At 46.3% G+C, this 60,948-nt stretch overlaps 1 protein-coding gene across 1 annotated transcript; it reads right to left on the reverse strand.

Annotated features, from left to right (window-relative positions):
- Positions 1-23,968: 23,968 nt before the first annotated feature.
- ACR (acrosin) lies at positions 23,969-60,477 on the reverse strand. The gene is made up of 5 exons (XM_073654698.1): positions 60,393-60,477; positions 40,395-40,593; positions 36,430-36,695; positions 24,257-24,402; positions 23,969-24,154 (listed from the first exon to the last, which is right to left on the reverse strand). The coding sequence occupies exons 1-5, from the start codon at positions 60,475-60,477 to the stop codon at positions 23,969-23,971; spliced, it is 882 nt and encodes a 293-aa protein (XP_073510799.1).
- Positions 60,478-60,948: the final 471 nt, after the last annotated feature.

Consider the following 60,948-nt stretch of genomic DNA (forward strand, 5'->3'; position numbering starts at 1 on the left):
GTTTACCGCTCTGCGGTTTCCACTCTGCTCCTGCCTTGTTTACCGCTCTGCGGTTTCCGCTCTGCTCCTGCCTTGTTTACCGCTCTGCGGTTTCCGCTCTGCTCCTGCCTTGTTTACCGCTCTGCGGTTTCCGCTCTGCTCCTGCCTTGTTTACCGCTCTGCGGTTTCCGCTCTGCTCCTGCCTTGTTTACTGCTCTGCGGTTTCCGCTCTGCTCCTGCTTAGCTTGCCGCTCTTGCGGTTTCTGCCCTGCTCTTGCCTTGCTTGCCGCTCCTGCGGTTTCCGCTCTGCTCCTGCCTTGTTTGCCGCTCTGCGGTTTCCGCTCTGCTCCTGCCTTGTTTGCCGCTCTGCGGTTTCCGCTCTGCTCCTGCCTACTTAGCCGCTCTGCGGTTTCTGCTCTGCTCCTGCCTTGTTTACCGCTCTGCGGTTTCCGCTCTGCTCCTGCCTTGTTTACCGCTCTGCAGTTTCCGCTCTGCTCCTGCCTTGTTTACCGCTCTGCGGTTTCCGCTCTGCTCCTGCCTTGTTTACCGCTCTGCAGTTTCCGCTCTGCTCCTGCTTAGCTTGCCGCTCTTGCGGTTTCCACTCTGCTCTTGCCTTGCTTGCCGCTCCTGCGGTTTCTGCTCTGCATCTGCTCGCTGCTCCGGCAGTCCCGTCCTGCTCTGCATCTGCTCGCTGCTCCGGCAGTCCCGTCCTGCTCTGCATCTGCTCGCTGCTCCGGCAGTCCCGTCCTGCTCTGCATCTGCTCGCTGCTCCGGCAGTCCCGTCCTGCTCTGCATCTGCTCGCTGCTCCGGCAGTCCCGTCCTGCTCTGCATCTGCTCGCTGCTCCGGCAGTCCTGTCCTGCTCTGCTTACGCTCGCTGCTCCGGCAGTCCCGTCCTGCTCTGCTCTTGCCCACCGCTTCGGGCATTCCCTCTCTGCTGTGTTTGGCTACCGCATCTGCGGTTCTGTTTCTGTGACCCAGTCTGTACTGGGTCTTGTCCTCTCTGTGCTCCAGCCCGTCCTTTCGGCTAGTACCTCCCCGCCTGCATATTCGCTTATATCCACCAGTCTGTGCCAGCCTAACCTGCCTGTTCCAGTAATCCCTGTGTGGGTCAACCCCCGTGTCCGGAGTTTGACCTGGAGTAGCACCTGGTCCCTCTGCCCGGTTTCTCCTTGGTGCACTGGCGTCGTATGCCGTCGTGCCACCTTGGTCGGATCGGCCAGATACTTAGTCACGCCCCTCCAGGCACTCTCCGGTTCATGGTCCAGTGGAACCACTACTCCCGCAGACGCCAGTCAGTCCGGGCGTGTGCATAACAAGGAGTATAAAGACCTAAATAAGAAATGTAAAAAAGAAATCAAGCTAGCAAAATTATCTACAGAGAAGCAAATCGCCAGCGACATTAAAATAAATCTCAAATTTTTTTATAAATACATTAATGCCAAAAAGGAAAAAACCGATGGTATCGGCCCCTCAAAAGACAATAATAACAAGATAATATAGAGGACAAAGAAAAGGCTGAGATATTAAACAGGCACTTTTCATCCATAAAAAAGAATACGTGGCACTCCTTTTATTTTAGGTGCTCAGATAGGATTCAACTCCAATATAGATAATGACAAAAATCTGGCACTCTAAAAATATAAGAGAGGAATTTTTCAAAGAAAATTTTTTATTGTTGTATGTTTCTTTGACGTTTTGGCCTCATATGGCCTTCATCAGAACAGGGTTCTGCCCAGTGGACGTGTAGAGGTGGCCCACCAATGGCAGGATTAGAGAAACGCTTTATTTGGAGAGAGAGCACAACCGTGCTTAGGGAAGAAGCGATTTTCATCCATGTTCACCAACAAACCGTCTGTTCCAGGGATCTTTCAACAGGGCAAAAATCACAGTTCACCACCTGATATAACTAGTTTAACACAAAAAGAAGTACGCCTGCATCTGAGCAAATTAAACATTGACAAATCCCCCGACCCAGATGGTATTCATCCACGGATACTGAGGGAATTGAGCTCAGTAATTGACAAACCGCTGAATCTCATTTTCTTAGACTCCCTTGTAACAGGGGTAGTGCCACAGGATTGGAGGATAACCGACGTGGTTCCAATATTTAAGAAAGGTAAAAAGGTGGATCCAGGTAACTACCGTCCGGTAAGTCTGACATCAGTAGTGTGCAAAGTTTTTGAGGGCATCATAAGAAATTACCTGCAGAGTTATATCGCAGAGCATAATATAATAAATGATAATCTGCATGGATTCATGAAAAATAGGTCGTCTCTACCCAACATGTTGGGGTTCTATGAGGAGGTAAGTGCAAATCTGGATGTTGGTAATGTGGTTGATGTGATTTATCTGGACTTTGCAAAGGCATTTGATACTGTACCACATAACATCTTTATACTGAAGCTACAGAAGCATAGACTTGGGGGAACTATATGTAGATGGGTAAGGAATTGGCTAAATGATAGGAAACAAAGAGTTGTCATAAATGGTACGTTCTCTAAATAAGATATAGTCAGCAGTGGGGTGCTGCAGGAATCTGTGCTCGGACCGATTCTTTTTAACCTCTTTATTAATGACCTTGGGGATGGGATTGAGAGTAAAGTCTCAGTTCTTGCTGACAACACCAAACTATGTAGGGTAATAAAATCTGATCTTGACATCACGATATTGCAGAATGATCTGGATAAGTTGACTGAATGGGCAAACACTTGGCAGATCATGTTTAATGTAGATAAATGTAGAGTAATGCAACTAGGACGGAGTAATCCTATTGCTGCATATACCTTAAATGGGAGTATACTCAGGACTACAGAACAGGAGAAGGACTTGGGTATTCTGGTTACGAGTAAGCTGAGCAGCAGTACTCAATGTCAAGAGGCAGCTGCAAAAGCAAACAAGATTTTAGGATGTATAAAAAGAGAAATAAAGTCCTATAATCCCAACGTACTGTTGCCCCTTTATAAATCACTGGTGAGGCCACATCTGGAATATGGGATCCAGTTTTGGGCTCCACATTTTAAAAAGGATATCCAGAAGTTAGAGTCAGTTCAAAGGCGGCAACTAGATAATTACAAGGCAGGGAACGCCTCTCATATGATGAGAGGTTGAAAAAGTTGAACTTGTTTAGCTTAGAAAAACGACACCTCAGATGGGATCTCATTTACATGTATAAATATATGTGTTGTCAGTACAAAGGACTAGCACATGACTTATTACTTCCAAAGACCATACTCAGGACCAGGAGGAACTCATTAAGGCTGGAAGACAGGCGATTCTGGCATCTAAACAAGAAAGGGTTCTTTACAATCAGAGCACTCAGACTGTGGAATGCCCGACCACAAGAGGTAGTAATGGCCGACACTATAACATAACATTGTGGGTTACAGTTAAATTAGACAAAATGTTATAGTAGTACATTTAGTATGGTAATTACATAACTAATATTATAATTAGGTTTGATCCAGGGTTCTAGGACTGATCGCCTTTTCTCGGGGTCAAGAAGGAATTTTTCCCTGTGACACAAATTGGCTGAATGTGTCCTGGGGTTTTTGCCTTCTTCTGGATCAACAGATTTAGGCATAGGGATTTTAATAATACCATTATTAAAATCACAAGAGTAATACAAAAGATAAAACTAACTCAAAAATTATAAACGGGTACATTTTTAATTGTGATAGTGAAGCAATAATAAAAATGGTAATAATACATTTGTGAGGCCTAGTCCCAGTAAGTTAGTGAAGTGTTAGTGTAGGGAGTACAACTGGGGGAGAAAGGTTGAACTTGATGGACCTAGGCCTTTATTCAACCTACATTACTATGTTACTATTTGGAAACCTCACCACCTGCGAACTTGACCCAATCCCGTCCCACCTCATCCCTAACCTCACAACAGTCTTCATCCCAACCCTAACCCATCTTTTCAACCTGTCACTAACAACTGGTGTCTTCCCCTCATCCTTCAAACATGTTCAAAAGTCACCAACAACCTACTGATCGCCAAATCCAAGCGACACTACTCTGTCCTCCTCCTCCTGAACCTGTCACCTGCCTTTGACACAATGGACCATTCCGTCTTACTACAGACTCTCTCATCTCTCGGCATCACAGACTTGGCCCTATCTTGGATCTCCTCATACCTAACAGACCGGACATTCAGGGTCTCCCACTCACACACCACCTCCTCATCTCGCCCCCTATCGGTGTCCCCCAAGGCTCAGTTCTAGGACCCCTGCTCTTCTCCATCTACACCTTTGGCTTGGGACAGCTCATAGAGTCCCATGGCTTTCAGTATCATGTCTATGCTGATGACACACAGATCTACCTCTCTGGACCCGATATCTCCTCCCTACTAACCAGAATCCCACAATGTCTGTCTGCTATTTCATCCTTCTCTGACAGATTTCTAAAACTTAACATGGATAAAACTGAATTCATCATCTTTCCACCATATCACTCAACCCCCGCAACTGACCTATCCATCAAAGTCAATGGCTGCCCACTCTCCCCAGTCCCGCAAGCTCGCTGCCTCGGGGTAACCCTGGACTCTAATCTCTCCTTCAAACCACATATCCAAGCCCTTTCCACTTTCTGCCAACTCCAACTTAAAAATATTTCCCGGATCCGCACATTCCTCAACTATGAATCTGCAAAAACACTAGTGCATGCCCTCATCATCTCCCGTCTCGACTACTGCAACCACCTGCTCTGTGGCCTCCCTTCTAACACTCTTGCACCCCTCCAATCTATCCTAAACTCTGCTGCCCGACTAAACCACCTGTCCCCCCCCGTAATTTCCCGGCCTCTCTTCTCTCTCAATACCTTCACTAGCTCCCCATTGCCCAGAGACTCCAGCTCAAAACCCTAACCATGGCATACAAAGCCATCCACAATCTCTCTCCTCCATATATCTGTGACCTAGTCTCACAATACTACCTACACGCAACCTCCAATCCTCACAAGATCTCCTTCTCTACTCCCCTCTTATCTTCTTTTCCCACAATCGTATACAAGATTTCTCCCATGCATCCCCCCTACCCTTGAACTCTCTACCTCAACACATGAGACTCTCGCCTACCATGGAAACCTTCAAAAGGAACCTGAAGACCCACCTCTTCGGAAAAGACTACAGCCTGCAGTAACCCTCGTTCCACCATACCGCTGCACGACCTGCTCTACCCTCACCCATCCCTTATAGATTGTGAGCCCTCGCGGGCAGGGTCCTCTCTCCTCCTGTACCAGTCGCTGACTTGTATTGTTCAAAATTTACTGTAATTGTTTGTGCTATGTATATCCCTTTCACATGTAAAGTGCCATGGAATAAACGGCACTATAATAATAAATAATAATATCCAAATAATCAAAATTAAAAAATAATCATAACACCAGAAACACCATTTTTTTAGTTGCCACATGTTAAAAAAAGTGCAATAAAGTGCTGAAAATGTACCACAAAATTGTATAAATAAACATGCCAAATTAGCATGCAAAATCACCCAGCTTCATTGAGGAAAATATAAAAAAGTTGCTGGTCGCAATTTCCTAAATTTTCACCACGAAAATAACAAAAAAACTGGACAAGTTTGGTATCGCACGTAATCATACTGATCTGGAGAATCATGATCCACAATCATTTTTACTACACAATGAATGCCGTAAAAACAAACCCCAAAAAACAGTAGCAGAATTGCGGAGGTTTTTTCATTTAGGTTTTAAAAATGATGAATATACATACAATTTATATGATTATAAATCATAAAAAACAAAACAATACAGTAATAGTACAAATCATATATACATTAAAAATTGTTAAAAAGAAAAAATAAATACTAAGTAAGTACAATTCAAAAACTCCTCAGATCCCATCCCCCAGGGCAGCTCCACTAGATCTGGATCACATATTGTTTGGCAGGACTTAGCGTATTTTTCAGACTATAAGACGCACCGGACCATAAGACACACCCAGGTTTTAGAGGTGGAAAATAGGGGGAAAACAGTTTTGAAGTAAAAAATGTGGTAAAACATTTAATAACATAAATAACATAATAACATAACACACGTGGCTGAAGTCATTCATGCCATGTTGCACGATCCACAGGCAGCGTATATCAGGTACTGGCTGTATGATTTCAGCCACGTATGGTATGTCCTCTTTAAGAGTCCATAGGTACCATTTATGTCAAATGGTTGCCCTGAGAACTATAACTCCCAGCATGTCCTGCAGCTTCTATGGCATGCTGGGAGTTATAGTTCACCACAGTGGTACAGTGTTTTACTGTATGTGCTATAACTTAAACTGCCCTGCCTCTTAATAACGTCACTACCGCACGTGATCTGGACCGGAGACCGTCCCCTTTCTCCTGTCTAACACAGCCATAGTGCATTAATTTCGTCGCCGCTGATCCCTGCTGTGCGATCCCTCGTCCCGCCTGACCCTGTGACCCCGCTACCTAAGCTCGACCCGCTTCTGCCCCACACCACCCCAAAGTAGGCACCAGAACTGTATTTTTACTACATTCGGACCATTATATGCACCCCCTTTTCCCCCCAAATTTTGGGGGGAAAAAGTGTGTTTTATGGTCCGAAAAATACGGTATGTTTCTAAACAGAACCCATAAATGTAATATAATTAATAATCAGAATCTAACCTAACTAAGTTGTATGATGTTCAATCAATGGGTGTGCTGAATACTAATATTCAAACCCTCTAGATGCAAAGTAGCCAACTTATATATACAGAAGAATTCTCTGTAATTCAGCCGATCTGAACTGGTCTCAGGTATATGTTCAAGAATGGTCAAACGTAAATTATCAGGTCTATTTTGGTGACACATTAGGAAATGCCTTTGTAATCACCGGAGTGTTTATTTTGCAATTTCACCACACTTGGGAATTTTTTTCCATTTTCATTGATTTTTATTGTAAAATTAATGATGTTATTCAATACTGCAATTCGTCCCACAAAAAAAGTCCCCTATATAGCTATATTGACAGAAAAAAAATAATGAATGGCTATTTGAACAAGGGAAGGAAAAAAACTAAAGAAATAAAAGCGAAAATGTCTGGGATCCCTAAGAGGTTAAACATACTATAAAGGAGACACATGGCACTCTGCACTTTATAAGATGCACAGGTAAGATACTTATCCTTAGTTCAAAATAAGAAGAAAAACCCGGCACTCCTTTGCTTTAATAGTTCAGCAATCCAAATGATAATGTGACATTTCGATCAATCAGACCTTCATCAGACACACAACAGCAAAACAGAATATCAGCATGATAACCGAAAATGTCATAAAAGAGACACAGATAAAATGACACAATAATAGCGATCACAATGACAAAGACACAGATACAAGGATATAAAAAAGTGCAATGCTCCCCCCATTTGCAGAAAAAGATATCACTTTGGCGGCGCCAGACTTCCTTGTATATGTCCCAGTGTAATATGTACAGTGAGTACAGAAAGTATTCAGACCCCTTTAAATTTTTCACTCTTTGTTTCATTGCAGCCATTTGGTAAATTCTAAAAAGTTAATTTTTTTCTCATTAATGTACACTCTGCACCCCATCTTGACTGAAAAAAACAGAAATGTAGAAATTTTTGCAAATTTATTAAAAAAGAAAAACTGAAATATCACATGGTGATAAGTATTCAGACCCTTTGCTCAGACACTCATATTTAAGTCACATGCTGTCCATTTCCTTGTGATCCTCCTTGAGATGGTTCTACTCCTTCATTGGAGTTCAGCTGTGTTTAATTAAACTGATAGGACTTGATTTGGAAAGGCACACACCTGTCTATATAAGACTTCACAGCTCACAGTGCATGTCAGACTAAATGAGAAACATGAGCTCAAAGGAACTGCCCAAGGAGCTCAGAGACAGAATTGTGGCAAGGCACAGATCTGGCCAAGGTTACAAAAGAATTTCTGCATTACTCAAGGTTCCTAAGAGCACAGTGGCCTCCATAATCCTTAAATGGAAGAAGTTTGGGACCACCAGAAGTCTTCCTATACCTGGCTGTCTCAAACTTCTTCCCAAACCCCTGGCCGATGGGGTGCAGAGTGTACTTTAATGAGAAAAAAAAATGAACTTTTTAGAACTTACCAAATGGCTGCAATGAAACAAAGAGTGAAAAATGTAAAGGGGTCTGAATACTTTCCATAACCACTGTATTTCAGCTCGAGGCCACATATTATTGAGACGTGTGTGAAATTCCCTTATGGGGTCCAATGTTCCCCTCTATATGCAAACAATGACATTAATGTAGCGGTGCCAGACTATTGAATGCATCTTGTACAGTTTGTGTGTATAGACAAACTATTCTTCAAAACTTGGGGGGCTACATTGAACCCCACTGTGGTACCCTGTTTTAGAACAAGTGCAAATCCCAGTTTGTATTCACAAACTACACACACTGCAACCTTCTGGTCTCAAAAGAGACTTTAACATTTCTAGTTTTTATTAATTGATTTGCTAATACTGTTATGTTCTGCTACCAAAGCTAAGGAAAGAGAGGAGATCTGTCCCTACTATAAGACTCAGCTGAATCCCTACGATGTAACAGGGAACCTGATCCTGCGATCAGACCTGCTAAAGTCCTAATCTAGTCTGTACGGAGACCTATAGATTTGGGGAGGGAATCCCTACAAGTACTAAGGACTGGGAGGAATATGGGACACCTCCTAACAGAAATAGTAGCAGACAGACGAACAAACAAAATAGATAGAACCTAGAGGTCCGTAGACCAAGCAAACTAACAGAGTTAGATACAGAGCACAGGCTAGCTAGAAAGTAGATATACAATGAAGTCCAGCAAAGCCAGAAGGGCGGAGCAGGATTAAATAGGCCAACAAGGTCATGTGACCAGCAAAGGAAAAAAAACCTAACAGCAAGGTTCTAACAGTACCCCCCCTTCTAAGAGGATCCTCCGGATCCCCTAGGACCAGGCTTATCAGGAAATCTCCTGTGAAACGCTCTGATAAGTCTGGACGCGGAAACATCATCTGACCTCACCCAAGAGTTATCCTCGGGTCCGAAACCTTTCCAGGCCACAAGATACTGCAAACTACCTCTATACCGTCTAGAGTCAAGGATGCGAGAAATTTCATATTCCCCGTCCTCCACCACCGGAGGAACAGAGGCAGAGGCGTCACCATCCGACACAACAGCTTTTTTTAACAGAGAGACATGAAAGACCGGATTAATTCTCCAGGAGGTAGGAACCTCCAACCTAACAGCAGATTGGTTGACAACCTGAAGCACCTTAAAGGGCCCTACAAACTTGGGACCCAATTTCTTAGAAGGAATCCTCAACCGCAGATTCCTAGAGGACAACCAAACCATGTCACCAACAGCGAACAAAACCTCCTGTCGTTTCCTATCAAAGTAGTCTTTAGATTTTCTGTTGGCCTCCTGAAGATTACCACGCACATCCGTCCAAACTCTTTCCAAATCACCGGAAAAATTCTCCTCCTCAGGCACGGCAGATCCCAACTTGGAGAACGACCCAAACGACGGATGTCTCCCAGAACAACAAAAAAAAGGCGAACAACCAGCAGAAGAAGATGTATGATTGTTCAGAGCAAATTCGGCAAGTGGCAGAAACTCAGACCACCCCTCTTGATTGTCTGCCACAAAACAACGCAAGAACTGCTCAACATCCTGGTTTTTCCTTTCTGTCTGGCCATTAGATTCAGGATGATATCCGGACGAAAACGACAAATGAATTCCCAACCTGTCACAAAAGGCACGCCAAAAACGAGCCACGAACTGAGGACCCCTATCAGAAACAATGTCAGTAGGAACGCCATGAAGTCTGACAATTTCCTTGACAAAGGCCTTAGCGAGAGTTTTAGCGCAGGGCAGTTTGACGAAGGGAACCAAGTGACACATCTTGCTAAAACGGTCCACGACCACCCAGATGACAGTAAAACCCTCAGAGGGGGGAAGGTCAGTTATAAAGTCCATAGCCAAATGTGTCCAAGGAGCACTGGGGACCTCCAAAGGACAAAGCAACCCCGCAGCAGGAGTATGTGAGGACTTAGATCTAGCACATATAGTACATTGGCGCACCCACTTAATGACTTCCTTCTGCCATCCAGGCCACCAAAAACTGCGACCCACCAGTCTCTTGGTCTCAGAGATTCCGGGATGACCTGCCAACCGAGATTCGTGACACTCAACAAACAAATCTCTCCTAAAGGTCCCAGGCACAAACAACCTCCCATGAGGAGTGTTAGATGGGGCATTCTCCTGAGCTTTAAGAATCTCATCTTCCAAAACGGAGTCTAAAGCAGCTATCACAACACCTTCTTGTAAAATGTTTTCCTCTTTCTCAGCACCGACTATGGGAGAAAAACTGCGAGACAAGGCATCCGCCTTAACATTCTTAGTACCAGGGATGTAAGTAACGGAGAAATTAAACCGCGAGAAAAACAGTGCCCACCTAGCCTGACGGGCATTCAGGCGCTTGGCAGCGTCAAGATATATCAGATTTTTATGATCCGTAAGAACCTGAACGGGAAATTCCGCACCTTCCAAGAAGTGGCGCCAGTGTTCAAATGCGAGTTTAATAGCCAATAATTCCCGATTACCAATATCGTAATTCAATTCAGTCTCCGAAAATTTTTTTGAAAAAAATGCACAGGGATGTAATCCATCCCCGTTATCCTGAGACAATACTGCGCCAACCCCCACAGAGGAAGCATCAACCTCAACCAAAAACGGCCTAGTAACATCAGGCTGCATAAGGATGGGAGCAGAGGTGAACCTCTCCTTGAGATACACAAAAGCTTCAATGGCCTCAGAAGACCACTGAACCGCATCAGCACCTTTCCTGGTGAGATCAGTCAGAGGTTTGACAATACTAGAAAAATTTTTTATGAATTTTCTATAGTAATTGGCGAAACCCAAAAACCTCTGTATTGATTTCAAACCAATAGGCCTAGGCCATTCCTGCACAGCCTGAACCTTAACCGGATCCATCTCAAAACCTTTGCTGGAGATAATGTAGCCCAAAAAACTAATTCTCTGTACAGCGAACTCACATTTCTCCAGCTTAGCAAAAAGCGAATTGTCCATTAATAACTGTAATACCTCACGCACGCTCCGCCAATGAGACTCCAGATCTGGCGAATAAATCAAAATGTCATCCAAATACACAACCACATTTTTACCGATCAAAGGTCTAAGGATGTCATTAATCAGATTCTGAAAAAATGCAGGAGCATTAGTAAGACCAAAAGGCATAACCAGATTCTCAAAATGACCCACAGGAGTGTTAAAAGCAGTCTTCCATTCATCACCCTCCTTCATGCGCAACAGATTGTATGCCCCCTTAAGGTCAATTTTAGAGAACCACTTGGCCCCCAATAACTGGTTAAACAGATCAGGAATCAATGGCAGTGGGTAAGGATTGCGTACCGTAATTTTGTTAATCTCACGAAAATCCAGACAAGGACGTAAACCGCCGTCCTTTTTGTTTTACAAAAAAAAATCCAACCGCCACAGGAGACTTAGAGGGCCTAATGTGACCGGCGGCCAAACTTGTCTGTATGTATTCCTCCAAAGCCTTCCTCTCAGGAATAGTAAGGTTAAATAAACGACTTTTAGGAAGAGTCGCTCCAGGGACAAATTCAATAGAACAATCATAGTCTCTATGGGGAGGCAAAACCTGCGATTCTTTCTCAGAAAAAACTCTCCAAAAATCCTGAATAGGAACAGGCAATTCTCCCCTATCCAAAGCTGCAATACGCCCGTTACAACACTTGTCATAACATTTATGGCTCCAGGATTTAATTTCACTGGTAGACCAATCCAGTACAGGATTGTGAAATTTTAACCAGGGCAAACCCAATATTACTGGAGAAGGCAAGTTATTCAACACTACCAAATCCAATTTCTCATGGTGAACACCATTAATAGTGAGAGGAAATTCACTGACCTTGAGAGTAATATTCTTCAAAGGGGAACCATCCACAGAAACCACAGCAATGGGGGATGATAAAGGTTCAGGTTTTAAATTGAGTTTTTCCACGAATCCCCCATCAATAACATTCAGTGTAGACCCGCAATCAACAAACACCCGAAATTCCATTAATTTTTCCTGAGCAATCGTGGAAGCAGCTAAAAATATACCCTTGGAATTTAAACAGGCAATACGGGCGTGACTGACCATTTTTTTTTCTTTCTTCATACGAAGCTCACAGCCTTTAATCAAATGACCAGATTTCCCGCAATAGAAACACAAGCCTTCTGAAAAACGACGGTGTTTTTCTTGAGAGCGAGGTGCCACCGATCCAATCTCCATCGGTTCACCACTGTTAGTACTCACATTATCATAACCAGAAACTGACATAGCAGAGGATTTGCTCTCATTAACCCTAGCACGCAGTCTTCTGTCCACCCGTATAGCTAATTGCATAGCCTGTTGCAAATCCTCAGGTGTAGGATAAGCAATTAGCAGGTCTTTAACCTTTTCACTGAGCCCAGCAAGAAATAGACTTTTCAGAGCAGAATCGTTCCACCCTGTTTGAGTGGACCAACGACGAAAATGTGTACAATATTTTTCCATATTACCTGATCCTTGTTTTAAACGTCTCAACTCAGTCTCAGCTGATGCCACACGGTCAGGATCATCATATAATAGTCCTAAAGCAGAAAAAAAACTATCCACTGATCTGAAGCATGTATCACTAGGTTGCAAAGAAAAGGCCCACTCCTGAGGCTCTTTGCGCAAAAGTGACATTATGAACCCTACGCGCTGGGATTCATCCCCAGAGGACTTGGGTCTCAAACGAAAATACAATAAGCAAGCATTTTTAAATGAAAAAAATTCTCGATGTTCACCAAAAAATAAATCCGGCAAACATACCTTAGGCTCCAAGAAATATGCTCCAGGACAGTTACTCACGTGCTGACGGAGCTCGGCCACTTCCAGAGAGAGTCCCTGCAGGTGTTTAGCCAAATCCTGAACCGACACCATGATGGAACAAAAAAAAAAATCTTTCCTTAGAGAATTTACAGGCTGGACTTACTGTTATGTTCTGCTACCAAAGCTAAGGAAAGAGAGGAGATCTGTCCCTACTATAAGACTCAGCTGAATCCCTACGATGTAACAGGGAACCTGATCCTGCGATCAGACCTGCTAAAGTCCTAATCTAGTCTGTACGGAGACCTATAGATTTGGGGAGGGAATCCCTACAAGTACTAAGGACTGGGAGGAATATGGGACACCTCCTAACAGAAATAGTAGCAGACAGACGAACAAACAAAATAGATAGAACCTAGAGGTCCGTAGACCAAGCAAACTAACAGAGTTAGATACAGAGCACAGGCTAGCTAGAAAGTAGATATACAATGAAGTCCAGCAAAGCCAGAAGGGCGGAGCAGGATTAAATAGGCCAACAAGGTCATGTGACCAGCAAAGGAAAAAAAACCTAACAGCAAGGTTCTAACAAATACTCTCTTTGTCTCATCTTCTTGTACACTTGTTCCACAGCGACGAAGGTCTCCATTCTCACCTGTGCTCCTTCCTATGAACTCAGCACTCTATTTACAATGCAATGCAATAAGTATTCACCTTTTCTGCTCCTTTTCTCTACATTTTGCTTCAGTATCATTATCCTCTATGTTTTGTATTCATTTCACGAGACCACATCCTGATAGATACTTGCCTATTCTCCAGATCATCTATTCACTGCTGCAGTATATCCTTATCACAATTCATATGACGTCATCAGTTCCAAAAACATTTATTTTGGTCTCATCACTCCAGAGTAGAGAGTCACACTAGTATTCATATTTTTCAGCATGGGCCCTGGCAAATTGTAGGGGGTTATTTTGTGCATGGGCTTTAGGAGAGCCTCCCTTCATGGATGACAACCATGCATGGCAGTACTCTGCAGTGTACGCTGGATTATGTTACGGGAAACACTCACATGTGGCGCCCCTGAGGGTTCGGTCGCCACAGAGGTACTGCATCTCACCCAGAGGTGTGGTATCTCACTCTCAGGTAAGGAAGGAGTACTGCTCGGGACCCTAACACCTGCATCCAACACTACACTACTCCAGACCAGCAAGAGGGGCAAGATGCGTCACTCTCCTGCTGAGCCCTGTCCTTGGCTGGAGTGGGGGGAACCAAAGTAGGGGGAACCATGTAGTGGGTGTGGGTTGAGGAAGTAAATCAGGGGAGCACTTGTTAGGAATGATATAAATAGAGAAGCCATCTTGAAAGAACAGTTCAGTCTGAGAGGAGAAGTAGAGGGAGCATGAGCTCTGCAGGAGCTCTGCTCAGGGAGAGGGCTTGGAGAGAGGCCCAAGACTGAAGAGAGAGAGGAGCAGGAAAGGCTCCAGGAATGTGTAAGGGACCCCAGGGGTATGGGCAGTGCTGGAGGCCACCCGTACGCCCGAATCTGCCAGGTGGTGGAGGCGTCAGGTCGCACGGAGGGGACCAGTCCCTAAACTAGCAGAGTTCTTTAAGCCTCAACTAGGAAACCGGAGGCTGCAGTATTTCAGGTACTGCAGCCACAAGCCACATCTGTCTCACCAAGAAGGTAGTCATAGAGGACCCAGGGGACAGAGAAGACGTCGCCCGACAAGGTCCGGGGTCACTGGATTGGGACAATAGGTGTGAGGTGCAGGGAGACGGCCAGAAGGAACACACAGAAGGGGGTCCCGCTATGTACTCTGAAGGTACATGAGGATTGGCTGAACCCCTCCCTGAGTAAGCACAGGACGACGTGGGAGGTTACCCTGGCCCTGGTAACTTGGAGTCAGAAAATCGAGAGTAAAACCCTGAAGACTGCACCCCACCGTCTCTGTCAGTTATTGCTGCTGCGCCATCACCCCCTGCACTACACTGCACCACGAGTGCTACTTCCATAACAGTAACATCTACACTGCCCTGGAGCTAAGCTCTGCCAGTGGAGAGCTGAACCAACTCTGCTGCATTAACAAGAGCTCCAGAGGACCTGCGCCGCAGTGGCGGCTCCCTTTAGCCACATACCACAGGTGGCGTCACGAACTGTATATAGAAACTATAAATCCTGTGTAAATATTCCCCTTTTATTCACGGACCGGGTCACCGCCACTGTGACATCTCCCCTAGCAACGACCGGCACGGCACCGAGTACCCCACGGCCCAGGGGGTGCGTCACACATCGGTTTGGCCTTCTTCTTTATCTAACTGCAGTGAACGTGCATGTTGATTTTCTTCAACCCTTCTCATAAGAAGACGCTCCTGTTTAGGTGTTAACTTCCATGCTCAGTCTGGACATCCCAGTGAGAAGATTGCAGTTCCACCTTTGTTAATTTTTTTTTTAGTATTACTTTTGCTACAATATTCTGACTGCTATGTAAAGTTTTGCCAATCTTCAACTTCAACTTTATTGTGCAACAAAATTATTTTCTTTCTCAGGTCGTGTGACATTTCTCTTCCATGTGGTGCCACTTCTGACAGCATGAATTGGAAAGGGGTTTTTCTTGTTAAGTAACGGTATTTTATAGTCAACTGTCTGCTGGACACCTGTCTAATGAATAATTAAACTTAACTGTGGTTGAATTCTTGTTAATTAGAATTTTGTAGTCTAAACTTTAGCTTTGCTCTTAAAGAAGCACTCCCATCAAAGTTTTTATCCTCTTAATATACTACAATCATCATATTATATAGCATTGTGTATTTACAATTGCTCATTTTGTCTTCAAACCCAGCTAGTTCTTATCTTTCCATTCTCTGTGTAGAAACAGGAAGTTTCTTGTCCCTGCATTTATCATTTCCCTCTTCAACTCCTGATACAGCTGCTCCACCACTCCCTCTTGCCATTGACTTTTGTTGTGACTGTTGAGTCATACAGGTAAAATTGACCTCCTGTTTGTACATAGAGCTTAGAAGGATTCAGCGAATCAGTTTTTAATCACGTGATGTCATAGACTCAATAGAAAACAGAAGAATTAGCTGCGTAGAAGGACAAAATGAGCAATTGTAAGTAAACAACGCCATATAATATGATTGCAATATATTAAGACAATAAAAACTTTGACATGAGCGCTTCTTTAAGACTTTCATTGAAGTGTACTCACTTTTGCAACATGTTCATGAATTAATTTGTTAGGAAAATTACTTTTTTGGGTGCGCAAAATAACAACTCTTGTTTGCAATCAATGGCCCACATTTGTGGGAGTATTTTGTAGTATGCTATCCCATAGAAAATGTTGATTTGGAAAGGAAATCTTTTGGGGTATACTCATTTATCCTGGGTACTGTCCCTGTAACTTCTACATTGAGAACTTTATTTATGAGAGGAATGCTACCTTAGCCTCTTTCCTGACTATCCACGCAGTATATGACAAGATGCTGTATATCAGCATATACAAAAAGCCTGCCGTTAGTCACTGCTGAGAAAAGTGCTTCTCATGAATTCAGCAGACACACATTAACAATGAGTCCACTATAGTCTCTCATTGCTCATATTATCCAATAGCACAATATTTTTTAAGACATTTTATCTAACAGACTGGACCTCTCATATAAGCTACTGCTTTTATATAGTGCAGATTATCTACCGTATTATTCCGACTATGAGAGACACACTTTACTAGAAGATGCACTTCAGGTTTAGACAGCAGAAAATAGGAAAAACATATTTCTTACTAATTGAAACTTTTCTAGAAATGTGAAGAAGTGGAGGAGTAAACATTGCTAATTTTAATGCAGTATCTATTGATTGTGTCTCTCAACAGTATGTGTATCATATACATATACAATGATCAGCATAAAAAAGTACACAGCAGATTTATCAGGAAACCTTTAGTTTCCTTTCAGAATCAACATTTTCTATGGGATACAATACTACAAAATACCCCCACAAATGTGGGTCATTGATTGAAAACAAGATGTGTTATTATTTTGCACACCCAAAAAAAGTAATGTTCTTAACAAATTCATTCAAGACCATGTTGCAAAAATGAGTACACCCCCAAAAAAAGTCTTAGGAGCAAAGTTAAAGTTTAGACAACAGATTTCTAATTACCAAGAATTCAACCACAGGTAAGTCTAATTATTCATTAAAAAGGTGTCCAGCAGACAGTTGACTATAAAAGAACATAATTTCACCCCTCCACAATCGAATAAAATAAAATTCAAATCTCTTCTAATTTCAGCAATGGCACCACATGGAAGAGAAATGTCACAAGGCCTGAGAAAAAAAATCCTTTGAGGTGAAGGCTAGAAGAAGATCAACAAAGCTTTATTTATCAGTCAGAATACTATAACAAAAGTGTTACAAAAAATAAACAAAGATGCAACAGCAATGTAAGGCTCACCTGGTGAGGTGGACCTGCTAAGTATCTGGTCGGGTGCTGTGGTGGACACAGATTGACAGAATGGGGCACTTTTATCGCCATGCTCAATCACCACTCCACTCATTATCTATGGGACTGCAGAGCACATTGCTCGTCTTTTACTGGTAGCTCTAAAGATAAAGCAACACAATAAGGGTACATTCACATTTCTGTAGGAAATGTCTGAGCACTGTCTTACTTTTTATCTAACAGCCCTCAGACCAATAGAGTCTCACAGATACATTCACACATTCGTGAATATGATGGATCCGACAATGAGATCCGTGAAACTCAGAGCATGTCCTATTCTGATCTAATGTTGAGGATCAGAATTAGGACATTACTCAGTAGGTTTGTGTACTGTATGAAAAAAAATCAGGCAGCACATCGACATTAACATGCATGTGTGAATGCACCCTAAAAACTGACCGTCTAACAAAGAGATATTAACACCTGAACTTCAATCAATAAATGCACAAAATAGGGAAGATTTATCAAGCTAAATGTGTCAAAAATGCTGGGGTAGTTTGTGCCAAAAAAGAGTATTTCATGACCTGCACCATATTTATCTGTTCGAGATACTTTCTATCCAACAGAGACATAGGTTTGATGATGTGCTCCAAGGAATGTACCAACTTTTTAGGACAATTTTTTGGGCTGAAAGTATGTCAACTAATAGGTGATGTGAACTTAGACTAGGCAGTCTAAAATGCATCAAATGTATCTGTAGCACCCCGAGGACTCGGCTGCTACAGGAGTATTGCACCTCACACCAGAGGTGTGGTATTCCACTCCCGGGTAAGGATGGAGTGTGGGACAGAGCTCAGATAGCTGCATGCACTACACTCACCCCATTTCCGGGGGACAGAACAACGGTACTCCCACCAGATAGATGTGCAGGTACGACAGCGTCTGTCCCTGGCTGGAGTGGGGGGGGGGGGGAACATCCCAGTAGTGTAGGAGCAGATAGGGGAGGGACTCTGGGCATAGGTAGGAGCCCATTGGGTGCTAGTCACCTGGGCTCGGGTGTCAGAGGGAGTATATAAGGTGGGCACCATCTTTAGACAGGGTCTGTTCAGCCTGGAGGAGTGGAGAGAGGAGCTCAGCCAGAGAGGGCTGAGGGGGAGCTGTGGCTCCGTCTGGGCCCAGCTCCAGAGCCAGGCCTGAAGCAAAGAGAGGGAAGGGAGAAGAGGAACACTAGGAAAGGCCCAGAGACGCAAGCAGAAGGAACCCTGAGATCCCATGAGTGAACTAAAACGGGTGAAGGGTTGGCAGAGAAGGGTACCGGATCCCAAACTGGTGGAGGTCAATCATCCTTAGCCAGGAACCGGAGGTCGTGGTCAAGCTTTGGCACGACCCCTCGCCACATCCACCAGGAAGGCACGCCACATAGGGTCAGGAAAGCCGGAGAGAGGTTTTGCCCCATAAGGCCCGAGGAAGCCGGACATAGGTGGGTCCCTGGTGAGGACGGCCAGTAGGAAGGAAGAGAGGGGAGCTCTGGACCACGCTCTGGAATCGCCTGGGAGTTGGCCGAGTCCCTGACCTGGTGGACGCAGCACGGCTCGGGTGGTCCTACTGTGCACAAGGATCTGATAAAGAACTGTGAGTAAAGCTTTTGAAACTGCACTTCCCGCCTCTGTGTTCCTGCCGTCACACCTGCACCCTCAGCACTGGGACACCCGCACCATCACTCCCATCATCATCTCTAACAGATCTGCCCTGAGGCCATACTCCTCCCGTGGGGAGTCATCTCATTCTCAGCTGCACAAACAACACCGGCCTCAGCGGACTGCCGTGCAGCGGCGGTTCCGTGACCGCAATCCACGGGTGGCGTAGTCGAACATTCTAACATCTACTGCTAAATACTGCCGCTCAGTTTGACTCCCTGGGCACGGACCGGGTCACCGCCACAAGACTACTACCCCCATCTGATCCGGCTCCGGGTAAGCCCCCGTGCGCGCGATGCCGCACGACACAGCAGGCCCAGGGGCGCGTCAACTTTGGCGTAGTCGGCAGGATTTCGTGCCCGCAACCGACGGGTACTGCGTGCCTGAAGAAAAGTTCACATTTACCGTAAAAAGGAGTCTCCCGCCAATTCCAGAGGGTTCCCGCCATCGGACGCCATCTCGGGTCGTTTCCCGCCGTTTGCCCGCCATCTGCAGTCTTTTCCCGCCATCCACGGAGTTTCCCGCCATAAGGAGACGATTCCCGCCATCTGAGACGATTTCCCGCCCTGGCAGAGCGGACTCCATTATGGGCGTGCCAGAGGGTGGCAAGAGGCCACCTCCCATCGTGGGCCAGGTCCAGGAATGGCGCCAAAAGCGGAAACCGCCCCCACCAGCAGAGACTGCAATGATAGAGATGTCCATCAGCGTGAGGGGGCTGCCCCTGGAACTGACTGTCACCAAGTTGCCCCGGGACCACCCTCAAGGGGGGCGGATAGAGAACAAAGTTGAGAAGATGGGTGCGGCCTGGAGGAGTCTGGACAGATCGCACCCGGAGATGGAGGAAGAGTCGAGCAGCACTGACCCTGTGGTCCGGAACCTGTTGCAGGCTGCCACCCCAGAAGGCCTGGTGGAGATCTTGGCACAGCTCCCCAGAGATCGGGAGCGTGCACAAACCGCGCTGGAGACCTTGGCCCGGAAGATGGCCCGGGTACAGCAGGAAGCGCTGGCCGAGTGGAGGAGAGAGATGGTCCAGCAGGCTGGAACCCGCCAGCAGAAGACGCCACCCGCATCGTGGAGCATGTCTGCCCCTGAGGATGGTGCAGGAGGAACGGAGGCAGGAGACGACGCCGCAGAGGGAGCCGCAGAGATGGAAGCAGGTAATGGGGACGTCATCACCCCGTGCCCAGTAGCCGCAAACCTGCCCCAGCTCCCCGTCGCAGAGCCCGAAGTTCCACTCACCGCGCCCGTTGCTGCACCGCCGCTGCTCCCGACTAGGCCTCGAGCGGCAGGAGCCGCGGTCGCGCCCTCTGTTACGCCACGCCCCTTGACCCTGAGCGCGGCAAAAGAGGAAGTGCCCCCGGCCTGGTCGCAGGGCCGAGTACCCCCGGGCGCCGCAGTCTCCACAGCGCCCTCTACCTCCACTGTGCCACCGGCCTGGTCGCAAGGCCTAGTGGACCGGGGCGCCGCTGCCCCTCCAGCGCCCTCTTTCCCAAAAGTGCCATACTTGAACCCAGACAGGATGCCTACGGCCTGGACGCAAGGCCGAGTACCTCCGGGCGCCGTTGCCCCTCCAGTGCCCTCAACTTCCACAGTGCTGCCCCTGGGCGAAGATCTCTTTGCGCAGCATACTAGCCCGGACGGGCTGCCTTTCGTTTGGCCACCGGAGTACGTCAACCCCCGACTCCGGAAGGAATGGCCTCTGTGTGAGCCTCTGATCCCGGCTCCGGCACCCGCCAAAATTGTTCCGCTCCCGCTGGAGGAGGCCCAATTTGCATGGGACCCCACCGGTGAGGACCTCATGGGGTTCACCAAGGAGACCCGGGCGGCCGCAACCCAGCGGGAGGAGTGCTGCCGTCAACAACTGGAGGTCTTTGGGAGGGAACGGCGAGAGAGGCGGATCCGCGAGGAACGGCTGCAGGTCCAAAGCGCGGAGCAGAAACGCCGGGCCCGACGAAACCCCCGTACGGCCCACGGTCCCCGCGCCACTGGGACTGTGATAAAGTTTCAGCTGGAGAATGGCTGGGGCTTTATCCGGGATCACCGAACCCCCGGCGACGTCTTTGTCACCCGCAGGGATGTCGAGTCTCACCTGCCGGAGGGACACCGAGGACGTGACCTTTACTCAGGTGATGAGGTCACCTTCACCCGGCACCAGTGTGCCAAAGGACCATACGCCCTTCACGTGCACCGGTTGACGGAGAAGGAGATACGGGATGAGGAAGATCAAGAGGACCCGGACGGGTCTGAAGACTACCCTCAGGAGGGGACAAGGGGAGGACATCGCTACTAAAGGGGAGTAGCATAAGCAAAGTACTGTAAATAAGTTACCCGTATGGGTATTCGTTATGCTAAGTGAAGTGTGGTCCCCGTTGGGACTAGTGTGGAACTGTTTAAAGGAACTGTTTCCTGTGTGCCCCTATCCCTTACCAGGCTGAGGACTGTGAGCAGCCATTTCCTATTCCCACTGGCCGAGGACTGAGAGCGGCCATACCCTGTAAATAGTTGCGCTTTTTCAGGCGCCCCCTACTGGTTTTATAAGGAACTGTTTTTTCTACTAGTGACTGTTGCACTTTACCCGGTCACAAGTTGCACCGTGGCCGGAAGAACAAGAACGTTTTATATAAAAGAGTTTTATATTGAAAGTTTATACTGCTAAAATGATAATATAAGAAGTTACCTGTAACGTTATATTTTCTGAAAATGTTTTTTATAATGTTTTATATGTTAGTGTGTACTTTAAAAATTTTTGTATGTTTTAATTTGCCTTTGCTCTTTTACAGCCCGAGGACGTGCTGTGGTTTACCGGGGGGGAATGTAGCACCCCGAGGACTCGGCTGCTACAGGAGTATTGCACCTCAAACCAGAGGTGTGGTATTCCACTCCCGGGTAAGGATGGAGTGTGGGACAGAGCTCAGATAGCTGCATGCACTACACTCACCCCATTTCCGGGGGACAGAACAACGGTACTCCCACCAGATAGATGTGCAGGTACGACAGCGTCTGTCCCTGGCTGGAGTGGGGGGGGGGGAGGAACATCCCAGTAGTGTAGGAGCAGATAGGGGAGGGACTCTGGGCATAGGTAGGAGCCCATTGGGTGCTAGTCACCTGGGCTCGGGTGTCAGAGGGAGTATATAAGGTGGGCACCATCTTTAGACAGGGTCTGTTCAGCCTGGAGGAGTGGAGAGAGGAGTTCAGCCAGAGAGGGCTGAGGGGGAGCTGTGGCTCCGTCTGGGCCCAGCTCCAGAGCCAGGCCTGAAGCAAAGAGAGGGAAGGGAGAAGAGGAACACTAGGAAAGGCCCAGAGACGCAAGCAGAAGGAACCCTGAGATCCCATGAGTGAACTAAAACGGGTGAAGGGTTGGCAGAGAAGGGTACCGGATCCCAAACTGGTGGAGGTCAATCATCCTTAGTCAGGAACCGGAGGTCGTGGTCAAGCTTTGGCACGACCCCTCGCCACATCCACCAGGAAGGCACGCCACATAGGGTCAGGAAAGCCGGAGAGAGGTTTTGCCCCATAAGGCCCGAGGAAGCCGGACATAGGTGGGTCTCTGGTGAGGACGGCCAGTAGGAAGGAAGAGAGGGGAGCTCTGGACCACGCTCTGGAATCGCCTGGGAGTTGGCCGAGTCCCTGACCTGGTGGACGCAGCACGGCTCGGGTGGTCCTACTGTGCACAAGGATCTGATAAAGAACTGTGAGTAAAGCTTTTGAAACTGCACTTCCCGCCTCTGTGTTCCTGCCGTCACACCTGCACCCTCAGCACTGGGACACCCGCACCATCACTCCCATCATCATCTCTAACAGATCTGCCCTGAGGCCATACTCCTCCCGTGGGGAGTCATCTCATTCTCAGCTGCACAAACAACACCGGCCTCAGCGGACTGCCGTGCAGCGGCGGTTCCGTGACCGCAATCCACGGGTGGCGTAGTCGAACATTCTAACATCTACTGCTAAATACTGCCGCTCAGTTTGACTCCCTGGGCACGGACCGGGTCACCGCCACAAGACTACTACCCCCATCTGATCCGGCTCCGGGTAAGCCCCCGTGCGCGCGATGCCGCACGACACAGCAGGCCCAGGGGCGCGTCATATCAATAAGCATGAACTACTATGATAAATCTAAGAAAAGGAAAAAATATTCCAGCAAAAAAAATATCATAAAAAGCTCAATCTTTATTATTCCATCAGGGGACGATAAAAAACATGCAGACACCACTAGAAATCTGTGAAACACCGACCGACTCGATTCAGCAGAATGCCTTAATCATGGTCACTTAATGGTCCTTGCTGGAGGATTTTTTCCTTTTCTTGTTATTATTGCCTACGTCCCAGACTAGGACGTCTCCGGGCGGATACTACTGAGGATCTCAAGTTAACAAGCAACAACGTGGTGAGCTGACCTTTCTTTTTTCCCCTTTTACCTTCAATTTGTGCTATGATAAGTCTGGCACATTTTAAGACTGACTAGTCAAAATTTTCACTGTCTAAGACCACGTTCATTCACGTTCCATTTTGTTAATTGATAAAAAATAAACTATTACACCAGCTCTCCTACTTTGCAGCATTTTTTCTACACTTGCCTAAAACTTTTGCACAGTAGTATGTGTGTGTGTGTGGTATGTATTGGGATGGAACAGGTATGTGAAGACATATCTTTTGGGACATTATGACCCCAGCAATGCCCCTGGTTTAAGTGTAAATTAATATCTGAAATAAATATATTTGATTTTTGTGAAACTCTTAGAGTACCACTTCCAAACATTTGTGAGCTACTTTGCTTGTAGACATTGGAAGTTATGGCTTGTGATATATATATTTTTTTAAGTTGACAGCTTTGGCTTGTGCTACATTTTTTCTGATGTTGGCAGCCTTGCCTCTTTCTACAGTACACTAAACAATACAAGAAAATACTTATACTGAAATGTAATTTATTTTTTAAGGAACCATGCTTAAGGTGTTATAGATGTAAATATAATTCCTGATTTTAGACTTGTCTCCTAAAGGGGGTGGATTCAAGTTTTTCCACTATCCAGGTGAGATAGTATTGGATAGATGTATAAACCCCGGGGCTTCGTGCTTGTGCACAGCCTGATCCCCAGCTGGTTATTCCTACCACTGAAAATATCTTCGCATTAGGTTCCTTGCACATCAGTGGTCCCCCGCTATCACCCTATAGGGATAGAAGAAAAAATATATCAATGCACATATCTGAAGATTATTTACATATGGATCATAAAAACAGCAATTACTACATTCCATCACATGTGATTACCTGGCAACTGTCAATGCCTCCTTTTTCATAGCCTGCACATAAGTTGTAGATACCCACGGCACCATTATACCATGAAGGGCTATTGCATCGCTTATTCGGTATCAACTGTACTTGAGCTTCTTGAAGATGATCTGATGGTTCAGTGGCTGAAAATGAAACAGTATGATATATTTAACTCATAGTATATTACACCATAAACTCAAACCATATAACAGTATTAATTTTTCCAATAAAGGTGCAGAAATTGATTGTTTGCTGAGGGCTAGGCATCAGCTGGAATACATGACACACGGCTAAGGCACATAAGTAATTTCCATTGCCAAGTTGATGACAATACTACACGACTTCATATTGTGCGCTGCAAAGGTAAAAATTCAAGCCTCCATCGCCTGCTGCTAATACCTGTGCCTCGTTTGGTCTTGCAGGAAACAGTTCTGTTTTACCACTACTAGTATTTAAAAGTGTGTAACTAATATATATATTACACATATATATTGAAAGAAAGCCAAGAGATAAGGACCTGGATGGTAGATATGTGTCACTAAAGTGGCTGGTCTTGGTAATAATAATAATCTTTTTATTTATATAGCGCCAACATATTCTGCAGCACTTTACAATTCAGACAATTGACAGATATTATCGTCACTGTCCCCATTGGGGCTCACAATCTACATTCCCTATCAGTATGTCTTTGGAGTGTAGTCTCGGTAATGTAAAGACTGTACCAGTAACACTAGATTACTGAGAGAGTTTTAATTTGTCTGGATTTTGGGTCCAGAATTTACGAGCAACCAAAAGAGTTGGGAAAGGTTGTTCCCGTAATCCACCCCAGGGCTTTAAAGGCCTAATAACTGCAGCTGGGTTAACTCAGCAGAGGGGAGTTTGGGCTGTAGCTGAACAGAGGTGTGTTTGTTTGGTGAACTCATTTAAAACTGCTTAAGCTGATATACTGCCTGGAATACCTAGACTGGTGAGGCTGCTATATTTACTTTGTTTCATTGTGCCTGAAGAGAAGACAGTTTATGTTAGTCATTTGTACTGGAGAAAAGCTGTTTCCATTTTGGAGCTGTAAAGTTTATGATGGACAAAAAACTTTATGTTATTTTGATATAAAAACACTGCACCTGTGCATATCCAGATGGCTGCCAGAGAGCTGAAACCCTACTATAAATATACATTATGTCACAAAAGTAAGTACACCCCTCGCATTTTTTTAAATGTTTTATTATATCTTTTCATGGGCAACACAGAAGATATGACGTTTTGATACATTTTAAACTAGTCAGTGTACAGCTTGTATAACAGTATAAATCTTGTATAAAATAACTCAACACACAGCCATAAATGTTTAAATCGCAAGCAACAAAAGTGAGTACACCCCTAAGTGAAAATGGCCAAATTGTGCCCAAAGTGTCAAATACATCTGATTTGGTGGACTACGTCGGATACCCAGGACTACAGCGAACCTGCATGTTTTTTTTTTTAATAAATTGGTGAACCAGGGAAAGTGTCGGGGAGTTTATTTTTAAATAAAGTACTTTTGGTGTGTGTTTATTTTTGATTACTGGTTTAATAATAGTGGTGTCTGATAGACACCTCTCCATTACTAACACCAGGGCTTGATGTCAGCTGTGTTTTTGGACAATTCACAACTGACATCAACCCCAACTACCATTACCTCGATTACCTCCGCACCCGGGGCGCTCGGAAGAGCAGAGGCGAAGCTCCAGAATTGGGGCATCTAATGTGATGAGCCAATTCTGTGGTGGCTGCGTGCTGGTATTTTTAGGCTGGGAAGGGCCCAAAAACCAAGGACCTTGCCAGCCTGATAATTTCAGCTCCCAGCTGTTTGCTTTACCTTTGCTGGATATTAAAAATAAGGAGGATACCACGTCATTTTATTTATTAGGTTAAAACCAGGCAAAACACCCTTTAGTGCCCATGAACTGCACTAAAGGGTGCAAATTTATTATATGTAGGGGGCTTGTAAAATTATACATCTACAGGACATCTATGTATTCTATCTATCTGTCTATCTATTTATCTACAGTGGTATGTACAAGTTTGGGCACCCCTGGTCAAAATTACTGTTATTATGCACAGTTAAGCAAGCTGAAGATGACACATCTCCTTTGTATTTAAGGCAACGTATGTATATATATATGTATATATATATATATATATATATATATATATATTTATATATATAGTCGTGTTTTACATTTTCAAACTTACAAAAAGAAAAATGGGCAGATACAAAAGTTTGGCCATCCTTGGAGATTTGTGTGCTCAGATAACTTTTACCAAGGTTTCAGACCTTAATTAGCCTGTTAGAGTTATGGCTTGTGCACTATCATTGGAAACCCAGGTGTTGCAAATTTCCTAGCTTTATAAAAACCCAGCCTCATCTAACCTTGTACCAAAAACTGTAGCCATGGGTTCTTCTAAACAACTGCCTAGCACTCTGAAAATGGTAGAGACCCACAAAGCAGGAGAAGGCTAGAAGAAGATAGCAAAGAGTTTTCAAGCTGCCCTTTCATTAGTTCGAAATATAATTAAGAAATGGCAGTTATCAGGAACAGTTGAGGTCAATATATATCGTCTGGAAGACCAAGCTAAAGTGAGAGTTGCTCATAGAATTGCTAGAGAGGCAAATCAGAACCCATGCTTGACTGCAAAAGACCTTCAGGAATATTTAGCAGACTCTGACATATTGCTACATTGTTCTACTGTTCAGAGATACCTGCACAAATATGGTCTTCATGGAAGAGTAATCAGAATAAAACCTCTCCTGAATTCTCCCCATAAAATTCAGCGTCAGAAGTATGCAAAAGAACATCTAAACAAGCCTGATGCATTTTGGAAACAAGTCGTGTGGATCGATGAGGTTAAAATAGAACTCTTTGGCCACAATGATCAAAAATATGTGTGGAGAAAAAAGGGCACAGAATTTCAGGAAAAGAACATCTCGCCAACCATTAAGCATGGGGGTGGATCAATCATGCCTTGGGGTTGTGTTGCAGCCAATGGCACGAGGAACATTTCACAGGTAGAGGGAAGAATGGATTCAATTACGTTTCCACAAATTCTTGATGCGAACATAACACCATCTGTAAAAAAACTAAAGTTGAAAAGAGAATACCTTCTGCAAATGGATAATGATCCTAAACACAAGTCAAAATCCATAATAGGCTACCTCAAAAGGAGCAAGCTGAAGGTTTCACAATGGCCCTTACAGTCCCCTGATCTGTACATCATTGAAAATCTGTATCTAGACCTCAAAATAGCAGTGCATGCAAGATGACCTACGAATCTCACAGAACTGAAAGAATTTTCCAAGGAAGAATTAAAGAAAATCTCTCAAACAAGAATTGACAGACTCTTGGCTGGCTACAAAAAGCGTTTACAAGCTGTGATACTTTCAAAAGTGGGTGCTACTAGGTACTAACGATGCAGGGTGCCCAAACTTTTGCATTGGCCTATTTTCCTTTTTTGTAATTTTTATATTGTAAACGATGAAAATATATATACAGTATATATATATATATATTTTTTTTTTTGCCTAAAATGTCTTTTAAAGATCATTTTATCTTCAACTTGCTTTACTGTTCACAATAACAGTAATTTTGACCAGAGGTGCCCAAACTTCTACATGTCACTCTATCTATCTTACTATCTATCTATCGATCGATCGATCGATCTATCTATATGTTTTATAAGATTGCTTTATTATTCATGCTAACTTGATTTAATTTACATAAAGTATTATTATAGTATGTAAAAGATGATGTTAAAAACGCTTGACATACAGATATTAGGTGAGAAAAAAATTGCACACTCGCATGACATACGGAATGACATAAGCATGACACTCATCCAACTTTTTGGGCTGAACATCAGAGCGATTTTATTTGCGCAGATGTGAGCGAGGCTTTAGAACTCTGATTGTCTCACAACTGCTGCCCCTGTAAACTAAGTGTACATGGATGGATTCAGGGTCTCTTTGCCTACATCATGCTGTTGGGTGTGTACATAAGACCGTTAAAATCCAATTCTTTTATTTAAATACGTTTAAAAGACACCCAAATACCCTAAGTGCAAACAGCAAAACAAAAAAGATCAAAACAGGAGAAGCAAGGTGAGGGCACAGACAGTGTTATCAGTGGCAAGTCCCACACCCCCAGGAGGTGGGATGATGACACAATTGACCAACTGTGCTGCCTCCTGATGTAAATGAGACCCAGGAAGTAGATCTGATACTCATCAGGTGGGTTTCCTGTGGGAGGTGGCCTAGCTAGAAGGAGCCATATTTAAACACCACAACCTGCTAAGCCCAGGTACACTATCATGGGTCCTTGAATATCTGAACATCATGTTACCAGTAAAGCTTCCAGGGCTGGGAGCCGCGTATGCGTTGTGTGGCGGTTTAGTTTCCAGCTTTACTGCGCATGTGCTATGATGAGCGGCTCCGACCACACACAGTGAAGCTGGGAACTTCACTGCGCACGCGCCGGGAGCAGCTCGTCACAGCTCACACGCAGTAAAGATGGAATCTAAACAGCCTCACAGCGCATGCGTGGCTCCCAGCACTGGAAGCTTTACTGCCTAGTCGTGACGCGCCCCCTGGGCCATGTTGTTAGGGATACCCGGAGCCGGATCAGATGGGGGTTGTAGTCTCCGAGTGGCTGTGACCCGGTCCGTGCCCAGGGTGTCAAGCTCAGTGTGTGGCAGTCCTACAGATGTTATTAGAGTTCTTTGTGTCGACTACGCCACCCGTTGATTTGCGGTCAAAAGGCCGCCGCTGCAGCAGGGTCCGCTGAGGCTGTTGGTATGTGTGCAGCTTTGGTAGTATAACCCCCAACGGGAGGGGTATAGCCTCAGGGGGTCAGCCGTGGAGGATGGTGGTTGTGAAGGTGCAGCAAAGAGACTCAGAGGCATAAAATGCAGTTCCAGGGTTTTACTTACTGGTGTTGCTCGGGTCACTGTGTACAGCAGTGACCACCCAAGCCGTGCTGCGTCCACCAGGTCCTGGACTCGGTCAACTCCCAGGCAACTCCGGAGTGTGGTCCTGAGCTCCTTTCTGACTCTCCCTTCTTCTGGCCGTTCCCACCAGGGATCCACCTAAGTCCGGCTCCCTCGGGCCTCTTGTTGGTCAAGCCTCCTCTGGGCTCCCTGACCCTATTCTTGGCCTGCCTTCCGGGTGGATTTAGTGGGTGGTCGTGGCAGATCCTGCCCACGACCTCCGGTCTCTGGCTGAGGATTAGTGCTGTAGCCTCCACCAGCTTGGGATCCGGTACCCTGTTGCCGACCCTTCACCCTATTAGCTCTCTTATGGGCTCTTGGGGTCCCCTCTTCCTGCGCCTCTGGGTCTCTCTTCCTTCTCCTCTGCTCTGCTTCTCAGGCTCTCAGACAGACTGACTGACCGACAACTGACTGACGTCTCACAGACTGACCCTGATCTAAGATGGTGCCCACCTTATATACTCCCTCTATGTGTGAGCTCAGGTGACCAGCACCCAATGAGCTCCTAGCTTTACCCAGGCTGCTCCCCCTATCTGCCCCTACACTACTGGGATGTTCCACCCCCCTCCCACTCCAGCCAGGAACAGACACTGTCGTACCTGCACATTTCTCTAGTGGGAGTACCATCGGTCTGTTCCCCGGAAATGGGATATGTGTAGTGCATGCAGCTAACTGAGCTCAGTTCCACACTCCATCCTTACCCGGGAGTGGAATATCACACCTCTGGGTTGAGGTGCAATACCCCTGTAGCAGCCGAATCCTCAGGGTGCTACATTCCCCCCTGGTAAATCACAGCACGTCCTCGGGCTGTAAAATATAAACATCCAAAACATACAATTTTTTTTTTTTTTCATAAACATAAACATAGAAAACATCATATATATATATCAGCAATAAACTTTTCATATAAATAACATTCTTGTTTCTGGTTCCTCTGGTCACGGTGCAACTTGTGACCGGGTAAAGTGCGACAGTCTCTCTTGGAAGAAAACAGTTTCCTATAAAACCGGTAGGGGGCGCTTTAGGAAGCGCAACTATATACAAGGGAAATATGGCCGCTCTCAGTCCTCGGCCAGGTATTAGGGAGGAATGACCGCTCTCAGTCCTCGGTCAGTGGGAATAGGGACACACGGGTTTCAGTTCAATTGGCTGGTCCCAACGGGGACTATATTTTAACTAGAACAGTTCTTATACCCTGACGGGTAACTATGTACAGTCTCTCTCTACCGTACTTCAACGACGGCGTCCTCCTGCTCCTTCTTTAGATTCTTCAGACCCGTTCGGGTCCTCTTGCTCCTCCTCACACCGCAGCTCCTCCTCCGTCAGGCGATGCACATGGAGGGCGTAGGGTCCTTTGGCACACTTGTGCCGGGTGAAGGTGACCTCGTCCCCTACATACAGGTCACGACCTCTGTGTCCCTCCGGCAGATGGCTTTCTACGTCTCTGCGGGTCACAAAGACGTCGCCGGGGGTATGATGGTCTCTAATGAAGCCCCACCCATGCTGCATGTTGAATTTTATCACAGTCCCGGTGGAAGGGGGACCATGAGCTGCACGGGGATTCCTCCTGGTCCGGCTCTTCTGCTCCGCGCTCCTTATCTGTGCTTGCTGTTCCCGGACCCGCCTCTCTCTCCGCTCCCTCTCGAAGACTTCGAGCTGCTGGCGGCAGCACTCTGCACGCTCCGCTGCGGCCGCCCGAGTCTCCTGAGTGAACCCCATGAGGTCTTCTCCAGTGGGGTCCCACTCGAACTGTGCCTCCTCCAGCGGGGGCGAGGTCCTCCTTGCGGGCTTCGGAACCGGAATCAGGGGTTCATCTAGGGGTCTCTCTTTCCGGAGTCGGGGATGGTGAAACTCCGGTGGCCATATGAAGGGCTGCCCATCCGGGCACGTATGCTGGGCGAACAGGTCCTCACCCAGGTGCGGTACTTTAGGTGCTATGGGCGCTGTGGTGGTAGCGGCGCCCGGGTTGACCAGGCCTTGCGACCAGGCTTGGGGCACGCTAAAGGAAAAGGGCACCGTAAGAACGGCGGCGCCCGTGGTTACTCGGCCCTGCGGCCAGGCCGGTGGCTCCGCGGAGGTAGGGGGCGCTGTTGGAATTGCGGCGCCCGGAGGTACTAGGCCTTGCGACCAGGCCGGTGGTATTTCCTGCTTGGCCACGCTCGAGGTCGAGGCGTGTGACGTCACAGGGGTCGCGGACGCGGTTTCCGGTTGAGGCCTAGTCGGCGGCGGTGACGATGCAGCGACGGGCACGGCAGGGGGAATTTCGGGCTCTGCGACGGGGAGCTGGGGCAGGCACGCGGTTTCCCGGCTCAGGGTAGAGACGTCCCCTTTACCTGCCTCCGTCCGTTCAGCTCCCTTCTCGGCGCCGTCTCCTGCCTTCATTCCTCCTGCGCCATCCTCAGAGGCGGTCTGTCTCCTCGTCTCAGGTGGCGTGCTCCGCTGACGGGTGCCGGTCTGCTGGGCCATCTCTCGGCTCCACTCCGCCAACGTCTCTCGCTGCACCCGGGCCATCCTCCGTGCGAGGCCCTCCAACGCGGTCTGTGCACACTCCCGGTCTCGGGGGAGCTGTGCTAGGATCTCCAGCAGGCCTTCTGGAGTGGCGACCTGCAACAGGCTCCTGACCACTGGGTCGGTGCTGCCTGACTCTCCCTCCATCTCCGGGTAGGCTCTCTCTGGACTCTCTTCCAGACGTCTTGTCTCCGGGTGCGCTCTCTCCAGACTGCTCCAGGCGACACCCATCTTTGCTCTCTTGTTCTGTCTCCGCCCACATCGAGGGTGGTCCCGGGGCAACTTTGTGATTGTCAGTTCCAGGGGCAGTTCTCTCACGCTGATGGACACTTCCAGGATCACAGTCTCTGTTGGTGGGCGCGGTTTCCGCTTTTGGCGCCATTCTTCGACCTGGCCCACGATGGGAGGTGGCCTCTTGCCACCCTCTGGCACGCCCATAATGGCGTCCGCTCTTCCAAGGCGGGAAATCTTTGGAAATGGCGGGAATCGTCTCCCAGTGGCGGGAAACTCCATGGATGGCGGGAAAAAGCTGCAAATGGCGGACAACCGGCGGGAAACGACCTGTGATGGGGTCCGTTGGCGGGGACCCTCCGGAACCGGCAGGAGACTTCTTTTTGAGGTAACGGTGAACTTTTCTTCAGGCACGCAGTACCCGGTTGTTGCGGGCACGTTATCCTGCCGACTACGCCAAAGTTGACGCGCCCCCTGGGCCATGTTGTTAGGGATACCCGGAGCCGGATCAGATGGGGGTTGTAGTCTCCGAGTGGCTGTGACCCGGTCCGTGCCCAGGGTGTCAAGCTCAGTGTGTGGCAGTCCTACAGATGTTATTAGAGTTCTTTGTGTCGACTACGCCACCCGTTGATTTGCGGTCAAAAGGCCGCCGCTGCAGCAGGGTCCGCTGAGGCTGTTGGTATGTGTGCAGCTTTGGTAGTATAACCCCCAACGGGAGGGGTATAGCCTCAGGGGGTCAGCCGTGGAGGATGGTGGTTGTGAAGGTGCAGCAAAGAGACTCAGAGGCATAAAATGTAGTTCCAGGGTTTTACTTACTGGTGTTGCTCGGGTCACTGTGTACAGCAGTGACCACCCAAGCCGTGCTGCGTCCACCAGGTCCTGGACTCGGTCAACTCCCAGGCAACTCCGGAGTGTGGTCCTGAGCTCCTTTCTGACTCTCCCTTCTTCTGGCCGTTCCCACCAGGGATCCACCTAAGTCCGGCTCCCTCGGGCCTCTTGTTGGTCAAGCCTCCTCTGGGCTCCCTGACCCTATTCTTGGTCTGCCTTCCGGGTGGATTTAGTGGGTGGTCGTGGCAGATCCTGCCCACGACCTCCGGTCTCTGGCTGAGGATTAGTGCTGTAGCCTCCACCAGCTTGGGATCCGGTACCCTGTTGCCGACCCTTCACCCTATTAGCTCTCTTATGGGCTCTTGGGGTCCCCTCTTCCTGCGCCTCTGGGTCTCTCTTCCTTCTCCTCTGCTCTGCTTCTCAGGCTCTCAGACAGACTGACTGACCGACAACTGACTGACGTCTCACAGACTGACCCTGATCTAAGATGGTGCCCACCTTATATACTCCCTCTATGTGTGAGCTCAGGTGACCAGCACCCAATGAGCTCCTAGCTTTACCCAGGCTGCTCCCCCTATCTGCCCCTACACTACTGGGATGTTCCACCCCCCTCCCACTCCAGCCAGGAACAGACACTGTCGTACCTGCACATTTCTCTAGTGGGAGTACCATCGGTCTGTTCCCCGGAAATGGGATGTGTGTAGTGCATGCAGCTAACTGAGCTCAGTTCCACACTCCATCCTTACCCGGGAGTGGAATATCACACCTCTGGGTTGAGGTGCAATACCCCTGTAGCAGCCGAATCCTCAGGGTGCTACAGTCGTGTCATACAGCGCATGCGCCCCACAAATATCAGCGCTAGCCGGGAGCAATATGCAAATACGTGGGCGGAGCCATCCCTGATTGAATCACACCTCTATGACTGAACAAGCAGGTAGGAGTATAAGTATATAAAATGTTATACACTCATTATATTTGCACCACTTTTAATGAAAAAAGCTTGTTAGTTTGTGGATCTGATGCATTGGTAATAATTGTCTCATACTAACAACTGTTGTGTACATGGCCGCAATAGATTGTTGCTATCCTCGCCTGTCTCATTACAAAATGGTCTCTTGTAGAACAGTTTAGGGGGCTCTAAAAATCCCCCAAAACTCACCACTTTAGTGTAGTGGTGCAAGCATGATGTTTACAGAAGACATAGTGAGCTTAGGAAAAGGATGTTGCTGTATATTCTAATGAGCTTGGGGAGATATTCTGCATATTTATTACAGACTACTAAAGCATGAGTTTGCATATTAAGGAGGATTTGTCTCATATTAATCAGTGTATGCATAATCCCTACGGCGCTATTCAAGTGTTACATATTTTCTTTCCCTAAAAATAAGGCATAACTGTGAAAATGATCATTAAATCATGTTCTAGCTGCTCTTATATTTCTGCTTATGTCTATGCTGCTTTTATCTAGAAGGAGTTTATGTAAAGGAGTTTATCAAGATTCTAGAATCTCTCTTTGGTATAATGGTCCCCAACAGTAAGTTGATCATATGGCGTTCTGCTGTTGTGGCCCGCAGCCGTAATCTGTATGGGAACATTGCAGCAAGTTTTCACTTTCCTACACTATCACGACAAAAGGAATACGTGCATTGCACTGTGCCCACTGAAATCAATACGCTGTCCATGTAATGCACGGATGTGTGCGATCCTCTGGAGAAAAAGACAATCTTAGTAGCCACACTCTTCTCAGGCCAATAGATGAGTGTCTCCGCATCCATACTAGTCAGATCTCAGCTGTCATCATACACCAAAATATATATAGAAGTTAAGATACTTTTTAAAAGATAAAAAGTAATAATAATATACTGTAATAGCATGTTAATATATACCCAATAGATTTACCCTCACCATATAAATGTAGCCATCATGTGGTGTAAATAGAAATCATGGGGCTCTATAGCAGATGCTATAAAATACATATTTGGCAGAGTCACAGAAGACCATATCTCACAAGTCTGCAGCCCTTACAAAATAATTTGGCTCCTATTAAAACCTCTTAGTGTTTTCACACACTTAGATACCTCTTTCATGCCCCATCATTTATAATGCCAACAAAGGTGCCCCAAAACATTTTATGATACACTCACAATGAATTCCTCCACAGTACCCTCCACACACAGTATGAAGACCCTAAAGTGATCCCAACACAGTATGATGGCATCCACAGTCCCCCACACACTATAATGGTGCCCACAGTCCCCTACACACAGTAGGATGGTTCAACACAGTCCTTCCACACAGCATGAGACCCCACACACAATATGATGGCACCCCACACAGCCTTACATACAGTATGATGCTGTCACACCAGGTGTTAGTGCAGCACAGAGGGAAAAGGGAAAGGTAGCCCAGTCACTATGCAAAGGGGGAAGTGGAGACCTCCTAGTCTGGTCTAGCGTCACCCTGTCTACTACAGTCCCTATACTGCCTCTTCAGCAATCGCCTCACGAGAGTCTCGCCCTACTTTCCCTGGCGTATGGCTATGGCTAGGGATGGAAGGAGATGAGCACTAGTCAACCTCCACTAAACACTATAGACAAAAAGGGCAGACAAAACAGGGGGAAATAGCTTAGCCTTAGATGACTCCAAATATGCACACGGCCTCAAGCTCCAGAGAAGATGAAATGCCGCTCCTGCTAAGCCTCACAAGTAGAAATGAATATAGCCGGCAACTCCCTCTCAGACACAACAGGAATATATACACCCAGGCCAGAGAGCTAATTAGCAGAGGGAGGTAGCCGCTAGGTCCTAAAGACAGCCTCTCATCTAAGAAGCTGTCTGTAATGCGAAATGTAGAGATCTCCTGCAACAAACTTGCAGGGTGACTGTCTGTCACCTCGTGACAAATGCCCCCCACACATGATGGCCCCCACACCATCTTCCACACAGTATGATGGACCCCACATAACCCTACACACTGTATAATGGCCCCCCACACAGTATAATTGTTTCCACATAGCCCTACAAATAGTATAATGGCCCCCACATATAACTCCAAATAGTATAATGGCGCCCACAATGTACTCACTGATTAAAAAAAAGTACTGACTTCTCCCCATTCCCCCCGCTGGTCCAGTCTGTGCAGCATGTGGTCTGCAGTTCTGCACAGTGGACATAATGCTGTGATTTCATCTCGCCTGCTAGACTTAGATGTAAAAGCTAAAACGCATAGGGAGAATGATGGAGGAGGGAGCTCACAATTCCCTGTTCCATCATTTCTTTCAACTGTATCTTCATCCAGGATACAGATATGGCTAAAAGTGTGATGCTAGGCAGGGAGGGAGGACTTGACTCACGTACCCCATAGTAGTCACGTGGTCTGCCGCTATTAGTGATACGCCACTAGTAGCCACCACTGCAGCAGGACTTCCTATCCTTCCACCTTCCCCACTATATCTATATACTCCCTAATACCCTCTTACTTAATATTTCTTTGTCTCTTGATTGATATTGTTGTTTCCATTTTTGCAAGTTACTGCATGCTCAAAAATAAATAATATGTATATATATATATATATCAGATATACCTTCTTCTTCCAGCACACCCCAGCCTGCGATGTAACAATCAGTCATGAGTGAAACATCTGATGTCTTCCGAGGAAGGCAAGCTGGTTGGATGTATCTGTTGTAACTGATTGGCCGATCCACAGACAGCAGGACAATATCATTTTTTTCTGTTTCAGGGTCATAGTTCTTATGCATAATCTTTTGGGATATGCCTCGAATCTCAACTTCTGGGCCAAAAAGTGACAGTTGATTGCCTCCAAAAACCAGCCTCAAGGAGTAGACATTGCTAAAACAATAGTAATGAAGACATTAGAGGATATAAGCAATTATAAATACTAAAATAGCACTATGAGAAAAGTAAAGTAAAGCTGGGACTATACAGTGACTGGAGGCTATCGAACATTAAGAGTTACAACTAATGAGAGTTAGGTTGGGACACACGACCATATTTTCTCTTATCCGAGAAAATCGGTCCAATTATGCTAATCACACTCTGATCACACTCTCATTAGAATTTGATTACAGTGTGATCCAATTTTCTCGGATGAGGAGAAGATGGTGAAAAAAAATTCTCCACCTTATCCATTCTGTCAGTCTGAGAATTTTTTTCCACGGACTCATTAACTAGCATGGCTGCGTGCCATCCGAATATCGCATACAAATTGTGTATGTTCACTTTTTTGCTTTAGACAGACTCTATTTGAGGAAAAAAATCGGAAATGTGCACGACCCCATAGAATAACACTGGTCCGGGTGCAATCCAATGTTTTGTCAGATCGCACTTGAACCGACAATATGGTCGTCTACATGAGCACTTAAGTTGGTCACACAGAATCCAGCAGGGTTTGTTTGTAGCCATAACACCTTGAGTGGCGCAATGCAACCACATTCACTATCATTGTGTTTTAGTAACTCAACACTGATCTTATGTTACACAGCTACAAGTCATCCTGTAGCCCTAGCCTAAAACGTGTTTGTCCTTATTGTGTATCATAACCTGTATTTAATTTTCCCTCCACAAATTCAAATAAAAACTATGCTTTGGTAAGCAACAATGATTATTCTGCAAGTAGAGAAGTGATTATGATAATGTCACTATTCTTCACTTCCTATGTTAAGTTGTACAAGACATAGATTTAAAGGTGTTGTCTCTTTTCAGAAAATCCTGTAGCTATATATATATATATATATATATATATATATATATATATAAATTTGTTGTTTTCACCATCCCCAGGTCCACTGCTGAGATTCCGCCGCTGCTCCTGGTATCTCACATTGCAGTCACGTGAACAGCACAGCAGGCAGTCACTATGCTCAGCGGATCTGAATGGGACATTCGCCTACATGGGCAGAATGTATTGGCTGCTGTACTGTCAGCTTGACGTCAACCAATAGCCAATATCAGATACTGGGAGCAGTGGCGGAGACTCAGTGCTGGACCTGGGGAGGATGAATAAAGTGCAGTTTGTTTTTATTTACAAGAAACAGTATCAGGAGACTAGGATTTTCTTAAATGGGACAACCTCTTTAAGGTCTGTGAAAAAGTCACTGGCAAAGTATTGGAGGGAAGATATGTAGCACTGAGATTGCTAGGTTCAGTAATTAAACATAGGGAAAAGGTTCCAGCACACGAAGGAAAAAGGGGTTAATCAGCCATCTTTAGTGCTAGGATGATTGAACACCTGTAGAGAGGGAGGAGGTCAGAGGATAAAATTCACAGCCTTTAGAGCATTTGGTGCGGGGTGGGCCAGGAGGTGAAAGCTCTGAGCTGTTTGTTTTACACATGCTGGATTGCAGGTCTCCTGGATTGAATGCCTTTGCTAAAGGACATGGAAGCTGGATGCTAAGCCAGGTGGGCTAACCAGCACTATTATATAGACTTGTTATTTTATGTTTTACCTTCTGCTGGACAAAGGCTGTATTTACGTTTTCTGGTGACATTGTTTATGAGGATTGCAATAAACCATCCACACTTTAAATAAAAACGGTTCCTGTGTCTGCCTCTTTAAAAAGCCGAGTGAGTCAATCTACAACAGGTCTTATTTTAAACATATAGCGTTATATTTCTACCATGTCAATAAAATATGTAAATCTGATAATTTATCTGACCTGAACAAATAGCTAATATGTAACTTAGTACTGTACTTCTATTTCCACATAATTAATTACAATTTCGTATTATAGACTGAAGTTCAGAAATGTGAACCATGGGTGTAAAAGTCTCGTAGAATTTCCACCAAAAGATGCACTGCCACTCGGCTACAGTACAAGAGTTTCTTCTGTGACCTAGTTATTCATCTGCCGGCTTCTGTCAGCTCTAGTTTTGCCTTTGATACCATTTGACTCTTTCTTACTGTACAGTCTCCACTGGGATTTGAGAGAATATCTGTCTTGTTAGTTTGTTTCATCAACCAATGAACCTGTGTTTTCTGCATTTACAGATGTCATGCTGTGTGTCAGAAGTTGTTGAGAGCAGATTCCCAGAAGGACAGTTATTTTTTGATGTATCATGGTTGTTGTTCAATTGTATTTGTTGCACTACCTGAATGATACACAAATTATCTGCTTTGGTAAATAATTTTGAAGTAATTGATTCAGTGTTCTCTTCTGAGAGCCTGCAGTACTCCAACAAGTAATAGAATTGTAGTAGCCAAGGTGCCGCATAACTGGTAATGAGGCAACCAAAATACAAACCAAAATGGGATCTGACTGTAAACTTGCCAATAATATTCCAAAAGGATGTCATTTTGTATAGCTTATTATGTATGTGAGTTAATATGTCTGAGTTAAAGGAGTAGTTCGGTCTTTGGCCTCTGTGACTGCAGATTTCTGAACCGTACTCTGTCATGATTCTCTGGTATTACCAGTGACAGCAGGTAGTCATGTCATCGCAAGTATGTGAATTGTATAGTTCTGGCCACATTCTGACTAGACATACTCGGCCTCGCTCAATACAAAAGAACTGAATGAGGCCAAGTACATCTAGTTGGAATGTGGACAGAAGCATGCAAATAATTTACGTGTGGTCATGTGACTGCTTGCTCTCGCCTGCAATAGCAGAGAATCCTGACAGTGTGCGGTACGCACACTGTAGGGATTCAGAAGTCTGCACTCACATTAAGTGACTGCAGACTTTTAACAGAAGCCCGGAGAAACCCTTGAAGGATTCATTGTATGGTTCCTATGGTTCCAATATCATACCGAGATGGAGAACAGCCATGAAGACTCAGTGTGCCGCCTTCAGCATTTAGGCCTCATTTAGACTCCTTTATGTAAGGACACAGACCATTATTTCATCAGTGTTTTGGATCCAAGTGTCATCAGTGTTTGGTCAGTGTCTCAATTTTTATCATTAATGTTTCATCAGTGATTTTCACCTATAAAAATAAATAAATAAATTACAAAGCTTCTCCTATTACAACGTTAATCACAGACAGCGTACGGACAGCACACTGATGACATCCGTTTGCTATCTGTGATTATCATGGACCCAAGTCTATAGGTCATTTTGATCCGTGATTTGGATCAACAACGAGTATGTGTACCTGATTTTTTGCAAACCACTCGGACCGCAAAAAAATATGAATTTGTGAACAGCTCTACAGATTACATTGGGTATGTGTTCTATCTGTGAAAAAAATGGATAGAAGATGTACAGTGGGGAAAAAAGTATTTAGTCAGCCACCAATTGTGCAAGTTCTCCCACTTAAAAAGATGAGAGAGGCCTTTCCAAATCAGACAATGTGATTTTCAGGATTTGTTTTCTCATTTTGTATCTCATAGTTGAGGTCTACCTATGATGTCAATTACAGGCCTCTCTCATCTTTTTAAGTGGGAGAACTTGCACAATTGGTGGCTGACTAAATACTTTTTTTCCCCACTGTATATGAAAAACAAACATCTGAGTGAGGTCTAAAACCTAGGAATTCCCTAAGAATCTTATTACATTCTGTATTACATAGAGCGTGAAGGGTTTTCTTACTCGTCCTGGTTCTTGAAGCAGTGGGCAGCTGTCACAACCCAGTGAGTGTTAAGGATTGAGCCTCCGCACAGGTGTATAAAGGTCTCTTCATCTATAGGTTGCTGGATGCTGACTAACCATGGCCAGGATCCAGGTTGAGCATCTCTCCCACCAACAATGCGTGAGCCAATGTAACTGCCTGCTAGACGATTTCCGCATGCTAGAAGGGAAGAAAATATTTGACTGGTATTTAGTCTTTGCAATTATAATACATAAACAATATTGAATTTTATGGATGTAGACCACTGTGTCAAAAAAATATCCATGGTTAAAGGGTATATCTGGGACTTTCTGAAAACAAAAAATATGCCTGAGCACTAACAGGCAGGTAGTTGCTACTACTTAAACTAGTGTTCAAAATAATAGCAGTGTGTTCAAAAAAATGAGTTAAGCACAAAATCCAAAATCATAAGTTAAAGCGCACCCGTCAGAAGGATTGTGGTCAGTAAACTACATACACTGTCAGGTGGGTGACATTACACTGTTTAAAATGATACCTTGGTTGATGAAATCTGTCCTGTAGTTCTTGTGTAATCTTTACTTTCAGTTTGGAGATAATAATATGCTCGTGCTCCAGGACGGCCTGCGGGAGGCGCTTTATCTGGTGCTCTGCTTATGTATTCATCTGTATGCTCTTATGACAGCTCACTGATAGTTCACTGACCTGCCTCCTATTTTACCTAGCCCAACACTACTACATGCATTATGTAAAATAGTAGGCAGGTCAGTGAAGGCACAGTGACCTGTCATAAGAGCATACAGATGAATATGTAAGCAGAGCACCAGATAAAATCCACCTCACAGTTCCTCCCCGAAGCACGAACATATAATTATCTCCAAACTGAAAGAAAAGATTACTTAAGAACCACAGGATGGATTTCATAAACCAAGGTATCATTTTAAACAGTATAATGTCGCCCATTGATAGTGTATGTAGTTTACTGAGCACAATCCTACTGTCACGTGCACTTTAAGCACAAAATCTTTTTACTAGTTTTTATTTCCATGCATTGGGAACATTGCACATGGTTTTCTAATTCAGAACATGAAGAGAAATGTATATAATTTTTAACTACTTTACAAAAAATAACAAAAAATGAACATTGGGATGTTCAAAAAATAGCAGTGTCTGCATTTGTCTTTACAAACTCACAATATGTCCTCTTTTTTTGAGGATTTAGCATTCCTGTGAATCACTAACCTAATATTTAGTTGTACACCCACAGTTTTTTAGAACTGCTTCACATCTATGTTGCATAGAGTCAACCAACTTCTGGCACCTGTCAACTGTTATTCCAGCCCATGATGCTTTGACTACATTCCACAATTTTTTGGCATTTGTTGGCTTCGCCTCAGAAACAGAATATTTCTCCATCTTCTCTATTGTGTCAGTGCTACAATTTATTAGGGCTTGTGCAGAAGGCCATAAATTCACTTATCCAAGAGAATTGGGCAGATTAGGCAAATGACAGATGGAGAACAAAATTTCTTCATCTTCTCCATTGTATCAGTGCACGGAAATCAGACTGCACTCATATGTCATCCAAGTGAAGTCCAATTATATTTATGCACTCATTGATTTGTATGGCCAAGTGTGATCCGAATATTGGATCAAACTTGGATATGCAGCGATTTTTTACTCGGACAAGCTCTGTCCGAGGAAAAAATCAGATATGTTCATGGCTCCATAGACTAACATTAGTTCGGGTACGATCTGAGTTTTTTTCAGCTCGCACTTGGACTGAAAACACTGCTGTCTGAACCTGCCCTTACAAAGAGCTTAAAATGCTTTTCAATTTGTTTCCAACCATTATCAGATATTAACATCCATAACTTTACAGAGAAAGGTTCCAGTTCAGAAGTAGGAGAGTACACAGCGTCTCTTGACAGCAGAGATCACTTGTAATGTAAACTCTGCTTACTTTCTTTTTAAGTTAAGTTAATAGATGGACTATCTCACACTATAAAGTTAAATCTTGATACGGAAAATTCAGGTAAAGAAAACAAAAGTAAAATAAGGCAACTGATCTCACAGGAGAATGCTGTGTTCATGTCACTAACAATTATATCATGTTTACAGCTATTTTCCACCAGTCGGCAGATTACTTTACACTTGGTTATTTCATCTGCTTCCTGTCCCTGACTGAACTAGACCTAAAGATAGATGTCGTTGGAGAGGGTGACTTCTACAATTCTGAACTTCAAAGGTTTAAACTGAGAGTAACAAAGTCACCGGCCTCATTATAAGGTAGTGTATACACATTTTAGTTTCCTACAATAGCAAAATAAAAGATCTAAAAAACTGCAGAAATAAAAAATAATTGATTCATTTTGAGCAAGTCACACACACACATACGTGTGTGTGTGTGTATGTATATATATATATATATATATATATATATGTAGACATGCATATATAGTGTAAGATGGTCGCCGGTCAGGTCCATGAGGGGAGATATGTGTCCCCGAGGTTGGTAGCTTCGGTGATGTAAAACCGGAATAGCATGCTCCAGCATGTTTAGTGCTGAGAGGGTTAATAGAGCGTATCAGGGCCGGTTTTAACAAGCAGTCATAAGAGATGGGTGGGAATGACTGCTCACATATCCCCACCCCGGGGAGTGGTTTTGTGTAAATAAAATGGAAGCCAAATGTATCATTCAGAGTCTGTGTCTGGAGATGTGTGGATCTCCAGAGTGTTGGTCTGTGTTAGAACCTAAGGACTGAACACTAACCTGAGCGGGTGACCCCACAACATTGTATGGACATTTTACTTTGTGCTTCCACCTAGTGCAGGAAAAGGCTGTTTTTTTGTTTTGATTCCTGAGTGGTTTATGCTGTTTAATAAACCAACCTGGATTTCACTGAAAACGCTTCTGTGCCTACCTCAACCGCAGCAGAGTGAGTACCAAACCCTACAATTGGTGGAGAATGCGGGCACGAATCCCAAGGGGCAGTGTGACTGCTACAGAAAACCATTTATGTCCTGGGTGAAGGCCGCCATCCAGCAAGTGACGTCCGGCGGCACGGAGGAGCTGCTAAAGCAACTGGTACAGGCTAACCTCCAGCAGCATCAACAGCAGCAGCAGTGGCAACAGCAGCAGGCGCAGCAGCAGTGGCAACAGCAGCAGCAGATGCAGCAACTGCAGCACAAGGATGGAACTGCTAGCCGAGGTGATCCATGGCAGGGCAACCGCCCCACCCTTAACTCCATGTGATGACTCTTACGTGAGGACAACGGTAAGAAGAGCATTAGAAAAGATGACCCCGGGTGATGACGTCGAGGCGTTCCTGACGTTCTTTGAGAGGGTGGCAAAGCAGGAGAATTTGCCTCCGGAGCAGTGGGCGGAGGTTTTGGCGCCATGATTAACAGGTGAGCCGCAGAAAGCCTATTATGACTTGGCCTTGCAGGATGCAAAAGAGTACGCCAAATTAAAAATGGAGATCTTGGCGCGCTTAAGAGTGACTCTGACTGTCAGGGCGCAACGGGTGCACTACTGGGCCTATTGCAGTGACAAACCTCCCCGGTCCCAAACATTCGACCTCCTACACCTGATCCAAAAGTGGTTGCAAGCTGAATCTTCCTCCCTAGCGCAGATGGTGGAGAGGGTCATCATGGACAGGTTCATACATTCCCTGCTGAGGTCAATGCAAGCCTGGGTGATCCAAGGATTTCTCCGTAATGCCAATGACCTGGTGGGGTTGGTGGAAAGGTACCAGGCAGTAGAGAGTTCCTTGGGGAAGCCAAGGGTCATAGCATCTCCATACTGGGGTTCCCAAAAGGGGGCGGACACCCAAAAGTGGGGAACTAGAGCCACATCTGGGGGGCGTCCTAGAACTCAGGAGGGGTCTGAGTTGCTGCCAACGGTCCCGCCCAGTAGCATAGTATGTTGGAGATGTCACACCCCAGGTCACATAGCCACCCGTTGCCCCATGACCAACAAGTCAATGGACTGACGCACAGCTCGGCGCTGCTTGTACTTTGCATATCTTGCCTACAGTGCTGTCCCTCAACAAGGGGAGAGACCGCAGGTGTGCTTCGTATCAGTGAATGGAGTGCAAGTGACTGCTCTGTTAGACTCGGGGAGTTTGGTAACCCTAGTGAGGGCCACAGTTGCTCATCGACTGGTTCCGGGGAAAAAGGTCAGCATCCGTTGTATCCATGAGGACGCTAAGGACTACCCTGTAGCCCAAGTGGTCATAGACACAAACTGTGGTGCCGAGTCCCATGAGGTGGGTGTAGTCAAGGACCTGTTGCACCCTGTCATAATAGAGCAGGACTTTGCCTTGTTTTGGGACTTGTGGGAGAAAGGGAAGAACCCAGGTTGTCCAGACAACAACCAGGTCGCTCCTAAAGAAACCTCATCACAGGCCGCCTCCGGTGGGTTTCCTTTTTGTGTGCTTGTTGGGGATGAGGATGAGGCAGCATCCCCGGAGGCCAGCATCCCTGAGCTGGAGGTGTCCGGGAGAAACTTTGGAACCGCCCAGCTCAGAGACTTGTCTCTAAAAGGGGCGTTTGATAATGTCACTGTCCTGAATGGTGTTGCTCAAGAGCCGGGGGCTGACACCTGATATCCGTACTTTGCCATAAATGGGGAGTTACTATATCGGGTCACCAAGCTCAGAGGGGAGGTAATCGGGCAGTTACTGGTGCCAGGGCCGTGCAGGCGCAGGGTGTTAGATATGGCCCATACACATGTGTTGGGTGGTCATCTTGGGGTAGAGAAAACCCAGGAAAGGATCCTCCAGAGGTTCTATTGCCCCGGTTGTCACCAAGAAATTGTAAATTTTTGGAGGTTATGTCCCACCAGCCACCTGACCTCCCCGGTGGCCCCCTTTCGGAATCCCTTAGTGCCGTTGCCAATCATTGAGGTGCCATTTGATCGCATAGCCATGGATTTAGTGGGACCCCTTGTCAAGACTGCCAGAGGACATCAGTATACACTGGTGGTACTGGACTATGCTACACGGTATCCGGAGGCCGTGCCAATATGTAACCCCTCTGCCAAATGTATAGCCCGGGAGTTGGTCCACATCTTCTCTAGAACGGGAGATCCTAACAGACCAAGGGACCCCATTTATGTCAAGGGTGATGAAAAGTTGTGCAAAACCCTGCAAATCACACAACTCAGGACTTCAGTCTACCACTCCCAGACAGATGGCTTAGTGGAGAGGTTTAATAAAACCTTGAAGGCCATGTTAAAGAAGGTCATACAGAATGACGACCGTGACTGGGACTGTGTAGCGTCGGCGTCCCTGCCTCCTGCTAGGCAGGGACGCTGTTCCCCTCACCTCTCCGCTCCGTGCCCGGCGTCTTCCTCCCGCTCTGCTGGCAGCGCGCGCTCCTCCCCGGTCACTGTGCTTAGGGGGCACGCGCGCGCGCTCCCCCTCTCTTAAAGGGGCCGCGCGCGCCGCCCTAAGGAGTCCCCGGCCAATGGCCGGAGGACCTCTCCATATATAAGGCACCTCCTCCAAGATGGAGGTGCCCGAGCAATGTTGTAGCATAGTTCATCACTCTGCTTCAGCCCTCAGGTCCCGTTTCCAGTTACCTGCCAGTTTCCTGCCAGCTACCTGCCAGTTTCCTGTCTGATACCTGCCTGCTAGCCTACCTGGAGGCTCTGCTGTCACGTGCTGTGACCACGTGCCCGTCCAGAGAATCTTGCCCGCTCACCTGGAAGCGTCCACCTGCTACCTGCCTGCTAGCCTACCTGGAGGCTCTGCCGTCACGTGCTGTGACCACCTGCCCATCCAGAGACTCTCGTCCGCTCACCTGGGAGCGTCCACCTGCTACCTGCCTGCTTGCCTACCTGGAGGCTCAGCCGTCACTTGCTGTGATCACCCGCTTGTCCAAAGACTCTCGCCCGCTCACCTGGGAGCGTCCACCCGTTACCTGCCTGCTGGCCTACCTGGAGGCTTAGCCATCACTTGCCGTGACCTCCTGCCCTCTTACCCAGAGACTGTCCCCGTCACTTGCCGTGACCTCCTGCCCTCTTACCCAGAGACTGTCCCCGTCACTAGCCGTGACTGCCTGCCTTCCCTGGGTGTCACCCGCTTCCTTACAAGGACTGCCCCTTTGTATAGTTGCTCTGTGGTTCCACCTCCCAGACCCGTTACAGTTTGCTCGGGCCATGGAACCCGGTGGCACCCAAGCTCCCTCGCTCTCGGAACTATGTCATGAACTGTCCCGACAGAGGTCCCAACAGGAGTCCATCCTGAGTCACCTGCGGAATGTCAACTCTCGCCTGGACACTCTGACTGCTCCACCAGCAACCACCGCTAGTGTCATGACTCGCAACCCGGCAGCGCCGCTGGCCACCAATACCATGGTATCCTGCCCCGGACCCCGGCTTTCTGCACCTCCTCGCTTTGGAGGCGATCCCGCTCAAGCTCGGGGCTTAATAAACCAGTGCACCCTGCACTTTGAACTCCTGTCCCACCAGTTTATCTCCGACCGGGCCAAAGTAGCCTTCTTTATGTCCCATCTCACGGGGGAGGCACTGGCTTGGCTAAATCCTCTATGGGAGAGAGGAGACCCCCTGGTGTCCGACCTGCCAGCCTTTCTCACGGCTTTCCGGAAAGTCTTCGACGAACCCGGACGGAAGACCTCATCCGCATCATCTCTGCTACGCCTCCATCAAGGAAATCTCACCGTGGGTCAATATGCCATACGGTTCCGTACCCTTGCTTCGGAGCTGGCCTGGGATAACGACGCCCTGGTGTCTGTCTTCTGGGAGGGTCTGTCCGGCCGCATTAAAGATGAACTCGCCGGTCGGGACATTCCTACCACTCTCGACGACTTAATAACACTTGCCACCCGGATTGACATCCGGTTCCAGGAGCGCACCAAAGAGGTCACCCGTGAGAGGAGGTTTCCACGTCTAGCCCCTACCTTCCAGAAACCCGTCACTCCCTCTGTTACTCCCCAGGCACACTCACCTGAGCCTATGCAGGTCGACCAGACCAAGATGGTCAAAACCCGTCAAGACTTACGCCGTGCCGAGGGGAGCTGCTTCTACTGTGGCAGTAAGGAGCACCGGATCCGTTCCTGCCCAGAGAGGTCGGGAAACGCCTGTGTCTAGGATCGCTCAGAGAGGTCGCCCTAGACAAAAGTAAAGCCTCTCCATCCCTGATGCTGTCAGTCTCTATCATCTGCGGAGAGAACCGCTATTTTGAACTGGCTCAACTTGACTCAGGAGCTGCTGGAAATCTCATCTCTCAATCCCTGGTAGAAAAATACCGCATTCCCACCAAACCTCTGGCCGTACCTTTATCTGCGCCGCCGTGGATGGGGGCCTCTTACCACATCCCATCCAACTCATCACCGAATCTCTAACTCTACAGGTGGGAATGCTGCATGCTGAGAGCATCTCCTTTCATGTTCTGCCTGGACTCTCTCACGCACTCTTGCTAAGCCTACCTTGGCTCCAGAAACATGCACCCGTGCTTGACTGGCAGACCGGAGAAGTCCTTCGCTGGGGACAGGACTGCCATAAGACTTGTCTAGTTCCCGTTCATCCTGCTCGTCCTTCTCCTACCCCAGTCAATCTACCCGGTCTACCGGTTCCCTATTGGTCTTATGCGGATGTCTTCAATAAAAAAGAAGCAGAGACATTACCCCCTCATAGACCATACGACTGCCCAATCGACCTGATACCCGGCTCTACTCCTCCCCGTGGGCGTATCTACCCTTTGTCCGCTGCAGAGACCCGGTCCATGTCTGAATATATTGAGGAGAATCTGGCCCGGGGATTTATCCGGAAATCTACCTCCCCGGCGGGAGCAGGCTTCTTCTTCGTCAAAAAGAACGACGGCTCACTCCGTCCATGTATAGATTATAGAGGCCTTAACCAGATTACAGTGAAGAATAAATACCCCCTCCCGCTCATTCCTGAATTATTTGACCGTCTGAGGGGGGCTAGAATCTTCACCAAACTGGATCTCTGTGGGGCGTATAACCTGGTCCGTATCCGTCAGGGGGATGAGTGGAAGACGGCATTCAACACCCGGGACGGCCACTATGAGTACCTTGTAATGCCCTTCGGTCTCTGTAACGCTCCTGCCGTCTTTCAAGAGTTGGTCAATGACATCTTCCGTGACCTTCTCTACTCCTGCGTGGTGGTGTACCTGGACGACATCTTGGTCTTCTCTCCGGACCTTCCTACTCACCGGAGGGATGTTCATCAGGTCCTGCTCAGGCTCAGGCAGAACCACCTCTACACTAAATATGAGAAGTGCATCTTTGAGCAGACCTATCTTCCATTTCTGGGCTACATAATCTCTCAGACCGGCCTACAAATGGATCCTGAGAAACTGTTTGCCATCCAGAAGTGGCCCCGACCAGAGGGGTTGAAGGCTATTCAGCGGTTCCTGGGCTTCGCCAACTATTACCGCCTCTTCATACCGCACTTCTCTTCCCGGACTGCCCCTATCTCTGCGCTCACCCGTAAGGGTACTAATCCCAGAGAATGGCCGCCCGAAGCAGAGGAAGCCTTTCTTTCCTTAAAACAGGCTTTCTCCTCCGCCCCGGTGCTGCATCGTCCGGACGGCAACAAACAATTCTTCCTAGAAGTTGACGCTTCCTCCTCCGGAGCCGGGGCGGTACTTACCCAAAAATCATCTTCCGGAAGAATGGTAACCTGCGGCTTTTTCTCCAAACTCTTCTCCTCTTCTGAGCGCAATTATTCTATAGGAGACCGAGAATTATTGGCCATTAAGCTGGCACTGGAGGAGTGGCGTTACTTGCTCGAGGGGGCTCTTCACCCGGTAATAATTTACACAGACCACAAGAACTTGGCCTATCTCCAGAACGCCCAGAGACTTAACCCGCGTCAAGCCCGGTGGTCCTTGTTTTTTGCCCGCTTTGATTTCGTTCTTCATTTTCGCCTGGCTGACAAAAACATCAAAGCTGACGCCTTGTTACGATCCTTCCTGGTGTCTGATCTTGAGGAGGAGCCTAAACACATCATCGATACCGCCAGAGTAATGCAGGTGGCCCCCGTGAGTCTAAATCGTCTCCCTCCCGGTAAGACGTTCGTAACGGTACCTGATCGGGAGAAGATCCTACACTGGGGTCACTCGTCTAAGCTAGTTGGCCACGCCGGTCAGAAAAAGACCCTCCAGCTTATTACCCGGCACTACTGGTGGCCTACCCTGCACAAGGACGTAATAGACTTTGTTTCTGCCTGTGTGTCCTGCGCCCGCAACAAGGTTCCGAGACACCTGCCAGCCTCCTTCCTCTTCCAGTACCTGCTGCCCCCTGGCAGCATATAGCTATGGACTTCATAACAGATCTCCCTGTCTCTGCCGGTTGTACGGTCATTTGGGTGGTCGCTGACCGCTTTTCCAAAATGGCTCATTTCATTCACCTGCCAGGCCTCCCGTCTGCACCCGAGCTGGCTAAAGACTTTATCCGCCACATCTTCCGTCTCCATGGCCTGCCCCTCCACATCGTGTCGGATCGTGGGGTTCAGTTCACCTCACGCTTCTGGAGAGCCACATGTAAGCTGCTAGACGTCACCCTGGACTTCTCCTCCGCTTACCACCCACAGTCCAATGGTCAAGTGGAGCTGATCAATCAGATCCTGACCAGTTACCTCCGGCACTTCGTTAATGCCCACCATTCAGACTGGGTGGATCTCCTACCATGGGCCGAATTCTCTTACAATAATCACGAGAGCGAATCTTCCTCCAAATCCCCGTTTTTTGTAGTCTTCGGTCAGCATCCTCGGATCCTATTTCCCGTCTCCACCTCGGTGGACAATCCGGCTGCGGAATCTCTCGTTAGCAAATTTTCCTCCATTTGGGAGAGTACCCGATCCGCACTCCTTAAGTCATCCGAGCGGATGAAAAAACACGCTGACAAAAAACGCCTGGATCCTCCACAATTCCGTCCTGGAGATAAAGTCTGGCTCTCGTCCAAGTATGTCCGGCTCAAGATTCCTTCCTACAAGTTAGGGCCTCGGTTCATCGGCCCACTGGAGGTTATCAAACAGATCAACCCGGTGGCCTATAAATTGAAACTCCCGGCCAACTTGCGGATCCCTAACTCCTTCCATGTATCTCTCCTCAAACCCGTGGTACTTAACTCTTTTTCCAAGTCTACAGGTACGCCTCCTGCTCCGGTTTCCGCTGAAAACGAGTTTGAGGTAGAGAACATTCTGGCCACCAAAAGGGTAAGAGGAAAGACCTTTTTTCTAGTAGATTGGAGGGGGTTTGGTCCTGAAGAGAGAACGTGGGAGCCCCGGGAGAACATACATGCACCTCTCATCCTTGGTAAATTTGTCTGGCCTAAAAAAGGGGGGGCCTAAAGGGGGGGGAACTGTAGCGTCGGCGTCCCTGCCTCCTGCTAGGCAGGGACGCTGTTCCCCTCACCTCTCCGCTCCATGCCCGGCGTCTTCCTCCCGCTCTGCTGGCAGCGCGCGCTCCTCCCCGGTCACTGTGCTTAGGGCGCGCGCGCGCTCCCCCTCTCTTAAAGGGGCCGCGCGCGCCGCCCTAAGGAGTCCCCGGCCAATGGCCGGAGGACCTCTCCATATATAAGGCACCTCCTCCAAGATGGAGGTGCCCGAGCAATGTTGTAGCATAGTTCATATGCCTGCTAGCCTACCTGGAGGCTCTGCCGTCACGTGCTGTGACCACCTGCCCGTCCAGAGAATCTTGCCCGCTCACCTGGAAGCGTCCACCTGCTACCTGCCTGCTAGCCTACCTGGAGGCTCTGCCGTCACGTGCTGTGAACCACCTGCCCGTCCAGAGACTCTTGTCCGCTCACCTGGGAGCGTCCACCTGCTACCTGCCTGCTTGCCTACCTGGAGGCTCAGCCGTCACTTGCTGTGATCACCCGCTTGTCCAAAGACTCTCGCCTGCTCACCTGGGAGCGTCCACCCGTTACCTGCCTGCTGGCCTACCTGGAGGCTTAGCCATCACTTGCCGTGACCTCCTGCCCTCTTACCTAGAGACTGTCCCCGTCACTTGCCGTGACCTCCTGCCCTCTTACCCAGAGACTGTCCCCGTCACTAGCCGTGACTGCCTGCCTTCCCTGGGTGTCACCCGCTTCCTTACAAGGACTGCCCCTTTGTATAGTTGCTCTGTGGTTCCACCTCCCAGACCCGTTACAGACTGTCTACTGTCGTACCTTCTGTTCTCAATTAGAGAAGTCCCACAGGCATCTACTGAGATCTCCCCATTTGAGCTGTTATATGGCTGACACCCCCACGGACTCCTGGAAGTAGCAAAGGAGACCTGGGAGGCAGAGTCTACACCCTACAGGAGTGTAATCGAACATGTGGCCCAGATGAAAGAGAGGATTGCAGAGGTGATGCCCATTGTGAAAGAACACCTCCTCAAAGCACAAGAGGCACAGTCGTGGGTGTCCAATAGATCAGTGAGAGTGAGACACTTCAACACTGGGGATCGGGTACTTGTGCTGGTACCTACGGTGGAGAGTAAATTCCTGGCCAAGTGGCAGGGCCCTTATGAAGTGGTTGAAAAGGTTGGCGACGTCAACTATAGGGTTCACCAACCCTGGAGAAGGAAGCCCTACCAGGTGTACCACATCAACCTCATTAAGCCATGGCGAGACAGGGAGCCTGTGGAAACTCCGTGTTTGGTGTAGAAGACTGAAACTGACGTGGAGGAAGTCAAGGTGGCAGAGTCTCTGTAACGTACCCAGAAGCAACAATGCAAAGAGTTGCTGCAGCAGAACAGGGACATGTTCTCGGATCTACCGGGCTATACTCAGGTCATAGAGCATGAGGTGCTTACGGAGCCTTATGTCCGAGTGAATTTGAAGCCATATCGGATTCCTGAAGCCCGCCAAGAGGTAATCTCGAAGGAGGTGAAGCGCATGCTGAATCTGGAGGTCATTGAAGAGTCCAACAGTGGCTGGTCCAGTCCCATAGTCTTAATGCCGAAACAAGATGGAGAATGGCGGTTCTGCAATGACTATAGGAAACTGAATGAGATCTCTAAGTTTGATTTGTACCCAATGCCCAGGGTAGATGAACTAATTGAAAGGCTAGGGCCGGCCAGGTACATTACCACCATTGACCTCACAAAAGGGTATTGGCAGATTCCTATGTCCCAAGAGGCCAAGGAGAAGACGGCCTTTTCAATGTCAGATGGGCGTTTCCAATACACCAGGATGCCGTTTGGGTTGCAAGGAGCACCAGCTACCTTCCAGAGAGCCATGGACAGGATTCTAGCTCCCCACAAAAAGTATGCAGCGGCCTACCTGGATGATATTGTGATCTATAGCGAGGATTTGGGTAGTCATCTGGCAAAGTTCATGCGATATTCGATGCTCTACGGAAGGCGGGGTTTCCCATCAAGCCGAAGAAATGTGCCATGGGCATGGAGGAGGCCAGATATTTGGGCTATGTCATTGGTAGAGGCGTGATAAAGCCCCAAATAAATAAAATTGACGCAATCCGGGGTTGGCCACAACCTCTCTCAAAAAAGTAGGTCAAAGCGTTCCTGGGCATCGTGGACTACTACTGCCGGTTCATCCCTAACTTTGCCATGACATCCGCTCGTTTGACAGACCTCCTTGAAGGGCCAAAATCAGCTATGGCTAAGTGGTCTCCAGAAGCTGAGACGGCCTTCCAGGACCTCAAGCAAGCCCTGTGTAAACAACCAGTGTTGGTGGCACCGGATTTCTCGAAGGAGTTTGTGGTTCAGACGGACGCGTCAGATGTCGGGCTGGGTGCTGTCCTATCACAAGAGATGAACAGGGAAGAACAACCCATGATATATTTAATCCGGAAGCTGATATCTTGTGAAAGAAATTACTCCATAGTGGAAAAGGAATGTTTGGCCATCAAGTGGGCATTGGACACCCTAAGATACTACCTCTTAGGTAGGATGTTCAGGCTGGTGTCAGACCATGCCCCTCTAAGGTGGATGAGCAAGAAGAAGGGGAACAATGCTCGAGTGACCAGGTGGTTCCTAGCTCTTCAGGATTTCAGCTTCCATGTAGAACATAGGCCTGGGAAACTGCATGGCAAAGTTGACGCATTGTTGAGGGTACACTGTTTGTTAGCGGAAGGTCCAAGGGGGGGAGGGGTAGGTAAGATGGCCGCCGGTCAGGTCCTTGAGGGGAAATATGTGCCACTGAGGTTGGTAGCTTCGGTGATGTAAAACCGGGATAGCATGCTCCAGCACGTTTAGTGCTGAGAGGGTTAATAGGGTGTATCAGGACCGGTTTTTACGAGCAGTCATAAAAGATGGGTGGGAATGACTGTTTTTTTGTTTTGCTTTCTGAGTGGTTTATGCTGTTTAACAAACCAACCTGGATTTCACTGAAAACGCTTCTGTGCCTACCTCAACCGCAGCCAAGTGAGTACCAAACCCTACAGTAGATTTATATTTAGATATATGTACAGTACACACCAATTAACAATGAAATTGTAACACCAGGATAGAAGAAAAATCATAGAATTCTGAAAATCACAGAATCGATAGACATGTTAATGATATGCAAATTGTAAGAAAATGGAAACAAAATTTCAAAACATCTCAATTCATTTTGTATTGAGTATGAGCTGTTGTCTGAGGAATGTTCTGCCATGCTGGATATACTTGGGTGCGTAAATCATCAAGATCCACTGTTGGCAGCTCCCTCTGCAATTGCCAACCAATGACATTGCAGGCCATGCTAGCATGTTTAGGCCATCCAGGCTGCTTACAGCAGCATGAGAAAATGCGGCCTGGCGTTCTCATGTTGAAAAATGGCTCCTGGGACACTTCAACATTACCTTGTGAGCAGGGGCATACATAGAGATCATGGGGTCCCACAGCAGAAGCTCTGATTGGGCCCCCCTTGCCCTCCCCCACAAAAAATAAATATTTGTCTGTGTCACAGAAGAGCAGATTTCACACTTTTCCAGCCTTTGAATAATAATTTTCTTCCTGCTGAAGTCCTAGATTCCTCTTTCATTGCTCCATAAAACATGATGCCAATAAAAGTGCCCCCCAAACACAGTATGATACCCCCATGGTGCATTCCACCACATTAGCCTCCACATGCACAGTACAGGGTGGGCCATTTATATGGATACACCTAAATTAAATGGGAATGGCTGGTGATATTAACTTCCTGTTTGTGGCACATTAGTATATGGGAGGGGGAAAACTTTTCCAGATGAATGGTGACCATAGCGGCCATTTTGAATTGGCCATTTTGGATCCAACTTTATTTTTTTCAATGGGAAGAGGGTCATGTAACACATCAAACTTTATTCTTTCATGAGTTTTTTACATCTCGTATCTTCACAGCATAGACAATTGCCTTCATTGTGTATAATTGCTTTCATACAGTATAATGGCCCCCCAAAATATAATGGCCCCCCAAAATATTATAATGGCCCCACATAGCCTTCCATATAGTATAATGCGCCCCCCATAATCCTCCATATAGTATAATGAACTTCCCATGGTCCTCCATAGAATATAATGCACTCCCCATAGTCCTCCATACAGTATATTACACACCCCATAGGGTAAAATGCTAGCAGGGGCGTAACGACTGTGGTCGCAGTGAGGGCCAGGGCCCGCCGACGCCAGCAAAAGCTTCAGCTGGATGTGCGTCCGAGGATGCACATACAGCTGAAGTGTATTGTGGCGCCAGGCACAATACACTCTGCTGGGCAATCAGATGCGAGCAGCTGACATAGATGAGCGTGTGACGAGGCGCATGACTGAGTTCACAAGCTCCCGTCACAAACCGCGACTGTTCGCTTCACAAGAGGATGCACGCAGCATGGGAACGAAGGAACTGTGAGTATTTATTTATGGGGTGAAATATACTACTATGAATATGTATGATGTTTATGAGGGTGCATTATACTAGAATGGATGACTCTGGGGGTGCATTATACTACTATGGATGACTATGGGGAGCATATTATACTACTATGGATGTCTATGGGGTGCATTATACTACTATGGATGTCTGAGGGGGTGCATTAAATTACTATGCATGTCTTTGGGGGTGCATTAAATTACTATGGATGTCTATGGGGGTGCATTATACTAGTATGGATGGTTATGGGGTGCATTATACTACCGTGGATGTCTATGTCTTCTTGAATGTGGTTTTGAGCACCTTGAGGGATGCAGTTTTTAGAACGGTGTCACTTTTAGGTATTTTCTGTCATAAAGGCCCTTCAAAGTCACTTCAAATGTGATATGGACCTTAAAAAAAATGGTTTGTAAATTTTGTTGGAAAAATAAGAAATCGCTGATCAACTTTTAACCCTTATAACTTCCTAACAGAAAAAAATTTGGTTCCAAAATTGTGCTGATGTAAAGCAGACATGTTGGAAATATTATGTATTAACTATTTTGTGTGATATATCTCTCTGATTTAAGGGCATGAAAATTCAAATTTTGAAAATTGCTAAATTTTCGCCAAATTTCCAATTTTTTGACAAATAAATGCAAGTCATATCAAAGAAATTTTACCACTATCATGAAGTACAATATATCACGAAAAAACACTCTCAGAATCAGTGGGATCCGTTGAAGCGTTCGAGTTATTACCTCATAAAGTGACAGTGGTCAGAATTGTAAAAATAGGCCTGGTGATTAACATGCAAACCACCTTCGGGGGTAAAGGGGTTAAAGGGAATCTGTCAGTAGGATCAACCCTCATTAGCAGTCTACATGGGCAAGCAGGTCATAATAAGCTGAATAAAATGAAGCTGCAGATGTGTTTAACCCCTTAAGCCCCGAGGGTGGTTTGCACGTTAATGACCAGGCCAATTTTTACAACTCTGACCACTGTCACTTTATGAGGTAATTACTCTGGAACGCTTCAACGGATCCCCCTGATTCTGAGATTGTTTTTTCGTGACATATTGTACTTCATGATTGTGGTAAAATTTCTTCGATATCACTTGCGTTTATTTGTGAAAAAAACGGAAATTTGGCGAAAATTTTGCAATTTTCAAAATTTGAATTTTTATGCCTTTAAATCCGAGAGATATGTCACACAAAAGAGTTAATAAATAACATTTCCCACATGTCTACTTTACATCAGCACAATTTTGGAACCAAAATGTTTTTTTGTTAGGGAGCTATAAGGGTTAAAAGTTGACCAGCGATTTCTCATTTTTCCAACAAAATTTGCAAAACCATTTTTTTAGGGACCACATCACATTTGAAGTCACTTTGAGAGGTCTTTATGACAGAAAATACCCAAAAGTGACACCATTCTAAAAACTGCACCCCTCAAGGTACTCAAAACCACATTCAAGAACTTTATTAACCCTTCAGGTGCTTCACAGGAATTTTTTGAATGTGGAAGAAAAAAATGAACATTTAACTTTTTTTCACAAAAATGTTACTTTAGACCAATTTTTTTTATTTTCACAGGGGTAACAAGAAAAAATGGACCCCAAAATTTGTTGTGCAATTTCCCCTGGGCACGCAGATACCCAATATGTGGGGAAAAAACACAGTTTGGGCGCACGGCAGGGCTCGGAAGGGAAGGAGCGCCATTTGACTTTTTGATTGTAAAATTTGCTTGAATAATTAGCGGACGCCATGTTGTGTTTGGAGAGCCCCTGTGTGCCCAAACATTGGAGCTCCCCCACAAGTGACCCCATTTTGGAAACTAGACCCCCCAAGGCACCTATATAGATGCATAGTGAGCACTTGGAACACCCAGGTGCTTCACAAATTGATTCATAAAAATGAAAAAGTGAAAAAAAAAACACTTTTTCATTTTTTTGAATCAATTTGTGAAGCACCTGGGGGTTCCAAGTGCTCACTATGCATCTAGATAGGTGCCTTGGGGGGTCTAGTTTCCAAAATGGGGTCATTTGTGGGGGAGCTCCAATGTTTGGGCACGCAGGGGCTCTCCAAACGCAACATGGCGTCCGCTAACAATTTGAGCCGATTTTCCATTCAATTTGTTAGCAGACACCATGTCGCATTTGGAGAGCCCGTGATGTGCCTAAACAGTGGAGCTCCCCCACAAGTGACCTCATTTTGGAAACTATACCCCTCAAGGATTTTATTAAGGTGTATAGTGAACATTTTGAACCCAGAGGTATGACACAGAATTTGTTTACATTAGGTCATCATATTGAATAAGTTGTCATTAGTCTTGAGCGCAAGTGCTCACTACTTGAGTTTGCATCGAGTACTCAGGTATGCACCATGTACAGCGTGTGCTCGAGTGACATGCTCGAGTCCCTGCTCCGCATGTTTCACAGTTATTAGACACCCAAAAAAAAACATGCGGGGATCGCTCGTGCATGGCAGGCAATCCCTGTAAAGTTTTTTTGGCCGCGAAGCCTATGGGGCAGAAACTCGAGCATGTCACTCAAATACCCACGATACTCAATGCATACCAGAGCACCCGATGCAAACTCAAGTAACGAGCACTTGCGCTCAACACTAGTCGCCATATCGTCATCTTTTTTTCTTTTGAAAAAAATCCCAACCCCATCACAACCCTAACCCCAACCCCAGCCCTAACCGTAGCACAACCCTAACCCTAGCACAACCCTAACCCTAGCCCAATCCTCACCCAAGAGTTTATTTTTGACGCCGTTCCTCGTGCGTTATAAGTGATTAGACGACTTTATTCTTCGGGTCGATGTGATTACAGCAGTACCAGAATCATATGGGGTTTTTAGGACTGACAGCTGTCACACACTAAAAGACGCATTTTTTGTAAAATCTAGTTTTTGCATCGCCATATTTTGAGAGCTATAATTTTTTCCAGATTTTGGCAGACAGTCATGTGACGGCTCGTTTTTTGCGGGATGACTTGACGTGGTTATTGGTGCCATTTTCAGGCACGTGACATTTTTTGATCGCTTTCTATTCCGATTTTTGGGAGGCAGAATAAACAAAAACCAACAATTCAGGAATTTTGTTTTTTTTGTTTTTTTTTATTCTGTTCCACGTGTGGTAAAATTGATAAGGTAGCTTTATTCTTCGGGTCAGTACATTTACAGCGGTTGTCTATGTTTTGCACTTTTACATAATAAAAGCAATTTTATAGAAAAAAATATTTTTTAGCATAGCTTTATTCTGAGAGCTATAACTTTTTTATTTTTCGGCTGATGGAGCTGTATGTTGGCTTGTTTTTTGCGGGACGAGATGACGTTTTCAGCGGTACCATTTTTATTTATATTTGTCTTTTTGATCGCGTGTTATTCCATTTTTTGTTTGGCGGTATGGTGATAAAGCATTGTTTTTTGCTTCGTTTTTTTTTTTTTTTTTTTTACCGTGTTCACTGAAGGGGTTAACTAGTGGGACAGTTTTATAGGTCAGGTTGTTCCGGACGCGGCGATACCAAATGTGTACTTTTATTGTTTTTTTTGTTTTTTTATAATAATATTTATTGATGGGTACATTATATTTTTATTTTTGGTGGATTATTTTTTTTTATTTTATTTTTTTTCACTTTCTGGGTGTTTTTACACTTTTTACTCTGTCCCACTCTGGAACTTTCATTTTTTTTTCTCTGATCGCCTGCATGGCACAGGAATGCAGCACCATCCCTGTGTCATGCAGGCTGTCAGCGCTGGACGGGGAGAAGATTGTTTGGAGATGCACTGCGCATGTCTAAACAATCTTCCTGCTGCCTGGTGACCCGGATGTTGTCATGACGACATCGGGTCGTCATGGCAACACCCGGGAAGCCTTTGCAGACAGCGCTGGAAGCCGGAAGAGGAGGTGAGTATCTGCGATCACCTCCCCTTGCCCCCGCAATGCTGCGATCGACTTCGATCGCAGCATCGTGGGGGTTAATGTGCTGGGAGCGGTGCAGGGCCGCTCCCTGCACATAGTATCGGGTGTCAGCTGTGACAATCAGCCGACACCGGGCGGCGATCGCGCCTGCACAGCCTGTGTGCGCGCGCGATCGCCATGACGTACTAATACAGGTCTGGCTCTTAAGTCCCAGGGCACAGACGCGTATTAGTACATCAGATGTTGTTAAGGGGTTAATGCTGTGCTGTGTCAGGTATAATCACACACAGCTCTGCAGTGAGATCAGGAGAGCTGTGATCAACGATTACCTGTCACACTGGTAATGACCAATTTTATTTAAAATAAGCTCTGGGGGCAGATTTTCATGCAGTTCTGTGTCCGGCTCATAGTTCTGAACGGCTTATTTACATGTAGAGAAAACAAAGATTTCTCTGGAATAAGAAATCAGATCACAGATATCAAGGTATCATTTTAGTCAGCATCCTATGACCTACATATTCATATAGATAGCTTAGGAGGGATGACCGTAATGACAGATTCCCTTTTAAGATGGAAAAGGTTCTGAAATTATTCTTCTTGGTATGATTTTTTTTTTACATGACAACAATCTAACATTTAAAGAGGGTTGTGTACATACTAATACACACATATATAAGTAAAGGCAAGCTAAATTATTCAGTTACATGTGTATAAGCACAGCAAGGGCATCATGTAACCAATAGATTGAATTCTCATTTATGGACAGTCATTTCTGTTCCTCTTACCTACACTCTTGAAAATACTGAGATAATACAATATCAAAATAAAACCCCAGGAATCTAGAAGTTAATGTATAGCAGTTCATATTTTATTACACTTAAGTCTTTCAATACTCGAGATAGAAATTGCTACCTTTCGCTGCGTGGATTCTTTTTGGGATTCCTTAACTGAAGTTAAGAATGTATAAGAATGTACGCCTTCATCTTGTAAAAATAACATACAAACTGAGCATCATCTCAACTCTATTTATTTTTTACCAGACATCATGTACAAGTAGATAATTTAACTCAACATTGATGTAAATAGCAAAAATTATCTTATAGTGATGTTGCTCCATCACTTTTACAGTATGCAATGAGGTATATGATTGGAAATAAGGTTTTTCTATTAATTTGTCAGCAGCTTTTACTAACATATAAGATGTACAGTGATATCGGAAATCACGTCTCATTTTCTTTTGTTGCAGCCATGTATACTTACTGTTAAGGCGAGGAAAGCCATTGGCATAACCCATAAAATGCCCAAGTAAAATGGAGATGGCATGTATAAATAACTGGAACTTCATAGCCACTTTGTGCCTTTCCAGATGCTAAGGAGAATGACTAACAAGACATCAGTTTAGAATGATGGAGGTGGCAGTATTGTGACCTAACAATGCAATGAGTTTGTTGTTTCCCCAGTTCTACAGTGTGACATCATGATGGAATTATTTGACCCTTATGAGGCCTATTGAGGAAAAAGGACTGCCCCTCATAGAGCCTTCATTAACATAAACAGTATTGTAGGGAATATGCTGTGTTTTTGCAATTTTCTCTGTGGCACATTTAGCTTTTTTTTTCTTTTTTTTTTCTTTTTTAAAGCAGGCTCTAACTTAGTCATTTTTTTAACGTTTTATTCATAGACAACTCCATAGAAAATATAAACTGCTAATGCCGGTTCCACATATTTAGCTTTCATGGTCTGAGTACGGGCGGCAATGTTTGGACTGACCCTGCGTCTTCTGAACAAACTCGAAATTGGGGTCAGCAAGCCAATG

Source organism: Phyllobates terribilis, unplaced genomic scaffold, assembly GCF_046119375.1.
Source record: "Phyllobates terribilis strain yellow unplaced genomic scaffold, ASM4611937v1 Scaffold_11__3_contigs__length_659146591, whole genome shotgun sequence".
Lineage (NCBI taxonomy): Eukaryota > Metazoa > Chordata > Amphibia > Anura > Dendrobatidae > Phyllobates > Phyllobates terribilis.

Coding starts and splice junctions, on each gene's coding strand:
- ACR (XM_073654698.1), bottom strand. CDS start 60,477: ATGAAGTTCCAGTTATTTATACATGCCATCTCCATTTTACTTGGGCAT. Junction 24,403..36,429: donor GGGTGTGCTGGAAGAAGAAG/GTATATCTGATA, acceptor TTTCATTTTCAG/CCACTGAACCATCAGATCAT. Junction 24,155..24,256: donor GAGGCATTGACAGTTGCCAG/GTAATCACATGT, acceptor CTATCCCTATAG/GGTGATAGCGGGGGACCACT.